Source organism: Pavona decussata, unplaced genomic scaffold (assembly GCF_977016875.1).
Source record: "Pavona decussata unplaced genomic scaffold, jaPavDecu1.1 SCAFFOLD_366, whole genome shotgun sequence".
NCBI classification, from domain to species: Eukaryota; Metazoa; Cnidaria; class Anthozoa; order Scleractinia; family Agariciidae; genus Pavona; species Pavona decussata.
The window spans coordinates 1280792-1351641 of NW_028145742.1; the positions used below are offsets into that span (position 1 = coordinate 1280792).

At 39.6% G+C, this 70850-nt stretch overlaps 4 protein-coding genes across 8 annotated transcripts in view; 1 reads left to right on the forward strand and 3 right to left on the reverse strand.

The window, feature by feature from the left end:
• The first annotated feature begins 2169 nt into the window (after positions 1-2169).
• LOC146452632 (uncharacterized) lies at positions 2170-31103 on the forward strand. 4 transcript variants are annotated; one of them, XM_085097686.1, is made up of 9 exons: positions 2170-2435; positions 2872-3114; positions 16818-16965; positions 18507-23212; positions 23688-23925; positions 24137-24213; positions 24887-25103; positions 25900-27323; positions 27983-31103. In XM_085097686.1, exons 1-8 carry the CDS (start codon positions 2403-2405, stop codon positions 27312-27314), a joined length of 7077 nt encoding a protein of 2358 aa, XP_084953812.1. In that variant the 5' UTR covers positions 2170-2402; the 3' UTR covers positions 27315-27323; positions 27983-31103. The 4 variants fall into 4 exon arrangements, with proteins under 4 accessions (XP_084953812.1, XP_084953814.1, XP_084953815.1 ...); XM_085097688.1 differs by lacking the exon at positions 2170-2435 and adding an exon at positions 2688-2779; XM_085097689.1 differs by lacking the exons at positions 2170-2435; positions 2872-3114 and adding an exon at positions 12644-13288.
• Positions 31104-32475: 1372 nt separating this feature from the next.
• On the reverse strand, positions 32476-45388 carry LOC146452633 (protein moonraker-like). Of its 2 annotated transcripts, none has more exons than XM_085097692.1 (19): positions 45253-45388; positions 42912-43818; positions 42643-42702; positions 42073-42297; positions 41547-41670; positions 41084-41187; positions 39223-39318; positions 37919-38155; positions 37153-37232; positions 36648-36681; positions 36497-36552; positions 36311-36398; positions 35860-35943; positions 35345-35421; positions 35166-35259; positions 34755-34836; positions 34335-34526; positions 33965-34196; positions 32476-33201 (listed from the first exon to the last, which is right to left on the reverse strand). In XM_085097692.1, exons 2-19 carry the CDS (start codon positions 43815-43817, stop codon positions 33078-33080), a joined length of 2895 nt encoding a protein of 964 aa, XP_084953818.1. In that variant the 5' UTR covers position 43818; positions 45253-45388; the 3' UTR covers positions 32476-33077. The 2 variants fall into 2 exon arrangements, with proteins under 2 accessions (XP_084953818.1, XP_084953817.1); XM_085097691.1 differs by having other exon boundaries at positions 34332-34526.
• Positions 45389-46748: 1360 nt separating this feature from the next.
• On the reverse strand, positions 46749-60526 carry LOC146452634 (uncharacterized). Its single transcript, XM_085097456.1, has 8 exons — positions 59918-60526; positions 59563-59613; positions 53976-54029; positions 52689-52827; positions 49597-49957; positions 48535-48647; positions 47604-47669; positions 46749-47271 (listed from the first exon to the last, which is right to left on the reverse strand). The coding sequence occupies exons 1-8, from the start codon at positions 60282-60284 to the stop codon at positions 47130-47132; spliced, it is 1293 nt and encodes a 430-aa protein (XP_084953582.1). The 5' UTR covers positions 60285-60526; the 3' UTR covers positions 46749-47129.
• Positions 60527-62572: 2046 nt separating this feature from the next.
• LOC146452635 (transcriptional adapter 2-alpha-like) overlaps positions 62573-70850 on the reverse strand; it is a 23904-nt gene continuing 15626 nt past the window's right edge. The window contains exons 11-19 of the mRNA XM_085097321.1: positions 66971-67014; positions 66821-66851; positions 66089-66168; positions 65017-65088; positions 64582-64670; positions 63991-64034; positions 63843-63886; positions 63539-63612; positions 62573-62792 (exon numbers count right to left, since the gene is read on the reverse strand). Coding sequence (XP_084953447.1) covers positions 62601-62792; positions 63539-63612; positions 63843-63886; positions 63991-64034; positions 64582-64670; positions 65017-65088; positions 66089-66168; positions 66821-66851; positions 66971-67014 — 670 coding nt within the window. The 3' untranslated portion in view covers positions 62573-62600. The remainder of the gene's footprint in view (positions 62793-63538; positions 63613-63842; positions 63887-63990; positions 64035-64581; positions 64671-65016; positions 65089-66088; positions 66169-66820; positions 66852-66970; positions 67015-70850) is intronic.

Here is a 70850-nt window from a genome sequence, read left to right on the forward strand (position 1 = left end):
ATATATATTGTAATTTCATTTATATAATTTAGTAACATCTAAACCTGAAGAAGGCTGGTTTGGCCAGCCGAAATATTGTTTTAAAATATATTACGTTGTGTCAGCTTTGCAGTAGTCTTTGGACTTCTCATCGTCTATTTTTCAAGTTTGGCTGATTAGATCTCCTGTGAGATCCAACGTACAAGCAAGCAGGATCTTCGTTCACGGCTTTTGCAGTTTTTAAAATTTATATTCTGTAGCCTCTTTGATACTTAAGTGAGCGGGATGGGAGTGGTCCTGAATGTTTGGGTAAAACCGAGTAAATGCTTAGTAGATTGGTCAAACAAAGAAACTAGAGAAATCAACTTTAGATTGACACAAGGTCAAACACGAGGAAAACCTAAGGCAACGTGGCTGAAAAGATGAATAAGGAAGGAGATGGAACTAGTTGGATGAAAGTCTTGAAATGAGCTGACTAGTTGCACACCGCAGTCTTCAAGACATGGTTGATGGTTGAGCTGAAAGAGGACCTTATATGCCACTAACTCAAAATTGTTCACAGTTTCAATTTACTGCGGAATTTGGATAATTTATTGTTTTAGGAATTTTGATATATATGCTTGTAAACTGAAATCACGATCACCGTAGAAATAGTTTTTCTACAAGAACTCTAGCTGGTTCCACAAGAATTGGCTGTTTAATAAATTGGATTGATATGTTGTATTACCGCAGAGACGAGAAAGAATTTGACCTCATTCAAACATAGCCCAGAAATCTAAGTACACGAGAAAAAGGCATTTCCGCGTCGATTGCGACATTGATAAGGCCGTGAACTGGTCACAACAAGTTTGTTCGAAGAGGACCCACTTTGTCTGGGGTAAGGGGGTTATCAAAAGACACCACCTGTCTCATGAACATTACCGACAAAATTTATTAGCTTAAAAAATTTAGTTGACGCAGAAATATTCAGCTAGCAAAAGCAAGCATTGTTAGAAAAGTGAAAGTGTTTGAATCTCATTGTCACTTTTTACTGCTGGATAGAGGGGTGACTATGCAATAAAGACACCATCTTTTGAGTCGAGGAAGGGGGAGAAGGTAGAGACCACCATGTATTTTGTGGTTCGGTGGTTCCTGTTCGAGTATATTAGTTTTGACCACTTCCTTAATGCCCATGCTAAGTTAAATAAGAAAATATTTGTTTTTTCACCGTAATCCCATTTTCGATTGTTTGGATTGGACAATCGATAAATTTTTGAAACCATGAAGACTGATGTCTTTGGTAATTATGAGCAATGTTTTGTGAGTTGTCATTTAATAAAAACAAGTTAAATAGAATTACAAAGCGTGAAAACCAGTGATAATTGTGATGTAAAAGAATGCTTCAAAAACAATTAAGGTTTACAAAGTCGTGCTGACTAAAATGCCAAGGATTCAACGTGATTGATTATCAGCTGCAAATAGGTTTCTATCAACAGCTTTGAATGAATACTTTTAAACAAAATAACGTTTCGAATATGTCTCTGTTTTATATTTCATCTTATATTGGGCCCAGGAGGCATTCAAGCGAACTGAAGCGTGCTTCCTATGATTTACACCCTCTTATATTTTGAACTAACAATATTATCCTGAGAATACATACTTTTAAATCAGTAAAAATTCTGCATAGCGGGATACGTTATTATTTTAATATCGAATCAGCTTCTAAGAAAGCGCAAATTTCTACAGCCTTAAATGCTAAAAATTGTTTTCTAGAAATTATAGTTTTGTTTTGGTGAAATCAATTAAAAAGTTATTTCAGTGCGGTCGATCGGTCTTATCTTACATGTAAAGAGAGTTTCAAATGATCTCTTTTTGTTTTAGACATACTTGTATCTAAATCTTAGTGTGAGGAAAAAAAAGGGATGAACTTGCATCAAAATCCTTTCCTTTTCAATTCTTGCTAAATCAATTATGCTATTAACGGTGTTAAGTCAAATGCCTTACATTCACTCCGCAATTAAATGCAAATGTTGAAGTGCCCTTGGCTTTTATTTCGCACTAGACAGGTTTCCTGACATCATTCGTTTGGCGCGTGAAGCAACTTAGCGTAATGATTGATAGCAAACTCTGGATGTTTACAAATCTCTTCTCTGAAAAGAAGGATTTTGAATTTTCTGTTTGTCTGGTATTTGTTATGAAACTTTGCTAAGTAACTTGTACCATTTGAAACGATTCAAGTGTGACGCTGTCAGTTAAACACGTGACGTCAGCGGAGGCTGGGTCGAGTTCTTCAGCCACAAATCGTCTACAAAATGGATGCCTTGAGGCTGTCCCAAGATGTAACATAATGGAGCGACATTTGTGGATTGTTTCTTCGGCTAGATCGAATGTTAAACACAACAGGACACACCTTAAAGCTCCTGTCTTGCTCCCCAGTGAGCTAGATGGCTGAAGCCTCAAGCGGCGACAAATTGCAGGTTTGACAAAGTCGTATTCTGTGCATATTTTTTGGTCTCCCGAGTAGCGGAGTTCATCGTTTCGTTACGACTAAATCGTACCGAGTTTGTTGTAAGTCTTTGCATATGGATTCTCAGCATCTCCTTCGATTTGATGACAGTTGAAACTACGGAAGTAGACTTGAGCGATTTCTTTCTCTAAGGTCAGGTTGTCGTGCTAATGAATCGCTCTGAAATTTCATACGCAACTACGAATTCTGAATAACGGGAATTAATTCATAAGCTTTGCGTTTACAATTACACGATATTGATAGATCGTATGGAGATCGCTAAGTTGCGGGGCATTTTCTTCATCAATGTACCAAGTGAGTTCTATAGTAAATGTTTGATGGTCAACTCGAGTGTTTCTTAATTGAAGGCGGTATAAATCTTCTCTATTTACGTTTGATCATTCCAGACGGTACGCACAACACACGAAGCCCGCTCGGCGTTTCTGGAGAAAGCAAGGTTAGCTGGAGAAGCCTGCTCAAGAGGGGAGTTTGAACAAGCTGTTGAGCTCTATACAGAAGCAATAAACCTAGATCCACAGAATCATGTTCTTTATGGCAACCGATCGGCTGCGTTCATTCGAACACGACAGTACGAGCGAGCGCTCGAGGATGGCAGATACGCTGTGCAGTTGCAACCAGGATGGTCAAAGGTATGGCGAAAACACTAATGAAATACGAATCATCGATATACATCGACAGTGTTTTAAAGAAACTACGATAAGATCGAGAATCGAGCTGCAAAGACGCACAGTACGTGTCGTGGTTCGGTCAGTTTTTGTGTCAAATGCGATTGGCATAGTTCAAATGTTTGTTAGTTTTTACGAGTGATCTGCCTTATTTTCGTGCTTTGTATAGTCCTGAACAAACAATGCGAAATGTTAATGAATTTGCGCCTTTTAGCCAACAGCTAAACTAAATACACTCTGAAATGAAATCGCTTTAGCAGATGCTTTCAAGATGGCTTGTTTTCTCCTTAGAGATGAGTCTGTGTTTATAGTTTTCTCAAGTTTTTCCGCTCGACAGAGATCGTACTTTATTTAAGACTGTGAAGTGTTGATAGTCTTGCATTTTGTAATATTTTGCGGTATTTTGTTAATAGCATGCCCGTTCGTGTTTTGTTACGGTATTTGAGCTGTATATCAACCTATTTTTCAAGTGTTAAAGCATCATTCTTTCAGCGGTCTTTTTGTAATAATCTTTGGGAAGATGTAAACAGAAAAAAACTAGCACGCGACAATAACAGTTTTTGAACGTTGGTTCTTCTAGTCAAGCAATTAATCGGTGCTTCAGAATTCAATCGTGCCAAATTAACCAACAAAACTTGTACAAAATTTCCAAACCTCCCCCAATCCTAGCAAGATTTACGCTCCTGGTTTGCGTAATATTTGATCTCGTTCAGTAATATAATTCGGCAAACATCCATTTCCGTTGTTTCCTGTGCAACATTAGCAAATGTTTATACTCGCCATTAATCGGCCCCCATGTGGTATTTAATCGTTGCAAAAGATGGAATGTTTCTGCTACTTTACACAGAAATGACCTTCTGTTCTCTAAGACTTATGCAATTTCTATGATTACAAGACTTGTGTCAAATTCGTTACGTTGTAATTTAACCTTGCTATTTTACACTCTAATGGTATGCGTAAACACAAGGCCTTGTTGAGAATATTTAATTTTTGTTGTAGTTAGTAGCCGTCTTCTATTCCATGAAGACTATGATATTAGACTCTTTTAGCCAGAGGCGCTTAAAAAAATACTGTAACCATGAGTAATTTTTAAAATAATTTGTTAATTTCTTAATTGCTGAAATGGACAACTGTGTTAATTTCAGCCATTGCTTATTTGCGCGTGTTCCTCAAGAATAACAAAATAAATAGAATTAAATAACACAGGTTTTTTTTCCCATAACTCAAGTGAGTGGATCTTTTAACTGCCTTGGCTAACAAAATATTTTTTGCATACAAAAATAATATTGTCGACATCTTTTCTGGAGCTGCAATTAGCTGATATTGCCCTGGTTCCAAATTCTTGCATATTCATATTATTCAGTTAAGTGATGTGAGTGCTGGGCTCGGATCTCTTAGATGTTATTCATATATTTTCTGTCTGAGAGGATCCAAAAGGACATTTCAAACCAGAACAGCTTGTTGAGAGAACCACTTGTCAGATGATTTATAAACATACCACTGAGACACTTGTAATACAGGTCTTCCATATCTTTCATCAGAGAATTTTTGTCTTGAAACATAATTTATTTGACAGATATGCGACTAATGTGGACAACAGAACGGTTTGCATTATTTTGTGTAATTCATATTCGTCAGTGCTACAATTGTAGGTCTTGTTGTTTTGACCATTGAGCTATAGGCCACGATATTGACTGGTTTTTCAATATAGTCTTATCGCATCTTACACAGTCAACACTTCATCTATTTTCGGCCTGTGCTTTGATTGTATCAATTCAACTTGGGCTGCCCACCGGAAAGGTTACGTATCCCTAGAACACTTCAAAATTGGTCAAGAGAAAAACATGTTTTCTTCTCTGAACAATAACGAAAATGCTATCTTGCTATCTTTCAAGTAATTATATCGCACTGTACACCAATTTATAGCATAGGGTAAAATTATCTTTTCTGATACCTCATATGATCTTGATTAACATCCCATTTATAGATAAATATGAAACTGTGTTCTTTCCTTTCATGTAATGGGTTCTTGAATGTTCCAGACCCAGCCACTTTCTGCATATTTCAGTATGCAGTTATTCAAAGGTTATCAGCAATGACTTGTGAATTATAAACATAAATTATCCCTAAATTAAAGTTATAAGAAAAGTAGCAGTGAACCTGACTAAAATTGGTAACTGTGCAAGCCACGAGAGGGCATGTGCTAATGTTGTATATTGGTTTACCTGTCTCTTTTTAATTGGATTTAAGTATGCCACCCGTTTACACAGTTTTCACAGAAGGAACTGCAAATTCGCTAAAAATGACATTTTGCATATCTCTGTTATACACTATCACATATGAGTGCGTGATAACATTATTTTGAAACATGTAACAAAACTACAGCTTTCCTTACATCTTTACTTACACGTGTAACTGATCACCGTCCAAATATGTAAGCAATTTGGTCAACAATCTGGTTTGAAAACCTAGCCAGCCTAGGTGACTACTTTAGTTAAGATAGTTGTCAGAGTTCTGGCACCAGGTATCTTTCATTAAAACCACAGACTCTATATAAATCTCTTCGACTAATTCTTTTAATTATTAACACAGGAAAACCTCTTGTAAACAACTAGCCAAAGTGCCGAGGAAAACAATTGCCATGACAGATGCTCATTGTTACTGTTCTCAAATATAGTGCTTGTGGTTTGACTGAAAAAGAAAAATATGAAATAAAGTGTTGTAGAGAAGACAGTGGTCTCTTGAGACAAACGGTCACTTATAAAAAGTGGTTGCTTAGGGACGTTCGTCTGTGCACAGTTCACTGTGACATTCTTCTTGAAACCTATGTGTGCAGCCTAGTGCACACAGCATAAATGCCTTCCACAATCTACCCTCATCCCCAAACCAAACAATATACTGATACAAACCCACCCCCATACAGGTTTGACCTCGCCTCTTGACATCAAATACAAATGCAAATACAACTCCAATGAGCAAGTCCCCAAGATGGCTTTTCGGTGTCAATTACAAAAATGATTTGGCGTCATACATCCCAGCCATTGACTCATTGTTGATGATTGGAAACAGTCAATGGATTAGTATCAGCCAATTAATGGCAAATTTGTGGTCAAATAAAATGTCTGTAATAATTCTTACTTCCTGTAATAGTAATTATTACAAGTGCAAGGGATAATTATTGCATTATCCCTTGTCACTTGCCACTGGTATCTGTGCGCATGACAGCATGTGCTGACATTAATACCTTTTAGTGCAGTCAATAGCTCTTTGCAAGAAAATAGTCAAAGATAGCATTTCTCTTCCTGGTGTTTTAGAGCCTAATAATAATAATAATAATAATAATAATAATAACAACAACAACAACAACAACAACAACAACAACAACAACAACAATAATAATAATAATAATAATAATAATAATAATAATTTATTACTTCTAGAGCTCTATTTACAAACACAGATCAATAGAGCCTCTCAGTGGATATCTGTTTGGAAGGCCTTAATTGCCTCAAAAATTTGGATTTAGTCATAAAGAACATCTGCGGTTTTCTTTGGTGAAATGTCAGGTCAAAATTTTGTATCATTGGAAAACTAATACCTTTCCTTTTCTGAGTGATAAAAATGTTGTTAAAATGTGAAAAAAAAAAAAAAAAAACGGGCAGCTACAATTAGCATGTTCTTAAGCCAACAACAGTTAGTAAATGCGGGGAACCTTAAACTTACTGCAACTTCAATTTTCCACTTATGCATTCGAACAGATCAATCTGTATTAGCTTATACAAATATACCTTTAAAAGGGCAGAAAACTGCTTAAATGTTCCTGCTGGGTACTCCTGAGCCTTTTCATGACCTCAGCAAACTTTCTGCTCTTTTTCTATTGTATTTGCTACATGTCACTGTTTCTCTTGTCAGTATAAACTTTGGTCCTTTTTGTAAAAAAAGGTTTTGAATAAGATGGTAGATACAAAGTCATTTTTACACAAAACATTGAACTGAATAAATCTAGTGTTGATTGCATTTTACTAATCTTGCTAGTCGCTCTAAAAAATGTTAAGGAAGTTCTGATATTTCAGTATGCTGATGATCTAGAATCATCTGATTTCCTGGCTTGTAACTCAAACAGCCTTTCAAGGGGTTGGTTGGAAGACTTTTGTCAGATACAGGTGGTACAAACAAATTTCAGTTACTGTAATAGTTTGATGAGATCATGATTAAATAATGAACAAATATGACATAATGTCTCCATAATTAACAGCTTTTGCACAGTTGCTTATTGTGAGCCAGAATCAAAACAAAAAGCTATTTGACTTTATGATTGAGCGGTTTTAAATTATTGGGACAAGAACGTTGACTTTCTTTTATGTTCAAGCAATGTAGACTGAGTCTTGTCTTGCCATTTCATGTGGGAGTGTTTTTGTTGTCAGATTTTATCTAGACGAAATGTGTGACCCAAGTTTCGTTTCTGTTTCACATGTTAGCAAATTCTGTTTTCTTTAACAAAATTTACAGTATGTAAAGAGGGCATCCAAGATGTTTGCTCAAGTTTTGAAAGTGCGTCACTCGTGTACAATAAAAACTTTTCAAATTAGCCAGTTATCAATTTATTCCGAAGTTCAGGCAAAGTTACTTGCTGTCTGAGCAAACAGGTTTTTGCTGATAATAAAAACAATTCTTGTGCCCAATTTCTCATCGGAATGACAGGTTTGCTTTGAAATGCATTACTGATAACATTGGACAATAAGTGAAGAAAGTCTGAAAATTTCTGTCATTTTTGTAATTGCTTCATAATCTGGTGGGCTTTTCCCAAGGGGCAAACTAGGCTTTCAAATGATCCGAGACATTTGGTACCCCTCAAGCTGAGAAACTGTGCTTGAATAGTTTCCTGTGCTTTAGTATATGTGATGGCTTTGAATAATTTATGGATTGCCAAAAGTAAGAAGGTAAGCCAATTGATATACTCCAGTGAAGTCATTCACATCTGATTTTAATTATATGTTTCAGCGTTTTCTCAGCACTTTCTTAATGCCTTGGCAACTTGTTTTGCCTAGATCTTGGCACAGCAAAAATCAACTTAGTTGTGACTACATGAAAAATCTCATCCTATTTCGTTGGGATCCTTGCTAACCAAGCAAAGATTTTTTTTTTTTCATGTAATTGGGCATGCCAGCCTAGCTGGTTTGCTAGTAGCAGCACCTCGCTGTGACTAGGTTTTCTTTGAGAGCAATGTGTCCCATCAGCAAGCTGATTTTTCTCTACTATTGCTCTTCTGTTAGTTAAATTACCAGGCTGTCAGCTCCTTTAAAGTCTATTCTATACCTCAGGATAGAGCATTTGGTTGATATCCTAAAGTGACTGACTTCTACGTTTGTTTTTACTTTTGAGTTTTATCCGAAGACGTTAATTTTATGTACAAAGCAGGGTTTGTTCTATCTCATTAATTTGGATGTCTGATAAAAGAATTATCAACCACAGAGACTCCACATTTTGCCTGTTATGCCCTCAACTACATGCAAAATTTAATGTAAGTCTAATTCACTCCTAAGTTAATGTCACCTAATTTGCCTAGTCTGTGTGTGATCTGCCCTTGCTTTCAAAGTAAATTGTAAACTTTGACTTTCTTTTATCCCAGCGCCTTCCTCCATTTGTTGAAAAAGGGAAGTGCCGATAGTACGTGTTACAGTAAAATAAATAAGGTTAGAAGCCATGCATACCCCACTAGGCGCACATGTGTGCCTCTTTCACTTTCGACTGTTCAATAATCCGTCCCAGTGGAGAAAAAAAATGGTTATATTGTCAGTTCAGTGTCATTTACATGTCTACAAGTTTCGGCCTTGCAATCCGATTGTGTCATTGTGAAGGCAGTTTACATTATCAGTCATTAGAGCTGAACATTCTTGCATAACTGACAAATTTTGCCCACTAAAAGGTTGTCGGTGTTGGTCAATTACTAAAACGTTTTTTTTCAAAGTTCGAAAGGTCGTGTTTTGAATCCAAACTTTTACCAAGCTTTATTTCCTGTTGGTGTCCGTGAATGGATGTCGGTCAAGATATTACTCAGTGAGCACGTACGCAGTGAAAAACACCTTTTTCGCCTTACACGTAGTTTCTTTGACCCGTAGTTCTTTTCACCAAATCACTATCCTATCCCATCCTTGTCAGTCTTTGCTGTTGATTCATATCTTTTGCAGAGGGTCTTCCAAGCTCAAGCTAACAACCCACCTGTTTTGCACATTTACACCAGGTCTATTTTTTCCCGCTTTGCCATTTTTAGTTTTGCTTTTCTTAGTTCTGGCCTGTGGTTTCTGAAAATATTTCCACTGCCATCGATAGTATAACCGTCCGGTATATAAAAAATCCAGTTGACATTTTCACCTCCAGATATTTGTGTCGTTTGCGGTTGTAGATTGTCTTTTAACTCTAAAATACGATTGATGAACACCAAACGAGTATACACAAATGATAGCTATTGTTACACGAGAGCTGTGCAATGTAAACATTGTTATCAGACTTTTAGGCCGCACGCCAGCGGGTTAATTTTGAATATTGAGTTGTAATTACTTTAAAAGTGGGTTATCCACTTTCGGTCGATTCTTCATTTACGTAATTAGTATAAGCTTCTTTCAAAGTTTGATTCTGCAACAAAACAACAGTTTTAAAAGAGCACTTCAAAATGTCTCGTTTGTATGAAGACAATGTTGCCATGATTATAGTCCAGGACTGAGTTGCTCGAAGCATGGTTAGCGCTAACCATGCTTCGAGCAACTGGGCCCAGTTGAACAGGTACAAGGCCATTTGAATTAATTGAAGTGCTTTAGGCAGGGAGATAAGTAAGTCACGATTTTGATTACAGAGCACAAGATTTTCAACAATGAAAAAAACTCCAAGCCTTAGTGTAAAGCTGCGTTCATTGTTATGTGTCCTACCTTTTCCAAAACCGTTGTTGTATTCAAATTCACTCTGACTAATCAGTTGTATCTTGTAGAAATTATCAACCAAAAGTCTTAACTTGTCTCAACTTTCAGCGCAAAGCACTGCTAGTTTAAGCGGCATGATAGAAAGCGAATTACAGGTGGAATCTTTGGGGCTAAAACCTTTGCCCACAAGTCAATGCCCTCGGGTTGCTTGTTAAGCCTGAAATGAGTGTGATAAGTCGATGCAGTTGCGCAAAATACTATTGAATTGCAGCTTTAAATAGATGCTGTATAACCGTATTTGTTACCTCGTTAGTTGCATAGTTTCGCCATCTTGTAGCAATAGTGTTTGACCGTAAACATTGGTGGTTTAAAAGGCGAAAGAAGCTGATATCCTTGGCGTAATGGAGCGGTTTCAATTGTTTTAAAAACCAATGTAATTTCTCTCTAAAAAATGATAGCAAACGTAACAACAAAATGAACCATGCAATACGTGTGGATGGCGGGAAAACACGTGCGAACAAGCCACTGTTCACTTTGGTGCGATCTTCTGATTGGTGGAGAATTTTTTTTTTTTAACCTATCACAGACCGTGTACTGAAGCAAAGGTAAAATGAGCGCGAAATTTCTGTGGACGCTCGCCGGACATTTCAAAATTGTATTGCTCCAATGAAAAACAAGTATTCTCTTTCGATAACCATGATTTTTTTCTGCTATGCTATGTATTGCGGGAATTGAAATCTCGGGAACCTTTCTTCAGGATTATTTCACTATCGACTTTCCTTGTATAAACCATTTTTTTCCTTCATCAAATTATCTGAAATATGCCAGACAGAAAATTCTAGAAAAGTACTTCTGAAATCGCGTGATAATCCACTTCAATTCTGCCATGCGTGCTGAGGGAATTGTGTTTAGCAAGCTAGGAAAACAGTTATTTGAGAATTAGCTGATATTTGTGGCTTCTTAGTGAAATTCATTGTGTTTCTTTACACACGAGTAGCGTGGTTCATGTTAGAAAATTCTGTCGTACGTAATAAGCCCGAGCGACTTGTGATTGGCCAGAAACTATTATTACCAATTCGTCGAGTTTATCGATAATTTTCAGCGGGTAATGATAAGGGATAACTAGGAAAATGATGGATGTCTAAGTAATATTACATGTTATATTACCTTGTGAAGTTCTGAATCTCGATTCCTGATTCGCGAACTTTTTCGGACGTGTCATAAGGTCAAACTTCCCACGTGGTCTAGAGGCTGATTCTCAAACCCTAAGCGTGATTTGAGGTCGCTTGTGTATGTGGCTGTATTTCCGCCAGTTTTGTTTTGCCGGGGATTTGAGAGGTTAATGAGTTCATATATTTGATCTTTCCAATATTGTGCCCGTGCAAGTCGATAGCAAAAACGAACCGATTTAGTTTTATTGTTGTTTTAGCCGCTGGGGTAACGTCATAACACGGCTTGGATTTGAGTCGCTTTCTGTTCGTAAAATATAATAGAACTTTAATGGGGCGCGACCTTTCCTTACAAACGGAATGACAGCTGAAGCTTAAACAAGGCCGTTATAGAAACGTGTATTTCGAGGGAATATTATTAAAACATAAGAGCTCCTTCAGTTATCTGGAGGTTAATATACAGCGGGAATTCTTTGCAATGTTTTGTTGTATGAGTCGTGAGAATTTGTTCGGTGAAAGTGTTGCGTGAATTCGTACCAACAGGAAGAGTCAAGTTAGTTATTTTAGTACCTTGTCTTTCGCCACGTTTTGTTGCATTTGCGTAGAACAGAATCTCATCTCAAAGATGCCGGTTTCCTCTGTTGAGTTACGCTATCAGTAAATTTAAAATGAAAGAAGAATTTATTACAAGTCGTCCAAATTTATAATTGTGGTTCTGCTTGCGATTTTAACAGCTGCCCGTAAAATCTTCAAGAAAACAATAAAACAAGTCTTAAAGTGTCCGTCATCGTGTTAAAAATAATCAAACTTTCCCGCAGTGTGATAAAATCAATCAGTATGGAGGCGGGAGTTCACAAAAATAATCTTCGTTCCATTGTTATCGACTGTTTATCTTCTTTCTTTTTCTTGTAGCTGTGAATTTTCTTTTAACCATATATTTTTGCTTGAGTTCCGTTTTATTGTATTACCAGTGGCCGGAACAATGTTTACTTTAGTTTCTTTCAAGAATGGGCGTTCACAATGAAGTTTCTTTGTCCTTAAAAGACAATTTTCACTTAACACTTCATTGGTGGATTCGCGGGCTTTGTTGACAACTTTGTGGTTTGCCATGAAGCTCAAACGAAAATATAAAATCATTAAAATATACGCTTTCTCTTTCAGACTTATTTTGCGATGTTATAAAAAGATTACTACTCCGTCCCGTTTCAATAAGTTTATCCAGTGTTAACGATTTATCAAGAAATTAATATCAAATAGCAGTTATTTGTTCAAGTTGTTTGCCTACATAGCGACTGACCTATGGCACTGCATTTTGAAAGCGACTCCTGGCAGATTTCGTTGAATAAACTAAACAATATTCAAATGAACTATCGCTCCATCTCGTCGAAGTTACTTCGATAGTGAAGCTCTTTATAGCCACTTGAACGGTCTAAACAATCCGCTTGTGTGCGGTGCAAAGTACATTTGCTTTTTTACAGCGACAATTTCTGAGTACGGATACAGCGACGGTAGAGATTAGAAAATGCGCGCTTCAAGTTGACAGGTTATGGCGCTGTTGCGGAGTTATTCGATGCAGTGGTAAAAGGATGTATCAGCGGATACTATCAAAGTGCAATGTAATAGAGGACTTACAAGGACTGCAGCGCATTTCAAGAGGAGTTTCCTTGTGATTATCTAAACATCTTGGTGAATTAACAATTTACGTGTCCTCTCTCATCGTCCGCGAGACTTTGAGGATTAACTACTGTAAATTACATCGAATCATCGAAGTTATACTTACAATCTTGGGCATATCAAGGTTATTTTGTCGAAATATTAATCTCGAAAGGGGAAAACCGCAAGATAAAGTAACCTTGCTTGGCGACGAATGGCCCGTTAGCCATATTGATTCCCAAGCGAGCCATGAGGGAACACATGTAGTCACTGCATTCACGACCTGTCATTTCCTCGCATTTTCAACATGGATTTAGCATGAAACGCCATGCTTTTGTCAAGAAGAGCCATATTCCTTCGCCAAAGATCGATAAAGGATATGTTTTCGGCGTTAACAGTTGGGTAAGTTCGAACAAAAGAACTTAAAATGTAATGTTTGACATTTCTTCTTGGTAAACCACCGTAACAAACACAAGTACATGCAACTAGGTCGGGCTTAATGACAAATCCGTGTAAACAGCCATCACAAAACCAGCAACAATTTAAGTTTGTTGCCAACGATATTATTTTAATCGTTTACTCGTATTTGGTTGTGTTCTAACCGTTTCCTTAGGCCCTAAGTTCTCTAGGATTCATTGTTATTCAATTAAACACCGTTTTCAGATGCTAAATTATTTTAATTATTTTTAGGTTTACACACCACAAGCTTTATCAAAAGTGTTAAAAGGTCTCCCGATGGTTTAAATAGAGAAGACATGTGTGCACTGCAAGAGATAAAAATCTATATTTGGAAACCGTTAGATGTTGCAAACGAAATACAATATTAATTAAGATTTCAACGCTCGCGTAACTCTAACCCACGATAGCCATTTCTGAGGTGAAAGATCTCGCTGCATGTATTTATTTTGCCAGCATTTGATAGTTCGAGAAAGAAAACATTTCTAAAAGGCTTTAGATTTGTTACAAAGCGGGCGTCGTGCCTTTCGAAGGAAAGCAATTAAAAAGCCGTGCTATATTGTAGCAGAAAATTTTTTATAACTTTTTAATATCTACGTGTTATGGTAATTGTGATCTCGTTAGAGATGTCGTTATTGTCTGCGTAATGTCGGTATATAAAGAGCTTACTATAAGTTAGGTTTATTAACACTGTTTGTTTCAAGTAGTCCGTACATGCGGGCAACAAATTCAATGTCATGCCTTCATAATACGGGTTGTTAGATGTCTGGAACCCAAGTGAGGGAAATATGTGTAAATATTTCAGACATGATAAATTGGAAAGGTCACGTCAATTTAGTTTGGGCGGACTGGTTCAAATCCAATGAAAACGAAACCTCAGACGCAGAACGAGAGCAGGTCGCGTGATAATTGCAAAGCCGTACGAAGGGGATCCCAGAAAGGTGAAACGTTTGACTAAGGACCTGTTTATATGGAGGAGGGCCAGCTCGCGTCAACGTGATCTTGGGTCATGCCTAGTTTTGTTCGTGAAGTTTCGTTGCGTTTATGTGGATGGACCTGCCAGCAAGCGGGCTAAAAAGTCTCAAAAACGAACTAGCCCACTTGTAGGGCTGAAAATTTTCCTCGTGCGCATGCGAAGAATTGCGATGAACATTGCCATAGGTTCCAAAATTAGTTAGCATGCCCTAAATGTAACAAAACTAACGAAAAAGTAAATAAACCGCTAGAGGTTGACATATTGACTACTGTGTGTAAATTTGTGGTGTAAAATGCTAAAAAAAGCAGCTATATTTTGTATCTGCAATGAGAATCCATCGGTGAATTACTGCAAAACTGGAATTTGTAATTAAAGAAAATAGCCAAAAGTCATAAAAAATAATTGTGATGACCGTCTCCTTTAGTGAGATGGGTTCTGTCTGTGTCAAACGATAGCTTCCAGTTTGATAATTTCATGTCCTTTGTTTTTTTCCGGCTTTACGTTTGATGCAACATCGATTGACAACAATAGTGCGCGCATTTTACCATGCCAGTGAAATTAGCCTTCACCTGTATTAGGCTTCCTGATTTTTTATATTCTGGGAGACAGCTTACTTATGATAACAGTTGAACTACCAAAAGATCAGTAGTTGTGTTGTTCACGTGCGTTATTTTTAACCTTAAATATTGTTTATTAAATCTTGCGGTTCTTAGCAACCGGTAATATTACAAAGCGTGCCCTGAGACGTGAAGAAATTTGGCGCCACTTTTCATTTTCTGGTCAATATAGTAGTTTCATTTTAACAAACAGGAAAAAATGGGACGCTACTAGAATACATAATGAAGAAGTGATAGCTACTACGACAATATTGCTTGTTTTGGTTAAGCGCTCAGCTGACCCAGGTCCTTATTACATGATCTGTTGCATGTATGCAGCCTGCACGGCTTAGCTTGTATGTCAGTTGCTGTCTTTGTCGATGGTGTTTAAATGGTGATCATTGACAAGGGTTTTCATAACTGCTTCGTTTTACATCGCTGTTTTTGTTGACGGTATTCAAACAGAAGCACTATTACAGTTATGAAAAAGAATTCTTTGATCGAGTCACTGAAGGTAAGAAATCGAGCGCCAAATTGTTTAAGGCTGTACTTTTGTCGAAACCGTTTACACGTCATGTAGCAAGTTTTCTGTGCGATTCCAAACAAATCTTGTCTGGAAAATTAGGGTTTCTTCACAATCAAAGCTTTGTAATGACTTCTCTGAGAATGAGACAAGTACTTAACTTAGGTACAACTTAATTGTCTCATTGTACGCAGCGTATTTTGATGGCATTTTGTTTTGTCTGAAATGTACTGATATAAATAGTCGAGATAGTGACTCTTTGACCGGATTCTGATCTGTGCCTTGCAGTTTTGCTTGTAGCGTGCGTACGTTCTGTAATGTTTTGATATTTGATATATGATGTTTGTGTAAAAGCCATTCCGGAATCCTCTTATTATGCTTGCTTCCTCAGGAGTAAAAACAAAATGAGATTTGAGCACCTCTTCCTGTATTTTGCGCAACAAACTTTTGATACGATCCAGAAATATCAGTATCAATTGGTATTTCATTCTTTTACTACGCTCTGTTTACCTTCTTAAGAAATCTTGGAGTCTGTGCAGGATTTTAATATCCACGCCAGCAATTTATAGTTAGGAACACATCTCTTCTACTTAGCTTATTAGTATGGCGGTGAGTGCTAAGAGTGAATGAGGTTTCCAATTCCTCCAAATATATCCCCTAACAGGAAATACTAACCAAATACGATCTGAAAAAAGGTTTACCTACTCGACGAAATCAGCGAGAGCTTTCGTGATGCCAGAGTGTTAAGTCAAAACAATTTCAATTTAATTAATGTTTGCCGTTATCTTGTGTCAGTTTGGGTGGCCGGCACTCTAAAAAGGAATGCAATGTTATCTTTTTTATTGGTCGAAATACTACTGTGTTGTTTTATGCGGCTCGGTTTTCGTAATGTGATATTAATCTGCGCTTATTTCGCGGCCAGCTCATTTAGTTATCAATAACATACCACTCGTATCTTACGTACGTTCATTGATGATGAGTACGTTTCATTCACTAAACTTGGAGTGGAATTGGAATTGACAGTTACAAACACCATAGTTAACAGTCTTAATTTGGAATGCCTCTCAAGGTTTGTTTAGAAGTCTAATTCAGTTTGTCTCTAGTGAGAACCAATTATCATTTTTGTACGGTTATTATAATGTATAACTATGTTGTTTTGTTGTACAATTCTACAACGGAAATACTGAACGTTTTTCGTACATTGCTTCAGTTATTTCTCAATTTGCTCAAACATTTTATCGTAATTGTACCTCGGAGTGTTGTAAACAGTGAACCAACGAGAAAGTTCAGTAGAACATAACGGTATAAATGTGACTGTCTTTTACCAGAAAGCAAAACGTTTTCTTGCAAATTCGTCTAACGTTATGTTGTCGTTTCCAGGCCTACTATCGGCAAGGAGTGGCCCTACAGTGCCTGGGGCGACATGCTGATGCCCTCGGAGCTTTTGCTTCTGCGCTTGCGCAGGATGATAAGAGCCCTCAACTGCTGACCTCTCTGACTGAGGCCGCCTTGAAGTCCCCGCTGAGAGGTAAATATATCTTGAAACTTGTCTGGCGTTTGTACGATTTACTGTTCTTATCGCTGTGTATATAATCTTTATTTGGTTTCCTTTTCGACTTCCGTTGTTGGCGACGCAAAGCGTACCAGAGGCTAAAAGCCAAACAGTTCTAGAGAATTCAAAACATTTCGTCAAAGGAAATGTTTTTCATTTTGCATAATAAGATGAGTAAGGCCCTGCTTAGCGACATTTTACAAAATGTTCCAGCGGTAAATCAGGCGTAAATGTGAAAGTTTACTTGCAGTTTCGTGCGCGCGAAGGTGTAAGCAATTTACACCTAGTCATCAATTACGGGTGTTACGTTACACTACGACGGCAACGCCTACGGACACCTACGGATCTAATATGTGATTAATCCAACCCGTTCAACTTGTACAATGTGGCCGAAGTATCCAGAAACATAAGTAAAAGCAACGGCGTTCAAGGCCAGAAAGAGAAAGAAAAATTTATCGTCATGAATCCGCATTCTTCTTAAAACTTCGAATTTGGTCATTTCACGTTGTTGTGTTGCCGTGGACTGCAAAGAATTTTGTTAAAATTTTTCACGTAAGTACAGAGCCGCTGTTTTGGCGTTCTCATTGCCGTCTCCGTCGTGATTGTAAGATCTTTATTTTGTGTTACGAAAACCTTCCAAGCGGGAGAAAGAACAGCTCCGAGAGTGCCGATTGACACATTATGCCATAACTTGGTCAATATTTGATACATTGCCAGAAGCTGCCACCAAAATTGTCTCCCGCAGATCTCATTGAAGTCATGACGCATCCTGTCGATACAGTTGGCCATCCGTCCAACTTTTTGTGCTTTTTTTAACAAACTTATTTTTGGTTTACAACATGGTTACTTTTAAGCTGTGCACGTTAGCTGCAAAACAGGCCATGGCTTCGATATAGTTCGGGGTATAGCCAATATACAAGATGATTTCCGAAGTGCTAAAATGGTAATTGAAATACACTGATTCAGTAATATTTGAAAGATAAACTTGGACATAGAGTTTGTATTTATCAATGTGGAAAAAAAAGAATGTTTCCCCTAGGACTGAAAGTCTTAACTTAAATAAAAATACACACAAACTTGAATAGTAGACTATCTAAGTAGACGATATTTCCCAAGGATATTCGATCTTATTATCATAAAATTCACCCTTACTATACAACTGTAAGCGAACTGTGGCACGAGCCGAGACAAGAATGAGTAGTATTCAGGTGATTTGAATCACTTGACCTTGCCGCTGTGTTTACCAACAAATTTGACGTTTGATTTTGCCGCTGTGTCAAAATCATTCTATGTCTAGTCATAAACATTCATTTCCTAAACGCTCTGGATTTTCCATATTGGTTGGTAGAGCTTCCCAAGGTCGTGATGTCTAAAGAGAAGGGGCACTGGGGGTGTGGTGTTGTGGATATTATATCATTATCCACGCTGCAATTCTTATCACCTGTTTAACTGATTATGTATTGATCGTTGACGAGAATTCAGGCATTAATCACTGTCACTTTCACTAATTTCCACAGCTACATTAGAGCCAATCTACAACCAGCTGAACAAGATGAAACTGGACAAGAGCCCGTTTGTGATGATTTCAGTGATAGGACAGGAACTGTTATCGGTGGGTTACATAACAGCGGCTGTAGATTGCCTCGAAGCAGCTCTCAAGGTGGGAACTTGCGGATTACGTCTTAGGGGCTCTGTCATATCAGCGTTGAGTACAGCGTACTGGAAAATTGGAAATGTCAAGAAAGCCATGGAGTACATGAAACAGGATTTGGAAACTGCGCAGTCTTTGAACGATAAAGCGGGCGAGTGTCGAGCGCACGGCAACCTCGGTGGAGCGTATTACTCTGAGCGGATGTACAAGGAGGCCGTGGAACATCATAAAGCTCAGTTAGCTATCGCGATGAAAGTGAAGGATCGTAAAACTTCCGCGATTGCACTGAGCTCGCTAGGCCACACGTATGTCTCGGTAGCTGATTATTCCAACGCTTTGGCGAGCCATAAGCAGTCTTGTCAGATTTACAAAGAGTTGAGAGACAAGCAAGGTGAAGCAAGAGAGTTCGGCAATATTGGAGCCGTGCATGTGCTGTTATCGGATTATGACAACGCCATCAAATGCCACCAGGAACATTTGAAAATTGCCGTCGAGTTAGGAGAGCAAGCAGAAGAGGGCCGGGCGTATAGCAACTTAGGAAGTGCGTTTCATTACAAAAGAGACTTCGATAAAGCGATTCAATACCACAGGCAGGTGCTAGATGTAGCAAAGAAAACCAAGGATTCTTTCATGGAAGCGCGCGCATACGCAGGACTTGGGCATGCGCTGAGATGTAAAGGTGACGTAGAGCAGGCGAAGACCTTCCACGAATACCAACTGGCACTGTCAATCAAACTCAAAGATCGTGCAACCGAGGGGCGTGCACTATCAAATCTAGGAATTATTTTTCAGCAGAAAGGGCTTTACGGGCAAGCCTTGAAACTGCACAAACGGCACTTGGCCATTTGTAAAGAGTTAGAAGACCGAGCGGGCCAGGGACGAGCGTACGGGAACATGGGCTGTGCATACAGCGCATGCGCACGGTACGATCAAGCTATTAAATTTCACAAACAAGAACTGGTGATCTCCAAGGAGGTGAACGATCGACATTCAGAGGCGTGCACACAGGGAAATCTAGCAGTGGCCTATCAAGCTATTGGCAGCCTCGATAAGTCATTGAAACATTACCAACAACATTTACTTATCTCTCAAGAACTGGGCGATCAATCGAACGAAGCAATCGCGTTGAGTAATTTGGGAAATTTTTACAGCTCTTGCGGGAACTTCTCCAAGGCCATTCCATACTATGAGAATTTCCTATCACTGTGTAGACATCTGAGGGATAGGCCGGGCGAGTGTAAAGCATGTCACAATCTTGGCTTTGCTCATTACTCGCTTGGCAATCACTTGGACGCTGTACCTTATTACGAGAAGAACGTTACAATTGCGAGAGATCTCGAAGATAGAGCGAGCTTAGGACGCGCTTACTGTAATCTTGGACTGGTGTACAGCGCGCTTGGTAAGCAGGAGAAAGCGCTTGAATGTCAGAAAGAATTTTTAACTGTTTCTCAAGAAGCAATGAACGTTCAGGGCGAGTTCAGAGCTTGCGGCAACATCGGTGATATCTACGTCACGATGGGTAACCCCAATCAGGGAATCCGTTTTTTCCAGGAGCAACTGCAGGTCGCTAAAAAGGCTCAAGAAATTTCACTTGAGAGTCAAGCTCATGGTGCTCTAGGTAGCGCCCACAAGACTGCAGGAGATTTTGAGAAAGCATTGGCGTGTTTCCAAACTGAGATGGAGCTAAGAAGGAGCATGAATGATTCTCTTGGTATCTGCAAGGCCTTGAGTAATCTTGGTGCCGTTCACATCAGCATGCAGCGGTATAACGATGCTTTCAAGTGCTATTCTGAGCAGCTTGGCCTCGCGAATCAACTCGACGATTGTATCCTGCAAGCGGAGGCATGTGGTAACCTGGGAATCACCAAAATGAATGCTGACGATTATCAGGAGGGGTTAGGATTCTTCGAGCGACAGATCGCCACGTTAGAGCAAGTGGCGGGCGCTATGCTGGAAAGCGGGCGGGCATATGGGAATCTAGGCGAGTGTTATCACATGCTGGGAGATCACGAGGAGGCCGTGAAATGTTATGAAAAATACCTCGCGGCTGGACAGCAATTAGACAGCGCCATTGACCAGGACAAGGCATATCGCGGGCTCGGAAACGCGCACAGGACCATGGGTAATCTGCAACAAGCTCTGGTGTGTTTTGAGAAGAGACTGGTGATAGCGCACGAACTGACTGATTTCCGCTCCAAGGGAACAGCTTATTGTGAGCTGGGAAATATGCACAAGATTCTCGGTAATTACGAACAAGCGCTTGCATGTTTTGAGCAGCAGCTGTCCTTGGCAAGGGAGTGCAACGATCCCATAATTGAAGGTGACGCTCTGTGTGGTCTGGGTCTTGTGAATCAGAAGATGGGTGAGTACGAAAAGGCGTTGAAACTCCACGAGGAAGAAATGGCTGTCGCCGATAAACAGAGGGATGTCGGGCGGCGAGGAAGGGCGTCCTTCCATCTCGGAATGACGCATGAAATCCTCGGAAATTACGAAAGAGCGGTGGTGTACCAGGAGCAGCATCTCAACATCGCCTCTCAAATGAACGATCAAGCCGCGAAAGCACAGGCTTACAGCTCCCTGGGAAGAACGCACCACGCCCTGGGTAACTATTCCCAGGCTATCGCGTACCTCAAGCAGGGCCTCGCTATCGTGCAGACTCTGGGGAGGAGTGAGGATGAGGCTCGAATTCATCATCGGCTTGGTTTATCACACTTCGCTGATAATCAGCTGGAGGCATCCCACGATCATCTTTTTCGTGCAGCGGAATTACTGGAGAAGCTGCGTGAGGAAGGGATTCACAGTGGCGAGTACAAGCTCTCTTTGTACGAGCTACAGGCAGCGACCTATCAGGTTCTACAGCGTGTTTTGGTAACTATGGGAAACCACAAGGACGCCTTGGCAGTCGCCGAGCGCAGCCGAACCCGAGACTTTATCGATTTGCTTCAGGAGAGGCAAGGAACTAATCGATCAGCCAACGGTATTTCTTTGTATTTGGAGAATCCTTTGACGACACCTGAGCAAATAACCGAGTTGGTGGGAAGCCAAAAGGCCACTGTGTTGTACTATTCGATTGCTGCTGGACACTTGTACAGCTGGCTCATCACTCCGAGAAAAGGTATTGTCAAATTCCACGATTCGCTTCTCTCCGATGGCGACCACGACAATGAGATCACAATTGACTTGGATCAGAGTAGCAGCGCTGCGTATTCACACACCTCCACTCTGTTGGACTCGTATATCACTCAAGTGAGAGACGCGTTGGGTGTTGAACCTCATTTGAATTTAAACCGCACAACAAGCATGTCTGAGAGTGAAACGGAGGACGCCTGGGAACGAGAAAGTATACTCAGCACGGGTACGGGCCCACTGTCGTACATGTCAGCGGATGACGATGATACTATTAGCGTGTCGTCACTGTCGTTTGGCGGCCCTAGTTTCCGCTCGACTCCGAGAATGAACTACTTGTCAAAGAAGAATGTGCGAAAATTAAACGGAGTGCGAAACAGCAACAAGAAACTAGGATGGTCTGGAAAGCCACCGCTTCGAGCTTTGTACGAGTTACTAATCGCTCCTATGGAGGACGCTTTACCGGCTTCATCGTCTTTTGATGGTGAAGATTCTGAACTTGCGTTAGTTCTGCAGGGAGATCTATACCTCGTGCCATTTCCTGTGTTGAAGGGAAGCCTTTCCAAAGAATATTTGTTCCGACGGTTTCGTCTTATCGTTGTCCCTTCACTACAGTCTTTGGCAATAAACCACAAAGCAATGGCGTCAAGGAAATCGGGCCTGGATACATCTTCGGTTATGGTGATCGGAAACCCGAAAGTGCCCACCACCTTCGGCCAGTGGGAGTCGAATCCGAGCGCTGAGCACGAAGCTAAGATCGTGGCTGAGCTCTTCAACACCAAGCCCTTACTCGGCAATCTTGCGACCAAAACCGAAGTCGTCCGAAAACTACCGAAGGCAGAGTGCGTGCATTTTGCGACTCATATCTCGTGGAAACTTTCTTCCCTTATTCTCGCGCCTCAGAAGTCCGACGATAAACTCGCGACACCCGCGGGATCGCCCGAAAGAGCAAGTCTGGACTTTCTTGGTGACATGAGTCCAGATGAGGCACCGGGACTGTCCGAGTTCCTTCTCACGGCATCCGACATCTTGGACCAGAAGTTATCTGCTAAACTCGTAGTCATCGGCGCTGCACACAACCACTCGTCACGCAATCGGATCACTTCGGATGGTGTCATCGGAATGACAAGGTCCTTTTTGTCGGCGGGTGCATTGTGTGTATTGGTTTCCCTGTGGCCAGTGCCTGATTTAGCGTGCAAGTTATTATTGAAAGCGTTTTATGGTGGACTGCTGCAAGGGATGCTCGCCAGCCAAGCGCTCTGTCAAGCCATGCACGTTGTTCAAGGCACAAAGCAGTTTTCTCACCCATCCAACTGGGCGGGGTTTATTTTGGTGGGTGGGGACAGCGCGCTGACCAACAAGGAAGCTCTGATGAGTAGCGCCATCTCCAAACTGTTGGATAATCCTGGAAACTGCAGAGACGCGCTCAAGGTCCTGGTGCATTTGGTAAGCAGACAAAGTGTGCTAGCAGTCTTCAGAGGTTCTTTTACTCTTTCTTTTTCATGAATTCACTGAATTCACGTAGTTAAACCTTTTTGTTCAAACGACCAACTTTAAACTTGGAAAAAGGTTTGAAAAATATTAAAAAACAGGTAGCACCACAAGACTGCACCACCATCTCGTACAGCATAATAAACAACACCTGAGCAGTCACTCGCACTTCGGGATTTCATCATCCACAGACTTAAAAATAAAGACCACCTGGTCATGTGCAGCATGATAGCGATCCACGAGAAAATACTTCTCAGTAGCTTTCACTTGAATTTTACACCTAAGCATTTTGTCCTCAGACAAAAAAGTTAAAACCACGTCTCTTGATCTTAGCAAAGGTTTGACTTTTAGTTGGACTCGAAAGAACAAAGCTCTTCCCTTGTTTCCTAGTGATATGTTTCATCAATTTATTCTTGCAATTTGTATTCAGGTGGACAAAGCTCAGCAACGAATTCGTCAAGGTCAACGGTCATCCATGTATACAGCAGACGCGAGCATTAACGCCAAAGTGAAAGGAGCCAGCGGTTGGCGCGAGCTGCTCAAGCTTCTTGGTTTCCGGTTTCAGAAGGCGTCCAATGGGATTCCAGACTCGGTTTTCTTTCCGTCAGTCACAGGTGGAGTGGCAGATAAACTTGCCGCGGCGAGCAATCATCTGCACGCTTTACTCGGTAAGGCTGTTTTTAGTGCAGGAAGATTGAATTGTTGGTACAGTAGGATAAGGAAAGAAAGAAAAAAACCCAATGCTCGTTTTCGGACCGTCCAAAAGACATTAAGTTATTTTGTTTAGCCTTTTCTTCTTCAAACAATTTCGTGGTTCATTCGACGTTTATTGATTTCAATTTCTATTCTTTTATTTTTTTATTCAATCTTTGTTCACAGGTCTCAGTCCCACCACCCTTCAGGCGCTGTCCAAACTCGTCAACGCGCGCACCGTCAATACGGCGCTAGTCGCATTGGTAAGTCTGTGCACGCAGTGATTTTTTTCCTCGGTTGGCCAAAGGTTTATTCGATGGCTAATGATAAAAAAGTGCGGGAAAAGTACAAATTATATCAGAAACTGATAAAGTGGGAGTTGATAAATTTGGAGCTTAGGACACTGGTCAGATGCCCTGACAACTAAGCTACGGGGAGACAAAGGACAGGGTTCTTTCGGATCATGGAAAAGTTGGAAAGTCATAATTTCGTTTTCCACAGGCCTAGAAAGTCATGGATTTTAATTCTGGGTCACGGAAAGTCATTGTAAATTATGCTTACGGAGAAAAATCGCTAACAAAACATTCTTTTAGGGAATAAAAAAGGAAGAAGATGAACAATTTAAAGAAAACGCCGAAAAAGGAACAAAGAAACAGATTTTCACTCAGTAGAAATAAACACTGCGCATTTTGACACTGTAAAATGTAAACGCTTTATCATGGAAAACTTGAAAAGGTCATGGATTTTGAAAAGCCCAATAGAGTACGAACCCTGCAGGACCAGAAAGCGTTAAATGTAAACGAAGACTTTTCCACAGATGAACAAAATCTTTTCATATCATATACACTTGGCCAAAACAGCACTCAAGAAGCGGTATGATACCTCATATAATTTCATTGACATGCATCATGTTACTGTCACTGTTTTGTCTTTCAGTTCAGTCAGGTGCTGTCGTGTTTCGCTCAAGGAATGAACAATGTACAGGTGCCTCTAAACCTCAAGTTATGGCGCACTGGGGGATGCCACGAGCTGCTGGCGTCCCTCGGGTTTGATTTGATCGGTGTTGGTAAAGACGAGGTCATGCTGAGATCTGGGAAAGGAAACAGCAGGCGCGCTGTCCAGTGCACAGTGCAGGCTCTCTGTGCTCTCACGGGTGAGTAGGATAATGAAAATCATTCATTTGCACGAGAGGCAAATCAAATTCAACAAATCTTCCAAATTTTAGACAGCAACATAGACATGCATTTCATTTTACACGCAGAATAGAGCGGTTTCCAATTGAGTGTCGTAAAACCAAAACCAAAGTAATTACTCTGGCCAATCGCAACAGATGTAAACAACACAACGAGCCAATCAGAATTCGAAGCAAATACATGTAACCGGCGCCAAGCGCGGGAAAACGCGTGCGGCCAAAACACGATTGGTTTTGGTTTGGATTCTCATTGGTTGAGAAAGTGGCGCGAGTTTTGTTAACCGATCACAGAGCTGATAATGTAAAACCAAAGCAAACGGGAAATTACTTTCGACACTCAATTGAAAACCACTCTGCGAAGTTAGTACCATAATCCACAAAAGGCAATGTTCAGTCTCGTTTACAGGATCTTGCCTCTCCCCACCCCCCTGGGGTGAGTTTGGTTGTGGGGGATGGGTGGGGGGGGGAGAACGCTGGGAACGAGATTGGACAGGGTTTGGTAGCGGGAGTTCATCCATAAACAGAAAAGACTAGTACAGTATAGTACAGCGTAGTAAAATGTAACCGCCGTGAAGTTACTGCGCAATAACTTTCGTTTGAATAACCTCAGACTCGAAAGTTTGAACCACCTTGTGCGGCTTAACAAACAGCACCACAGAAAATTCTGCTCAGTAAATTTGAATTTGAATTATCACACTAGAGTTTGATTGACACTCCAGCATGTGACAAGTTCTGATGTAATTTGTTCTTGTTTCAGATTCAGAGAACCCAGCCGAGAAGGAAGATCCTACGTTTAAACTGACCAAGGTTCATTCAGCTTCAACAGTCATCTCTAACCTGTCACTCATTTCAGCTTCAATGGACTCTGATCTGGATGCCAATGCTAGAGATACTGATGGCTCCACTCATGACCTCACAAGTTCAAAGACCTCCAGTATGAGGGCCAAAAACAGTATCACCACAAGGCCCGTGAAATCTGAGGCCCAGCTGTCAAGTGAGCCCAGTCATTCACTGTCAGTTGAGAGAGGCAGCTTACGAGCGCTGTCCAAGTCACAAGTGTTGCCTTTGAATACCAGTAAGCACTCAAACCCAGCCAACTCGTATGCGAGTTTCAACGGCCATGTTCGGACTATGAAGAAGAATCCTTCAACGTCATCTATGACGGATCACTCTCGGACCTCTTCGGTACCCGATCCCTCTGATTCTGATATCGATAGCTACTCGGACATTGTCGGTAACCGTTCGTGGAAGGACCCAGTGAACAATCAAAGCGTCGATCTGTCGGGAGGTAACTCTCGACAGAATTCTACACATGGAGTAGAGAATGATAATGCTCGCTCGTGGGCGTCCAGTCCAAATCCTTCTGGAAGTGTTATCTCCTTCGGCAGTCAACAACGTCGAGTTGTTGAAGACGGTGCGAGAATTGCAAAGCAGAACGCGAAAAGTTACGAGTCAGGGCTGAACGGTTCGAGGCAGTTTGTACCCAGTGTGAATGGCGATGGTTTAGTGCTTGATGATGGGCCGTATCGCGGGCGGGCTCCGAGAAGAAGCCGAAGTGAGAGCCAGGATCCAGTTGTACAAAACAGAAGCCGGTCAGCGGCGTATAGCCGATCAAAATCCACGCCGAGACAGAGAGAGAATGTGTCGAGTGACGAGGACGAAAAAGAGCATGCTTACGATAGACGTCGGAAAAGCGTGGACTCACGAGGGAGCAACCGCGTGATAATTGGAGCGGATAGGACAAATGGAACACAAGTTTTGAGAGTTTCCAGTGTAGACTTACCGATGAGAAGTGATTCTCTTGGATCGTCAGGGAATAGACCAACGCTTTCGAGAAATGGTGATGTAAAAGCTAACCATGCCGAGCAACTCGCAGCAGAGATGCAACAAGTGAGAAGAAATTCCCTGACTGGTAGAAAGCAATCATTTCAAAGGTTTCGTGACGATTCGCAGTCTTCCCAAGATAGCACCGATTACGAGTCACGCCAAACTGCGGCAGAGAAGGCAGCGGTTGCGCTCATGAGTAATCATGTCACGCATGCTCCGTCACAACCGCTGACCAACAAGCGAAATCCGCAGCCTCTTGAGATGAGAAACATGGGCACAGAGAATAGGAAACTGAGGCGAGAGCATCTAGCAAACCTAGCTCATCTCCAGTCCTCCTCCTGCTAGCACGACCTGGTAAGCATTTGTTAGGTCTGTAGCAATAACTTTCGTTGGTCCACGAGGTCGTGAAGTGTTTATGTTTAAAATACAAGCCTAATTACTCTGACCAATCAGGATTAACGCAGACAGCACGATGAACCAATCAGAATCAATTCCAAGCGCGGGAAAAGACGTGCGTGGAAGTCACGGTTGAGAAAGTGATTTCATAGGTCACAGCTATCAGAAAATATCATCACTGGCTTCAGTGTCCTTGTATGGGAGGAGTGGGTGAGAAAGGGGCGAGGTGCGAGGTGGCGACAATGGTTGACCACTAACCAAAATAGCCTGTGAACAGGCTACGGTAGGGGATAGGACGAAAGAAAACACCGCGAGCGAAGCGAGCCGGTGGGAAACTTTGCCGAGGGGGGACTGGGGGGGAGGAAGGGAGTGCTCCCCTCGGCCAGCTTCGCTCGCGGCCTTTTCCTTCGCCATTTCCTTCGGCCTATCCGGCTACGGGAGCCTGTTCACAGGCTATAACCAAAAGAGATGGTTTATTTAACTTAAATCTTTCAGAGCCTACGATCCAAGGAAAATTACCCACCAATGGAGGATTTTGCAAAGAAAATCGCCCTGCACTACAATTTAGTGTTGAATTTAGAATGCGCATTTATCTTTTGTATAATCTTATTTTGCAGATGGCTAGGAACACTTGTTATCATTATGCTGATAGCACTCGGAGTATATTTGGTGACTTGTTCAAGGATTTCAGATTGCAGAGACTAGTACCAAATACCTGCTACATGTTTCATTCACTCCTGACACAGGTGAATGCCGCGAACAGGCTAAATATTTTGTAGCTTTGTGTGTTTTTTGGAGAAAATCTATTTTTTACGTTTGACCATATTGGTTCTTGCAGTAGCGATTTCTACAGAAAATACCAAATTTTCTGGAAGAAGAGTTTCAATATATCTATTTGACGTAAAAGTCTGTAGTGATCTGAACAGAATGAAACAAATTTTGCTATAAACATATCAGTTTGGCTTTGTACGTTGCTGGCAATATTCTGCATTGGATCACAATGTAAAGTTTATTTCATGAAGAGTTTCCTCAGAGTATAACTCAGTAGATTATTGACACTTAGGCCAAACACATTCCGTTTCTCTGTGACGCAATTCTTTGTAAACATTACTTATCATCACCCAGTTCATAGCATGTCCGTTAAATTTAATGCATTTTACTGTGACTCGTAAGGGGGAAGACTCTTGGCTCTATTGTTGCTAAGGCATTTCTATGGATGGTACTTACTCATGAGCTTTTTTTGAAAATCGTCATTGCGCGTGCGTAGCTAGTGCCATTCCCAACAGGGCGTTAGGATGAAAAATCCCTGAAACTCGAAAGTCCCGATTTTTTCCCCATAAATTTGAGATAATTCAGCTTTCTGTATAATCTGACGTAAGCTACCTCCGTTGTCACAAAGAATAAAAATGCCACAATGTACATGTCGTAACTATTACAATGCTGCAAATTCCAAGAATGTTAACGTCACGTTCTGCGTCTTGACGATCGTCAACAATAGGACACTTTCACTATGGCGTCATTTGACTACAACTACCAGGATCCTTCAGTTTTTTGTTTTCTCATGCTAATTAGAGCTATTGTTCTTTGCTCTCCACTGGGATTTCAAAATTTAAATTTAAAAAGGGAAACGATATGAATTCTGGTAGTTGTAGTCAAATGACGCCATCATGAAAATGGCCTATTGGCGCTGTTTTCAATAAACCAAAAGTTTACGCCGTTTGAGTTCTAGGTTCTTGAACGTAACCTACCGAACATGGATGAGACGTCTTGGAAAACCTTTTAATGAAAAAAAAAAAAACAAAAAAAAAACTAATAAATAAAAAACGTTTTAACGGGGCCAAACGAATTAATCATGGAACTAAGGGTTTCCAAGGTATGATGGTAGGAAGTTTCCATAGCAACAGTAGGTAGTTAAGAGTCTTCCCCCTCAATGGTCAGTTACGCTACGATTATGTATTTTCGCGTTGATCGTGATAAGGTTAGGTAAGTCATGTAGGGTGTTAATCGTTTGTCCCATGATTAAGTCACTCAGATGTGGATCACGATAGATCAAAATTTGCCTAGTTCTTAGGCCTCTCTCTGTCTTTCATCTCGGTCAATCTGTTTCGGATCACGTGGTCCAGTTACGTCACCGAAACGAATTGATCGTCAGGGCCTGGGAGAAAGCCGTACAAGGACTGGGCAAGATCAAAATGACTTAATCGCGAGACAAACGGTTAACTAAGCATGTATGTTAGAGAACAGTGACAATGTATTTCATTTTTCAGTGAAATACGCAATCGAACGGGTGTATCCAAAATTGCTTGCTTGCGGTAGCTGTAGCTCTGAAGTGAGTTTGATTTGTTAATATTCGAGCTGAAGCTAAAAGACAGTGAGTATCCCGTTGTCGGAAAGCAGCTGAAGCCGTGACGCGTGACGACCGCTGAACATTTGGCGGGAAAACATCGCTCGTGGCTTATCGTTGATTGCAACTCACCACTAAGTTTCTCGAGTCTGATTGGTTTAAATTGATGACGTACGTAGTGATTGTGAAAATAGTCAAAATATCCGGATGAATTGAACTCGTCCGCCCAAAAAACGCATTTTCTTTTCCAGAAGGTTTCTTTCATTGTATTTATATTTTTCACATAAATGGTCGAATTGGTGAACTGTACATACTAAATGCCAGTTTGAGTGATTTTTGTCCGGAAGAAAATTCAGTGGTGAACAATTAAACAGTGTTTCTCTTTCGTGACTATCGGTCGGAAAGTTTCCCTTGAAAATGCAAGTCCGAAACTTCATTTTTGGGGCCAAAATTTATATTAAGCAAATCAAATTTCCGTGGGGCGAGACTATCGGCTGATAGTTGTCCCGCAGAAATTTGATTTTCAAGGTGTAACTATCAGATGGATTATCCCGAGACAGACAGTCTATTGTTTTTATTGCTCACCATTAAATTTTCTTCCGCGCAAAAGTCATCGAGGCTGGAATTTCGATAATTTGCAGCTCACCAATTTCACCTTCAAGGCCAAAGGGTAAAATAAGAAATACGAATTCACAGCGTACATGATAAAAAATATAATGAAAGGAACCCCTTTTGTTATTGAATTGGAAGAATAAACGAGAGAAGTTTTCGTGGACGAGTACTATCCATCCGGGCATTTTAGCCGGATGGACACTATCACGTGACGTGATTAATTTAAACCAATCAGGCTCGGAGAAAATTTGTGGTGAGCTATAACGGCGAATAGTCCCTCACAGAAACACGCTATTATTTAAAATCCACGGACTTTCCGGGCTTCGCAACACGAGAGAAAAGTAAATATCACTGTCTTTTAGTTTACATGAGCTCCGTGTATTTAATAACAGAATTCTGACTGGCCTGTGGTGAATATTATCATGTGGTGTCCGTTGGATTGTTTGGTAAGACGCAAAGAAATAAGCACAATTTTTGATAATTTAAACATTTTGCTTGAATTTGGCAAAATAGCTAACCCTTTATTCAGCATCTTAGTTAGCGTTGAAACATTGTAGTGATACTTCAGTGAAATCCGTCCAATTTGTGCGGCGTATTTTAGAAGTGCTATGTGAATTTTTGTAGTCTAATCGTGTACATAGAACTTTGTAATTCCAGATTTATAATATAGGAGGTTTATAATATACCTATTTAATGGACAGACACGGTAAAGCGTTGTACATACTACACCTCCTTGAAAATATTTTTATGGTAATGAATTAAAACTCAAGGTTTTCAAAGAACTGTCTCTTGAACTTGATGCCGTCACTTTGAAGCCTCTCATTGCTTTGGACTGCCAGGAGATTACGTCATTTTCGAGTTGCTGTGAACCTTATTATGAGAGCGAGACTAAGTGCAAAGCTTCTCATATGAAAATTAGTTGTGTTTGTATAGGTAATCACATGATTCCGAGTGCAATTTGGAATAAATAAGCACGAGTAAAATTTTAAAAGGCTAACAAAATTGCACGAGCCCGCAGGGCGAGTGCAATTTGTGGTCTTTTAAAATTTTACAAGTGCTTATTTATTCCAATTTGCACGAGAGAAATCATGTGATTACTTGTTAATAATATACATACAAAAATTTCAAATGAGCTTTTGTTTATTTCTTGTCCGTCAGCTAATGCTCCGCCTACATGTCTCTGATTGGTTTCAAAAATGACAAGCTTGATTGACATACATCTTCATACGTACGGAAAACATGCTAAAAATACCATCACTCTAAAAAGAGCAAGTTTTCAAATCACAAAGCATAATTTTAAGTCAATGTTATAAGAAGTCTGAAGTCAATCACCGTCCTCGGCATGTTTTCGAACTGACTGGATTTCAGGAGCCCGGGCTTTGCAGACAGTCCAGAATGGCGTGTTTTAGTCTGGTTCTCAATGAATTCAACGTTTGCTTTCGTCCAATCCGACATGAAAATCTTCAACATGATGCGCAACGCCAAAATATTGAGTCAGGAGCTACCAAACCGTTTGTACCAGGACTTGTGCTTCAAGCCTTTTGCTTTTCAACAGCTCATTTAATTCAGTATTTGTCAGACTTCCGAGACTTGTTCGGTCGCTTGACTTTAAGCTAACCTTGTTGTCGCAGTAGTCGAGCTTTACCTTCAAGAACTTGCTTCGAACCTTTTTACTCTCGGTTTCTAATTGTGGAGTATTTGTAACCTTACCTTCTTAGGTAACGTTCAATTGCAATGCGAAGACTGCCATGCTCGTATAGTCTTTCCCCGGTCTTCTTTACGCACTGTTGCGTGGAAATCCTCGAGAATTTTGTTGGCTGCCTCCGGTTCATAGTTTACAATATTTCGGTCGTAGCCCTTTTCTGCTGTCCAAGACCTCCAAACTTTTAGCCTGTTGTTTGTGCTTTGTTGAGTTTCCTTGCATTTTCGTTAAAATTCGAATTAAAATGCTGTTACTCTGTTCAAACCTGTTCGCCATTTTGTTTCGAGACAGCCGATTTGCAAATTTGCGTACCTGTCAATCATTTTAATTTCACCTTTTTTGCACTAATTTCAACTTTCTGCACTCAATTTCACATTTCTGCACTACATTTAGGATAAATTGAGCCGCTCTCCACCAATCAGATTGCAGAAATTTTTGTATGTATATTATTAGCATATGAACTTTGGACTTAGCCTCGCTTTCATAATGAGGTTCAAAGCAACTCGGAAATTGTCAATGGTTAATGGACAGCTCAGAGAGATCAGAGGAGGCAGTATGAGCTGGCAACCTTGTTATAATTGCCTTCTCAGAAGGTTGAAAGTAAGAGCGAATGGGGAAACAGCGAGCGAGGTTGCCAGGGCAACATTACTTACACCCCAGGCGAACTTTGCGTGTGTTCGCGCACTTGTTTGATTGGACAATTGTGTCACAAATTACAATTTTCCACTGTAAACACAAAGGTGGTCGTCGTCGTTATTGTCAGCTGAAACGAAGTTATTGGATGACGATTATGATCGGGAATACAATGGCCATTTGGTCAAATGTTTAGGACGGCTATGCATTCTGCCTGATCTAACGTACAGTCACAGTCAAAAAGCAGACACTTTAGGTACCAACACCAACTTTAAGCGATGTTTGTGTTGATTGAAGAGACAGGAACTTCACTTATCCATAAGCACCTTTTGTCGACCCCTCGGTCCGGATAGGAAACTCCTCGGGGGCTCTCCGACTGCAATGTTACTTACCCAGGGAAGGAAGAACGACAGAGAGATCCTTAAGTGTCCGCGTTGACAGAAACAAACTCCTCGTTGTACAGAGCTTCGGCGTAATCGTCACACACATGATCGAGTTCATTACCCACTTCATGTAAAGTGTCTTCTAACAAGTCTTCACTTATCCTACAACAAATCCAATTTTGAAGATAAGAACCTCTTCTTGGAATGCTAATTGCTTTGTGTCCTATTCTCTTACTGCTAAAAAGAAGTTTGAGTTTGGTGAAAGGATAAATTTGTACCCTGTCACTAACAATTAATTTTGAGATTGGATTTTTATAAGTGAGGCGTGTATGCTGTATGGGATGTTATGGGAAAGGGCAGAACACCCTGCTAAGCTTCATTTGCATCCGATCAAATCAATCGCCCGTTCCGAAGTTCAAATTATGGAGACTGTGAATTACTTTTAAAATTTTCATTAAATCAGAAAATGGAGTCCATCACAAGAAACATTACATTAAAATTAGTCAGTTTACCAAATTTGAGGATTTGTCGTTAGATTGCAACCGTGTAGAAGGCTTTCAATAAAATTGGAAACGTTAGAAACTTTGTATGCATTTGGGGGACGCCGGACACCATCTCAGAATTAGAGACATTTGTATGGAATTTGGGCGACTTTTAACAGGTCACAGCCTGGTTACTACGCAATGAAACATAACCAAATTTGGTAAACTTACTAATTTTTATGTGATCTTTCTGGCGATGGGGTTCATTTCTTCAAATGACGTAATTTGAACAGTGTGTAAACTAGGGCCCAGTCCCTTTATGAACGGGCAATAAGTAATGTCATTGTAAGAAAAATTCCATTTCATTCTACCACATCACCTGATGTGAAGATGATGCATTTTCAATTCTCATTAATGCACATGTTGTCTACAGGATGACCTACCTATCCACCAGTCCCCAGGGGTCAAACTGTCCCTGCTCGTGAGTAGACGTATCTCGTAGATACCTGTTGAACCGGTTTCTGTAGGACACTATACTGGCTCTCATTTCCTTTGGCACACTAAGGAACACTGTGGGGCGGGCACCAGTAGCGAGGAGCTGGCTCTGTGTGGAGCCCCTGATTTGAGGACCTTTATTAACGGGGCCTTGTGTTGACGAGCGCTCTTCAGTTGATGCTGGTAGAGAAATGAATGAATGACCAGTGCATTAGAATAAGTGTCAAACCCGCTTGCTAAAATTCAAAAGTTTTGTTCCTCTCGAGTTTTGTTTTAAAACCTATCCACAAAAATTTCAACGGAAGTTGAACTTACCACCTTCCATAAGGGAGGAAAAACTGCTTGTTTCGCTGACTTCATCCCTTACTTTTAATGACCTTTTGTCGACTCCTCGGTCCTGATCGGAAACTCCTCGGTTGCTCGCCGACGTCAAACGATGGCTTTCGGTTCCGTCGGGTCTAGTAAACACAATAGGTCTGGGATCTTTGGCTGGTCGATTAGAAAGTCTACCTGTTTCGAACAAAAAATGAGTTTAAACATGAGAACAAACGAATACAAATTTGTGTTAAGATAAGAAAATCATTTTCATTTAAAATCACAACGTATGCTTGTGCAAAACATTTCTGACGGAAATAACAGCCCTTTGCGTCCTTTGATGGGAAGATGACATTGAATACTGTCTCACCACTTTTCTGTGTAAGTGAATTTTGAAGAGACAATAAATAAATTCACACATACCAGGAGACGGTTTATCTGTCGCTTTATCGACATCAGCGTACTTGACGTGAACCCAGTGCGTCCTTATCTCCTCTTCGACTTTCTGCAAACAACAAACACTGCCTCAATTTCCAGACGACTTGTCCGCTTAGAGAGCCATTTTGTAGATCGGCGCGTCCAAACGATTTAGGAGGAAAATGCTTTGCCACTGGTCAATTTTACGAGGTTCAGCATGCTCTAAACGTTATTCAAAATCTCCAAACTTCAAGAGCGTTTATCGTTCAACTGGGCCGAGAGCCCACAATCAAATTCACTGACTTCTTTAACACTACAAGCATGCAACCTCGCACGAAGTTGTTTTAAGGGGATTTGAGGAGAGTAGGGTAATACAATTACCCTAAAACGCTTGCATGGCAGGTTATGTTCATGTACCTCAAAATTCTGCAGTCGCTGAAGAATATTTTCTAATGTGGAGCTGTTCTGTAAATTTTCAGCCAGATTTTCAGCGTCATCTTCTACTTCTAGCCTGCAAACCAAGAAAAAAAAACCACACACACCAGTTTGAATTCAGTGTCTGCCATTATGAGCTAGTCCCAGGAGTAATTACTCACCGTTGCATTTCAAGAACTGTTTCCTCCAAGATGTCATCAAGGACTCTCTCAGCTAAAATGTCCGCTTGGTTCATCGTCTGTCGAAACGCGTAAAGAGCGTTAGATTTTTGTTCATTTAGTTCTTAGGTGATCAAGAAAAATATAAACTCAAAATAGCGAATCACTCGTGCTGTTTTGCCTGTTTATCTTTCTATTGTTTTAAAACATAAACTGTAACCATTTTCAACTGTCCTCAAGGGGAAATTTTGATAAATTTCCCTAACCTGTGACCAGTAGCTACTAAGGCTGAAGGTTTTCGCGAAAGCCTCTTGCAGCAGAGCATCAAAGTCAATGAATTGCATTCTGCTACTTTAAAATTTGTATTTAAGTAAACTGATCCAGTTTATCGCAAGCATGGCTCTATCCGAGTCCACGATGGGAATCAAACCGACGGAAGACTGGTAGGGAGCTAAGTAGGTCATGTGACACAGTTCCCTAGAGTCAGGTAGCCAATCAATTGTCTCATGTTAACGTACCGTCTGTGACGCAAGTTTTCCCAGCTGATGTTGCAGTGACTTCTTTTGTTCTGTTTCTCTCTTCTCGTCTGTGTCCGCTATCGCCTGCATGTGAAACAACAATAGAGAAAAATTAAAGAGCTCCATCACGCTCTGTACTAGCAATATTAATTAAATCTCGTAAATTTCTGATCTCCATAGGATATACATGCTTGTATGATTGCTTCAATTTTGTTCAATTTTCATGACCAAGTTCTTTATTCTCCAGTAAAGCGTTCATTTAATTATAGTTACGTTTGAAAATACATGTATAAGGTGACTCTTTTTACCATGGATTAGCCATTATTTTTCTGGCAAGGCCTTGCAAGACATTTTCTCAGGTCAAAAGACAAACATTCAAGGACAAGGAACTAAAGGTGTTCAAGAACCAAGAGCAGTTTGTGGAGTAATTTTCACTGAAGCTTTTACGCACCTCTGCGCGATCCAGAAGAGGTTTTAGTCTTGATCTAATGGCTTCTTCTGTCTCAGAAATTACTCGTCTGGATAGTAAAGCTTCTTGGCTGAAATAAAACAGGCAATCACGTTGAAAACACAAGAGAAAAACACTTCTGGATTTCAGTATAAGAAATGAAACTTCAAAACAAAACATCACACTAACCTTCTGTGACCTTGTCGAAAACTTTCCATTCTGCGTTCTCTTTCCAACTCGCGAATCTGATTTTTCATAGAAAACATAAAACATGTTATTCACATTATTTGCTTTAGAGTAAAAGTTAAAAGATGTCACCCGTAAAAATAACAAATTTTACCCTTCTCTCGGCCTCTTCATCGAGCCATCTTTGCCTGAAAGAAAACGTTCACAGTTATTGGTGAAATATTGAGAAAGGGTGATCAATATCTAATTCCTCCTTACATCGTTAATACAAAGTCCAACAGACAGGGAATGAGAATAAGGAATTAATCATCAAAGATTCTGTTCACACACCACTAGATTCCTAGAACAAACCTTAAAAAGTAACAAAACACCAATTGTTTTTCTTGGATTCTATTTTGATTATAATCACTCAAAATAACTTTGTAAATGTCTAACCTTCTATTTATTTCTTATGGATGCTATCAATCCAGAATACAGAAGATTCCCCATCAAGTACTGTTTTGTATTACCGTAAATAGCTTTGAATATCTTAGACTCAGTGAAATCAAGTTGCGGAACAGCTGACCAAGAGACACAAGACTTTGAAAGGTGGGGAATGGGGGGTGGGGAATGCGGGGAGGAGTGAAGGGCAAACAAAGATTTGACGTATGTAAACACACCTGGCCACTTCTCTTTCCACGAGCTCATATTCTGTAGGCAGCATCCTGCGAGCGACCTTTGGACTTCTTGGACTTGCAAGCTGCACAACAGGAAAGAGATCAAACAATTAGCCTGCGCACCACGCGCATGAAAAATATAGGACGCGAGGGCGCGCCAGGGAGGGAGACACGCGAGCAGTTCTTTCTCGCGCCCTATTATTTCATGCTCAGCATCAAACAAGGAAATAGTCCAACGACTGAAATCCTGTATTTCCCAATGGGCCAAGGTCGTCTGCTATCTCTTCAGGGGTGATATAATTTTGACGATGGAACCTTTCAGTGGTTGAAACAAGTAGCATCCCTCCCTGGACCTTCTGTTAGACGACTAACTGATTTGCAGCAAGAATAATCACTCAGAGATTTCCAAAACATATTATCAAGTTCCAGCCCAAAGAGATTACACAGTTAAATATCTCGTTCATTTAACTTTACCATATACGTTTCTCTTTGCCATATACGCATTTTTTGTGTGGATATTTGACATTTTTAGATATAGACATTTTGCTTTTTGTTTAAAAAACAATTAATGAAGTTGTAAATTTGGCATGCTAGTGTGAGAACAATCAGACATGACGGCTGTAGACAGGCTGTCATAACAACGATGAGTTCTATCTAAAATTTCAACTGATTGCCCAGTTAACTGGGATAAAAATATCTCCTCAGGTATTTTGACAAGTGGCATGTGTCCGGTGGAAGTGAACTATCGGTTCTTTTGAAAAATATTCACCTGCCGTTCACATTCTCTTCTCTGCGTTCGTGGGGACACATAAACCAAATCTCTTTCTGGGGTCCGAGGACCTTCTTTTGTGGGTGTTCTGGGAGGGGTCTTGATTTTGTCCGGCCCCTCACCAGGAGGAGCCTTTTTCAGTATGGAGGACACTGTTTCCTTAGCAAAGTGTGCCTGGTCCACGGCTTGAAGCAGTTTAACTCTTTTGGCGACTTGTTGTGCTCTCTGACGTTTAAGCTTTGATAAAGAAAAACAGCAACCATTTGTAGAGGTACTTACAGAATTTTGAGTGCAGTTTAACAAACATACTCTCACCATCACTGAACCTTGTATAGGATGTTACATACATTGTTACCAGCTTTAAACGACGACGGCGACGGCAACGAGAACATCAAAAAAGCAATAGGCTTAATAACCAAAACAACAACTCTACACGTGCATTACACTTTTTGGTACATTTCTTTGCCGTCACTGCACGACTAGGACGTGAAATTTCCTGATGGGACGTTTTATGGAAACGACATTTGAAAAAACGCGAATTCAGTTTGACACTGACGTTTTCGCTGCCGTCGCCTTCGTCGTTGCTAAAGCCCTCTAATATTTTTAGGCCATGTCCTGAGAACATTTCTCATCATAGTAAAGTCAGCACTTGCTATATACAGGTTATGGATACACTGATTCATTGTGCATGGTGAAACCCGTCCTTACTTCCACACATTGCCGGGAGGACTTTTATACTGATGGTCAAATAGTTAAATAGAGAGACTGAATTCATGCAGCCAACGATTTATGTCAAAACCCTGTTAGTGTGTCTGGCTACCCTGTAATTACAACCACCTTTTTATGGTGGGTGGTTGTGTTAATGTTTTCCACTGAAACTGAAGTCTCCTCTTTGAACACAAATGTCAGCACTTTGATTGTGAAAACATGTTTGCTTCACAAACGTTAAGAACTGAGACAAAATTAGAAGGATTTGTATGGAGTCGTCAGAGCTTAACAGAGCTGGTATCTCTCCCCCAAATTGCAATAAGAAGATGATTTTTCATCATACTCTTTCCGAATATACTAACAAATCCCATAATTTCAAAAATTCAATTTTTTGTGACGTCACACTTTAGAACTCTATAGGCACAGAACAAAGTTAAAAAATTCAACTAACACACCAGTCGGATACTTCAACCACTGAGCTACAGATCATTTGCTATGCTAATATCTGACACATATCCTACATAAATTAGTAATGTCCAAAGCATCAAGAGCGGTATGGCTTATTTTCCTTCTTCTTTTACGAACTGCTCACAAACCTTGAGTTTAGCTGGAAGCAGTAGAGCTTGTTTAACTGGTTTAACTGGTTTTAGAGGCTGCAATGGTGCAGGTCTTTGCTGGATGTTTGGTTTCACCTTAAATGGGGGAAAAAGGTTAAGTCACGGTCCTAACATATTAGTATATGTAATAGGACTAAATGCTGTCCAATTTGGAAATAATTGGATGAGAAAAATTCCGAGGACTGCCAAATTGGATGAGGCTGTGGGCCGAGTCCAATTTGGCAGTCCGAGGAATTTTTTGAATCCAATTATTTCCAAATTGGACAAGCATGTAGTCCTATTACCTATTAATTATATTGTGTATTATTTAAGGGTAAAAAATAATGCTGATTTTGTCAGGAATATATTATTTCAAAATATCTTCGGTATCCAAATTAATAGTTAATTTGGATCGGTATCCAAATTAAGAAATACAGTCAAACCTGTATATAACGGCCCTGTATTAAGCGGCCACCCTCTATTAAGAGGCCAGTTTTCAAAGTCCCGATTGTTTGCTCATACAAACGCTGTATTTGTTACCTGTATTAGGCGGCCACCTCTATTAAGCGGCCGCGGCCACCCTGTAGCAGTCCTATGTTTGTCTTTCTTTGTTATTTTTACCTGTATTAAGCGGCCACCCTTGAATGGAAACTAAGCCATGTGTTATTTTATGCGGTATTTTATTGTGTTTAAAATGCGATCCAGCATCACTATAAAGAATAACATGTACAAAGCTACTGTAAGCTGATACTCGGCCGTTCAATATAGTTAACGCTTTCCAGATGTCCGCAATGTGCTGAAGTACAATACCATATTACGAACTCTAAAAAAAAGTTTGTTTTGAATATGCTTCACTCTTTAGCAAGAAATTCCTCTTTAATTAACTTGTTCTTCAGCCATGTGACATTGAACATTGAGCGTAACAACTATGAAATGACGGAATGAGATATTTTGTTGTGAACTGTAAGTCATAGAAATAGAGCACTGCATACCGTAGGAGAGTAGAGGACAATTTAATGTTACGTATATTATACCGTTAAGTTACAAGTTGGCACTGAACTTTAAAGTATTGATCACTTGAAAGAGTGTTGATTGTCCTATTGTTTTCTTGCATGAAGTGTTTTTGTATGATACGCCATTAAAATTGACATTAGACCACGCCCAGTGAGTATTTTTTAGTGATCCTGTATTAAGCGGCCACCTGTATTAAGCAGCCAGTTACTCAAGTCCCGAGGGTGGCCGTTATATACAGGTTCGACTGTAATACAATGGTTGCTTGAATGGGATTTCTGACTAGCAATATAATTAAACACCAAAATAACTGACTTGTGGTTCCTTTTTCAAGTCATTACAGCAAAAGTACAGGGATTTGCCTCAAAAGCCATTAGGACAACATCCTTCCCTATCATCTTAAAGCAACATTACAGTGGTATTGGAAAACAAGGTAATAAAACAAGAAATAAGGCTGACATATGTCTGGGGTCAGAATTGGCATGCCCCTAGCTCATACATGTGAAAAAAAAAACTGAGCAAATCAGGCCAACAAGCCTCGCCGGCTTAAACTGGAGTCTCTTTCAGCTATTAGATGGAATAAAAAGAGGATAGAGAGATTGAGCATCACATTTTTATGGGAAATGAGAAAAATAACATGTGACCATGACTGGTCTTTGCTTGAGTCGAGTAGTTTCACAATAGTAACAAAAACAGGGATTGTTTTGCACTATTCTCGTACGTTTAATTTGAAGAAATGTAAAAGACAATTTGATGTTTGTCGTTTTCCACAAACACAATGCTAAATCTCTCTGATCTCGAGTGTCTTTGAGTACTTAGATGGAATAAAGAAATAATAAAGTTAGCATACCCCAGGGGTGTGGACTGGAGTATCTTTTGCTCTTAACAATGCTGACAAGCCAGCCTGTAACACAGCATCCCTCTCAGGGGTGGGGTCTGGAGAACTCATCACCACTGTCAAAATAACATTAATTTATTGTGAGCAAAACAAAATGATATAATTTAATGTATAAGAAGCAAATTTGTTATCACCAAGAACCATTATTTTAAAAGTCAACCTGACATTGGTGTCATGAAATGTCGAGAAAGTAGCATTAAGTATGCAGCTTTTTCACTGATGTACTTCACAAAATCTTTGCTCTTCACAAGTGTCCAATTTGGTGATTTCAATTCAAATTTTTAAACTATGATATGATGACTGTCAGGTGTGGTTCATCTGTATAGCTTTACTTAAAACTTAAGATTAGGTTAATATTAGTTTAGATTTATTAATCATTGTTATAATTTAATTTGATTATTTTTTATGGTCAAACCTTGTTTTATAGGTGTTGGTAATTTCTTGATGTCTTGAGGCATTCTGTCTGCTACTTCTTGAACAAAAGCACTTGGCGTCTCTCCTGTGTCATCTGCTTCCAACTGATGCTCTACACTTTCATTCTGATCACGTCAACAATACATGAATGTTTGTGAGGAAAATAAAAGTTAAATGTATTTGTAGTCCGCTGTCAGATTTACTTAGAAGCTCAGGAACATGAACATCTGCAAACCCCATTCTTTTTGTAGTTGGAAACACCAATTCATATGTGAAATATATACTGTAAATCCAACAATAGTATCCAAAGGGGATGGGTGAGGAGTATTGGAAGATAAGGATGGGGTTATCCTCGGAGACCCAGGGGCAGTCAGTAGGGGGGGGGGGGGGGGGAAGGAGAGAGAATGGCGCAACGAACCCCATTTCCACTGCCCCCCTGAATGACTCCCCTGGGTCTTTGAGGAAAGGATGGTCTTGCAACCTCTCAAGGTGTGTAGGAGTGGTGAATGCAGACAAATCAAACCCACCTTTTTCTCTTGCCCTTCCATCTTTCTAAGCTCATCAAGATCTTCGCCACCAATGCGCAACTGTGCAGCCAAAAGTGACAGCTGTCTAATGAGGGCAGATAGTTCTTGGTACATTGGCGGCAGGCCATGACCAACCTTGGGCTGCAGAGGGGCATGACTGATGAACGTCTGTAGCGCTCTTACGGCTCCTCTGTGGGCCGCGGCCAAGCGGCTCAGTGTCTGGCTCTAAATGGTTAAATTTATTGTTTGAAATAAGGTCTCAAGATTTCTTATAATCATACACTTGTCAGCAAAATGAGATTAATGCAGAGCTTAGAGATGTGATGAGCTAAAATGTATAGGGGTATTTATTTTGTCGCAAGCACCATAGGACTCTGAGATCCCAAAGGGAGTCAAACTCATCACTTTGAGTACACCAATCAGATGCTCTACAGGATGACTTGCGGTAAGCCATGTTATATGCTATATTAAAAAAAAGGTTATGTTGCATCTACAAATTTTATTTACTCAACTTGAAATAGCCATTCAGGGAAAGCAGACAGTAATGATTAAAAATTACTCAATTCGTACCTTCTTAGTGTGTCTTATCCCTCTGCCCTTCTTATTCAGCTCATCTTCAATTTCCTGAACCTATAATACAAAACCCAATACTTTGCAGATTGTAACAAAAATAAAATAAATTGGAAATTGGAACAGCATATGAAAAAAGTGGTTCTAATCTTCCACTGTTTCCAGATTGAAATGGCATTTAGTTATTTAGATGGTAGGTGTGTCCAACAAGAAAACAATCTTTTCCTTAGAACTTTGATATCAATGTATAAATATTATTCAGTAATCACCTGTCTCTGCAGCACATAAAGCATCCTGGCTGACCTTGCAGCTTGCTCTTCAGCTCTCACCATTTGCCGCTGGTCTAGGTCTTCATCTGACAATCTCACCTCTCCATCTCTTCTCCTCTTTAGTCTTTTATCTTTGTTCCTGAGGACTTCAGGTCTTTCACTCTTCAATCCCTCCATCTGTTTCATGTACTGATGCAGTTCTTTGCGAAGTTTCCTTATTTCATTAGCTTGTGTTCTTTCTCTGTCGGAATCAAATCCATCGTCTTCCCTTGCTGGGTAAAAGTACATCTCATGTTGTCTTTTAGCTGCCGTTTCTTGTTTCTTCACAGTCGAATGAACCCTTTGACGCAGAGTAACATTATCTTGTGACAGAACATCCTGAGATTTAGATTTACCACTCTTTGCTTTCATTTTCTTCCCTGGATGCCCCTTACCCTTGGATGAAGCTGTCAAATGTCTGCTTTGAGCCTCATCATCTTGTGAAACCAACACATTCTCAGTTCCAAACTCTTTTACCTTCTTGACATCTTTTTTTGCAAGATGGACAGCAAGTGCAAGCCGGTCACTCGACAAAGAAGATGAAACTGATGACATGACAGGATATGCACTTGGAGTAGTTACATGGTTAAAAGGTACTACATGAGGCATTTCCGTCTGTTCACTAAGTTTTTCAATGACAATGGGTTGTGGTTTTCGAAACCTTGTTGTCAGTTGTTCTGTTGTATTTCTAGGAATACCCAGGTTAAATTGAAGTTGGTTTATCTGATGAGGTGCTGCTCCAGAGTGTGCAGTTAGCACTGAACGTTGTGGAACAGTGACTGCAGGATTAAAACCTTGTTGAATAAGGCCTGCCATTGGAAGGTTAATGCCCACTTGGGATGGTCTCTGAAGGACACTACTGGTCATTCTAAAAGACACAAATAGTGTTATAATTCAGGGCCCAGTTGTTCAAGCTCAATTAAACTAATCCTGGATTAACATGAACTTTGATTCTAATATTAATGACTAATCATTAAAGGTTCTGCCAAAGATATTTGTCCCTCAGTTTTGACTTAGGCTTTTCTTTAGCATGAGCTTAAAATTAGCTTTCAAAAACCACTTTTAATGAGCAACATGAAAACCTTAGTTCACTTTAAGGACGGTGCCTACTAATACCGAAATATTTTTGCGCGGTTTATGGCTATGTGGGAAAAGCAGATCTTAGCAAGGCCTATTGGAATTCAAAAAGAAAATAGGGGGTAACCACGCATTTTTCAGAGATAATTAAGCAGTAATATCTCTAAAAAAAGCTAAAATACAAAGCAATGTATGGGATTTTTTTTATAAATTGAAGCTTAATTATCTCTGAAAAATGCATGGTTACCCCCAATTTTCTTTTGAGATACCAAAAGCATTTGGTAAGTTCTTCTTTCTCCGTATAGTTTTAAACCGCGCAAAATTATCCCTGTATTAGTAGGCATCACCCATAGGAAACCCGAGTATCTCTAGATGCGCAGAACGTATGCGCAGTAACAATAGTAGGCACCATCCTTAAATATCGTGAATTTGCATAAATCGTCTTTCAAAACAACCCGGCCCAGAAGCTTTGGTTATTGGTTTCTGTTCTGATACGTTCTACGAATTCTGCAACTTAGGAAACTTCAAATGTTGTAGTGTTTAGTAGTCTGTGAATACAGCTCCCTCTTACTGCTCCTGTAGCAGCGGGAGTGATGAAAGGGGGCTGTACTCACAGTCTTAGTGTTTAGCAGCTTAAAATAAAATACACTTAAGGAGGGTGCCTCCTTTTGCAACTGCACATATGTTCTGTGCATCTTGGGATGGTCTGAGAAACTGTTTTTCTTAATTATAGTACCTACATACCCATTCAAGGGTAGTTTTGTATAGTTTATGACTATGCGGGAAAACAACATCTTAGCAAGGGCTTTTTGAATCCAAACAGAAAATTGGGGGGTAACCACGTATTTTTCAGAGAGGAAAAAATTTCATGCATTGTTATTGGGCAATGTTGTTCTTTAATTATCCCTGAAAATTGCGTGGTTACCAGCAATTTTCTTTCTTGATAACAATAGCCCTTGCTAGCTAAGATCTGCCTTTCCTGTATAGCACATAAACACTGCAAAAAAAAAATACCTGAATATAAGGAGGCAATTGCTACTCTGAGCTAAACTTTTGTAAATATACCAACGATAAATGGAAACCTCCTTTTTGATGCAGTTCTAATAATTAAAACCACAGCTGACAAATCTTACGATTTCCAAACACTGGTTAGCTACTGCAAGATAATTTGTGAATTATGCCTGCCAAATCAAGTTGCCCACTTCGTCCTCAGGAAAGTACTGACCTGTTTGTTCTTGGAATGTGTTTTGAAAATGCTTAGGTCTGTAATGGCAAAGTAATTAAATACTATATAAAATAAAAAAGAAATAAACTAAGCTAAACACCGAGCAAGCAAACCGCCATTTGAACCGCCATTTTGTTTAAAATCGCTTTACTAGGTTTCAGTCTCTCTCGATCAAAGTACTTTGTGGTTCGCAAAGCGTACGAATATATCTGTGAAAAATCATTTAGAATAATAATTTATTGTAAATCTAAAACTATTCTTAGAGTTATTTAACTCTTTCAAGATAACGTAAATAGTAATCTGATATTTACCGTAAACGTGAAGCTTTTAAAATCTCTTAAGTGAACGACCTCGAGCCATGAAAATTTATACCATTGAGCACGTGTGTCGCTTCTTACTTCAGGAACTCTGCCCAGCAACAAACAGCTGTTTCGCTCAGCTTCGGTTGATTAGTTCAACCTCTTCGTTCATTTTTGGCGGGGTCTTCTCCACTCTGGAGATCCGTTTTGGTTGGTCGAAAACGACGTTTTTGTCTGGACGGAAGGCCAGACCGGCAGAGAAAAAAAAAGTGCGTTTTCAAATTTAATCGGGTTAGCGTGGACGAGGCCTTGAATCTTGCGTTGGTTCGACGCCTGCAAGAGCGCATTCTTTAAACAAAAAGGCTCGAGCGAGGGTGAGGAAATACAACGTGGAACTGTACGATACTCCGCTGTTTCGACGATTCGAGTGTCCTTCCAGTGAAAACGACTGTTTTGCGGTCTACACCCTCTGGACTATCAAGAAAGGGGGGGGGGGGGGGATCTTTAATACTGCACCCTGGACCCACTTCGGACAAAAGAAAGATCACACATCACCACCTCGAAGCGCTGTACCCAACAGTTTTCATTGGAATGGTCACACTATATAATTTTATCCACGGACTCGAAGGATAGAACCACCTCAAAACATACACACCACAGGGGCATGACAATACAGTGTAATAGTTTTCATTTAAAAGTTGCGTTCAGTTAATGCACTCGCAAGTTGGAGCTGTAGTTCTGTTTAACTTGTTAAGACGCAAAGTTTGACACTAACGCGTGGTTCCCAATAATGAGATAAGCACACGAACAAAGAATAAGAAAATCATGGAAAAATTGTACTGTTCATCACATCACAAGAAGAAGAAGAATTCGTTTCGCCGCATACATCACTTATGCCATTATGACACTAGTGTGTACCACGCTATATGTGATTTTTTTTTTTTTTGTATGTTCCTGTTTTGATGCTATTTCGTGTTTCTTTTACCCTGTGAGCAGAGTCTCCTTCATCTTCCTAGATAACCCGGCTTATCGAGGAAGATCGAAGGAGACTCTGCTCACAGGGTATGTCTCTTCACACCGGTGACATAAAAAGCATTTAACGTCCTAAATTGCATTTCCGTTTCTTTGAATCACCTTGCCGTTATGTCACTAGGGTGAAACAGGCTAAATGGTTAAAATTTAAATTCCCCAGACACGTTCATTATTAATAACTTTATTATCTCATTTCAGACTTACAAAATACAGCTGTACAAGTGAACAGTTTTGGAAACCAACGGATTAACATGCAAATACATAACCCTTGCAAGCCAAAAACAGGCATGCAACAAAACCCACTTTCTTCACATTAAATAATATTCTTAAATAATTTGAGAACCCCATTTGAGCTGATTGCATTTCATTTTCGTGATTTGAGGGAGAAGGAAGACTTAAAAACCTAAAAAACTAAAGAAGAATTCAAAAGATATATACAATTCACAGAAATAAAAATGGCTATAGACTACATTTGGGCAAAATCATTCTAGCTCAGAAACTAAAATGCATTTTCTGTCAATATCAGATTTATCAAGTTTCACATTGTTAATAGAAGTCTTTTTTCCCTCTTCCTCTTACTAATGCTTGCTGTCGACGCTTCCTTTCAGCGACATTAGCTGCACCATTTGGACGCAAAACTGGAAGAGATACACTGTCGTGTACAACATGCATCCTCCCTGCTGCCATCCTGTAAGATGAGAAAACAAAAAATAACTACATTTATTTTAAGGCTGGTTTTCATATCCAGAAAATCTCAGATGACTGGTGATTCTGTTGTTTCCCAACCATCCCAGATGATTGGGGGAGTGTGCGATTTGCTGTCTTTTCATTAGTCAATATCTTCATGAGTCAATTTTTAATATCTGGGACGGCCCGAAAATGGCAATATCCTTGATCATCTGGAATTTTCCAGACATGTGGCATTTGTTCCTTCTTTAACTTTTTTTTCCATTCTTAAAGCTGTTCCCATGGCAACATTGTGATCAAAATCATATCTTTTTTCACAGATAAAGAACTCACCTTCCCGAGTGTGTCTGTTCTCTGGAATGTAACCGTGGCAATGATCTCGTAGCTGGAGTGTTGTGCCTGGAAATAAGAATTAGCAGTGATAAAGCTTTACAGCAAAAGAGCGTTCACAAGACATGCAACAACACAAGAAATTTGAGACCTGAACAACCAATACATATGACAGGCCAGGTTGAGCTATCATTTACCCTACGATCTTATTCCAAATCCATAAAATTAAAGGTTTTTTTCTCTCAAATTAGGTAATGTTTTAGAACTTAGTTAATTACATTATATCCCTGTCTGGGCAAATTTGCTCATCCCTTCCCTCTTAAAATAAATTATATTTTTTAATTATTGCTAACCACTAAAATCGCTTAATATAAGACTTCATCTAAGTTAATTGTACGTAAGTTCTTATAAATTTCGATTCTAACCATATGCATTGATTAGAAGGAGAAAATGGTGCACATTCCTAACCATCTTGTGTCAAATTTTGCTCAAATTTATGATTATTCCTAAAACGCAGGCCCAAAAATTGAAAAAAAAAATAATAATAATTACTTTTGTTTTTTGCAACTGTCAGAATTTTTCAGCAAAAATTCCACAGCAAAGGGCAAGTTTTGTCAATGGTTTGGTAATTTTAAATTATAGACAACGAGTAACAAATATCTAAGCAAAAATGAACTACAAGCCAACATGAGATGGTTACACTTTAATAGCCCTTTAATTGCTTCAAACTTGACAGGATTCAAAACATGTCACAAGTTAGAGTTTACATAATAATTATCAATCAACGAATGAATGGTTCTTGGGATGTGTATCTGGCATCCCCCGCAGATTTTGCAGGGGCTGATGACATCATCACCAACTTGGCAAAGGAGAGAGAGCCGGGTATCGAGATCATTGCATGTACTCCTTAATCTTTGATTATCACTAGTTTTACCTCATATGGGACGGCATCTCATCTGCCATGTAGGATTTTGCTACAAGGTATGCATCCGGTGTCCATTTGTCAGAATACAAAGCATCATTTAAGTCTGACTTCAGTTTAGAAAGCTAAAAAAATAATTACAGAAATAACTACAACTTCATAGAAAACCACCTTTTGAAAAGAACCAACAGAATGGTAACACAAACAGCAAAGTTTTCAGAGTAACTCTTCTCTTGCTTTCAAAATGGAAGTACATAATTTTATTTAATCTTATAATTTCCTGAATAAAATGCACATTTTAACCATCACCCACTACTAACGTCTGTCAGACCACTTTGAAGCAATAACCCTCCTTAAAGGGGAAGTATCGTGGGTTTTTTACCTCTTTTATTAAAAAATTATGGTGAAATAAGACCTTCACTTTGCTACAAAATAACAACTAGAACAACTAGAGGAGAGAAATCAACTCAATTCTTGACAGGAACAAGTCTCGTACTCTGTTCTAGCGCATTTTGGAAACAAAAATACGAAAACTTGAAAAACATTAGCCTAACATTTTTCAAGTTTCAATCCATTCCGACCTACTCTGTGTCTGGCCAGAGGCACCAATCGATATAGTTTACAGTTTTATTGCACTTGGGTGATAATTTATAACAAACCTAGACAATTATTATTATTATTTTTTTTTTTTGTTGTTTCTGTTGTCAGACAAACATTTTTGGGTTTTGAAATGGCATCAAATTTTCGTGATACTTCCCCTTTAAAGGAGCTGTAGCATTGTCTTTCTTCACAGTCCAAAAAAAAAAAAAAAAAAAAAAGCTAAAAAATCAGCCAATAGACCTTATTCCAAAATGGCTACCATTTCAGTATTCTTTTGTTGGTATTCAAATTAGCCCTTCTTACATGGTGCTTAAGCTTAAAAATAAAAGAAAAAAATTTACCTTGAATGAAGCAAGAAGGGCTAATTTGAAAGCAAACAAAAGAATAGTAAAATGGGAACCATTTTGGAATAAGGTTCATAAACTCTTTCTTAGCTCTGACCCTTGATTATAGCAACATCCAATGAGAAATTACCTCTTGTTCCTGTCTTTTGTTCGTCTCCTGTTGATGTTTGATAATAGCTTTACACTCCACTAGGGTTGGTGATCTAGGTGTGCTGTCTGACGGCATGTGAACTTTAACAGTCTTTTCTTTGATTGTAACAACTAGTAGTGACTGTGAGTGTCCCAGGGGAACACCCTGTTTTCCAGGTGAAGATGGTGTTGGGTTTAACGAGAAAGCATACGGTGAACTCAAATTTGAGTGCTTTTCCTGTGAATGTTGTGATTTTGTCTTCGCTTTGCCAGAACTCTTGGGTTTTGAATTTGTACTTTTAGCAGACACGGGAGGGGTGGGTGCAGCTTTGACTGCAACTGCCTTTTTTCCAGACCCATGCCTAGAAAACAAAACACAGCAAAAAATGATACAATCTACCCAATTTATGGATACCTGCTTAACTGGAACAATTCCTTTAAAGACATTTCAAAAACTAATTAATAATGCATAAGTCCATTGACCTATCAAATGATCGATAAAAAATCATGTGCAGTGGTTTTAAAACCTGATAAACCTCCTCCTTGTTAGTATGTGGTGTTTAATGTTTTTCTCGTATGCTTATTTCCAACGTTCACAAGAGCATCATTGTATCAACTCTCTTGACACACGCTTTTCCAGGAATGTTTTTGAAGCCGCTCAAAAAACTCGCAGCACATATTTTATCGGGTCTAAAACCACTCAGCTGCGCCTCGTGGTTTTAAATCCCTATAAAACACTGCTGCTTGTGTTTTAAGCATTACTTCATAGCCCTGGAGGAGAGCATACAATGCACATTTACTCAAAATAAGCTATTAATACAGACACCCATTTACACAGGCAGAAAACAGACAATTTTCCTGTCCAGACCTAGACAACCCCACGCAATGTTAAGCTTGTTAATAATGTTAAGTTCGTTATGCACTGAAGAGGTCAGTGCATAACCAACCTAAGTACATTCCAGATTGCTTTCGTTTTTCAGCTCAGATTCACTGGAGTTTTTGCATGGAGCCTTGAATTCCTTCAGCAATTAACATTGCTCCAATGATATACTCACTGTTTTCCGCTTCATTTGCAGTAAAAACCTATGATTGTGAACAAGATTTCTGTTTTTATCACAACACAAAGCACAACGCAGGGGATAAAACAGTGGAGCAACGTTTCAAGCCACATGCAAAACCTTTGGTCAATCTGAGCTAAAACAACAAAAAGCAATCTGAAATGCGACATAGGTCCGTTAAAGGTCAGTTATGCATTGAGCACTTCGTTTGAGTTTTTCGGTCAATACTGTTTCATATTGTGCTTTCCTGCCAAGAAATTCATCTTTAATTCCAGATTAAGCCTCATACATTCTAATTATAACATTTTTCTAAATTCTGCTTTATCTATGTAACTTCTGTTACCACCAGACATGGCAATAACTGATTAATAAACTCAATTTTGATTGCAAATATTGCAAGCGATTATGGGGTAAATTGAGTGGATCATAGCTCCTTCCTGGAAACAGTGACCTATCTTTTGCACTACATTTCTCAAAATAATACATAGTAGTGAAAAATCATGGGAATCCCCTTAAAAATGACAGTTTCAACTGTGGTGGTAATAACCATGACTTCCACTGTATGACTAAATTTTTGAAAGGACTGCTAACAATTATTATGCTGTCTTATATTTCTATCAAAAGCAAGTACTGTAATTTCAGTGATGCAGCTAAGAAAAGCATCAGTAGCCTCATTACTTAACCCAGCCGTCTCTTTTGGACTGTTCCGCTTTAAAATTAGCCTCAAGTATTTGTGTTCTGTATAAATTTCAGCTGGTGATAAGATCTTTTTCACACAGTGAAATTCACCAGTAGCCAGCTCTTAGTGGCATCCCTACTCTTTTGCTTTCAAAAGCAAATTAATAATAATAATAATAATAATGTTTATTTCTTATATTGTGCAGTCTAACATGCAATAAAGATATGATCGAATGTGTATTACAACAATAAAATCTGAAGTAATGAATGGCTAATCTAAATAATAACAACAATAATAATTTACAATCTCTGGACAAACAATAAAATTAAAATATGAGTTAATAAGAGAACTAATTAGAAGCTAATTTAAAAAGATGTGTCTTTAGTAAAACTTTAAAAGTATTCAATGATTGGCATTCTCTGATTTCTAAAGGGAGTCGTTTCCATACTTTGGGCGTGACAGTTTCAAACGCCCTTTCCCCTAATGTCTTTTTTGTTCTATAGGTATTATCCATTGATTGGATAATTACTCTCAGTATCATTACACTATGCCTATGAAGCTATTTCAAACGTTGAACATATTTGTCAATGATGTAAAACAAATTGGTCACATTTCAAAGAAAATAGACAACTAAAAGTCCAGTAAGGAGCGTAAAGTGAGGCATCTAACCAGCCTAGACTTGACAAATAACATGTGAAAGCCTACACTGGCCTGGTGTCTCACCTCACAGTATTTTAACACCAAATATAATTTTATCTTTACTCAGGAGCTTCCCCCTATACAATACTTAACTTTAAAAGAGTAGTAACTACAAAACTATGACTACAAAAGGTCTGGATAGCAGTAGGCAGATTAAAACTATGACAACAAATTCACTTCTAGAGAATATAAACTGATACATTCTGTTCACTTTATGGTGATTTTGTTTCTACTTAACATATAGATTCCATGTTGCCGTGCGTCTGTTCAGTAATAGATCACAATGGCGTCAAAATGTGGTAAGAACAAAAAGGTGGCACACAAGGTGCAGTCGAGTGTGTCACTGATGTTCTTACCACATTATTACTTAACAGCCACATGGCAACATGGAATCTATTTGTTTTATATAATAAAGAAGCAAAAGTTGTTAATGGTGACGTCATCTATACGTCTGTCCTCCAATAGATCATAAGTAAGAACCAATCAAAATGTGTACTGAATTCAGCTTATTATATAAAAACTAATACATCCTGTTCACTTTACAGTGATTTTGTTTATTTACGGACGAAACCAAGGAAGCTAGAGATTATTGTGGGAAACTTAATCAAAATGGATTCAAGTGAAACAATATTTTGCTCACTACATGTATCTCTATACCTTTTATTTCTCTTTGCACTTGAAACTGAAGCTTGCTGAGATGAGTTTTTGATGAAAGATTCCTTGACTGTTTGAGGTGGCTTCTCCTCCTCCTTGGTCTCTGCGACATTCCGAATTCCCATTGATGAATCACCTTGTTCTGTTTCATTTACAAATTAAAATAAAAAGCATGATGAAACAACACTCTTGAACAGACCTATTCTAATGAGCCTGATTAACCAGACTAGCCCAGTTACCAAGATCCCGCCTCAGTCATATTTCCTTTATACAATTAACTTCAATACACTCATATGAGAAGGAGGACTTTTCTCCCATATGGACACAAGTGATCTCCAACCCCAAACCAGGGGGGGAGGGGGCGTCTACAGAATGACTTTGCGTATTTATCGCAATAATTAACACCTTCAGAAGCCTATTTAAGGCTTCTGACACTTTTCATGTTTTTCAAGCTTTGATAAAGATGGCTGACAGTCATCGAAACTGTCAGCATCAATAAGATGTTAAGACTGGCTATGATTTAAGAACATTTAAACAGACTGTTTATCTTCACTAGTCTGATGAATTTCTTCAAGAAAGGAAAGAAGGAGGACTATTCTGTTTCCCAGTTTGTATGGCTAACATTCTCATGACAGGGCTGGACATTTTCTCATATGAATACTTCATCCTAGTGTAATGCAAATGGATGAAAATATTTTTAGATGAATATGTTGTGGTTTATTTTTGGTTATTATCATTATTTTTTGGGGTTAGGATACCTACTCCCTGACTAGGGGGGGTGGGAGGGTGGGAGGTGCTCCATACTCCCCTGTATAAGCTGTATAGGTGTGTGCAGCACCAAAGGGTATGGATTTTGAGCTGTTTTGTCTGAAATATACTGCAAGGTGTAGATTTTCAAATTTTTGTCTGAAGGTCTGAAAATGGGTATGAATTCTAGAAACCAGGTCTGAAAACAGATAGGAAAAGTACATACTTTGGTCTGAAATAGGGTCAAGGTTTGGAGAACCGTGCTGAACACCCCCTACCAGAAATTCCAAGGAGTACTCGCCCCCCAACCCCCCCCCCCCCCCCCTCATACCCAGACCCACTACACTCCCAACCCTTTGGAAATTCCAGGTTAGCTGAGAGACAGACAGCCTTTATTTTCAAATGATAAAAAGTTAAAGATGTGCTGCTTCACACTTTCCTTTTGAGAACCACCACCCATTTTTGAATTTCCAATAACCTCCCGTGGGGAAACATGGATATTTTTCTCAAACTACACTATCAGCTAAAGGAATGGAAGCTTACCAGAGCCGACAGATTGCAATCCACTACTTTCCTCTGGAGTTGGAGAGACAATATCTGGGAAGGAATAGGGAGCAGCACAGTCAACATCTACACGTTGTTCACAGGGGAGGAATTTCACCAGTAGACTAATTCCTCCCTCCCCCCTCCCCCACCCCTGGCAACAGGGTGGCAAGGAACAAACTACCTTAAACTAAATTACAACAATTATTTTCCCCACACATCTTATAAGTGCTCATTGAAACAAATTTGTATATTTGCTTTTAGACAAGACCTATACCTTCAGGTTGTACAGTAATTCAACATACTCATCGTATTTTGTAAAGGTTTAAATAGAAAAATCTGCACAAGTGTTACACCTTGTCCGAAGAGGGATGACTTTCCCTCTGCACAAATGATTCTGTATTAATTTAGGACAGCTGTTTTTTTAATTCATTTATTTTGTGAATAACCATAGGAATTCCATCAATTAGGCCTGATCTCTGTCCTAAAAATAGTGTGTTGGCAGGTGGGCTGTCCTGTTTGAATTACCCCAAAGGACAGGTTGATAACAAGTTATCCAATGACCTTGATGACCTATTCTTCACAAATGCTACCCTTCCTGTTTGTTGACTTTAACCACCGGAACATTGGAATATAAACTGCGGTATAGGCAATATAATCTGGCGTGGTTGATCCAGGGACAATCTCGTACCCAGAGTCCTCAGGCTTTTTGGTCAGCGGGGCGGCGCCAGGAGAGACTCTGGGATAATGGAAAAATTTAATTTTTTCGATTGGTTGTCTGCATAACAATGGAAGACCGACAGGAAGTCCGTTGGTCATTTGCGGAAGTTAACCAAACCGGAAACCCCCCAACCAACTTCCTTGTTTTGGAGGGAGATTTGAAATGTCAAACTCGCTGTTTTGTAATTTTTATGTGTGTGTCACGGTTATTTTATGTTATTTTTTTCAGACCTAAAATAAGAAGGACTCCAATTCAAAGACGGGTTTTGAATTATGTCAGTGAAACAATTTCGAGCCGACTAAACATTAGCCGTTTTATCGTAGGAAGTTTGCCACTACTGTCATACGACGGTAAAATGACACGGCCAAATGCGAGCAGTTTAAACTGATTACCGTCGCTGCTGCAAAAAATTATTTTCGGAAAATATCATTATATCAGTCAGTTTGGGAGAAAAGCGGTAGGAGAACGAATTGGTGAAGCCGTTCGCAAGTATGGAAACATTAAACGTATTAGAGAGGACATTGGTGTCGTCAACGTACTAAATATTTCGAACATGTTACTTACAGTACTTACTAGTGAAGGTTATCATGGAAAAATAGAGAAGTTCTTCAACATCTATAAACCTTGTCGTGGATAAAAATTTGGAGATGACTGATCTGGTGTGGAGTGGAGTCCATCTCAGGTTGCCGTTTCGATTAATTCCCTTTCGGTTTTGCCACAAGGGAAACGCCGAAGACATCTCTACGATGATCAAACACCGCACACGAGAGCAAAGGTTTCACTTTTGTCAGTCACGGCCCATGGCCAGCTTGCCAAAGAAAAATAATTCAGAAAAAATTGCCCCTTTGAGGCGGAGGTAATGGTGTGTTGAACATTTTTCTTAAATTTTGAGAGATTTTGTTTTGAGAATTTTGGCAGATTTTGTTCTAACTGTTCCATGTTCCATGCAAAATAAGAACAATTACGTCCTAAAAAGTGTAAAGGGCCGTGGTGTTAGGTTACCTTCAGATGAAAGTTTAATCTCAAATGTAATAGTACATACAGATTTAAAGATTACTTTTACAGTATAGGGGCAGTTGAGAATAAAGACTTGTTGTTCGTTACTTACTACCATCTTCTCTGCAAGAAAGTCAACACACTGTGACAGTGAAGAGCCACCCAACTTGACAAGTCAAAAAACAGGTGTAGATAATACTGAAGCCTGAAGCTGGACTTCGAAATGCAGAAGTACCTTAAAATCTTTGCATTTATTTATTTCCCACATGTACACAGACAAACAATGAAAAGAAAAAAACTCAAGTAGTGGAGTGGAGGCTCAATAAAAGAAATCAATATGAGGCTTATGAATATTAAGCTTTCTCAATCTTAAAATATACAAAAGTTACAACATAATATATTGCTTGGAGTTTTTATATAACTCAACAAATAATGTACACTAGCTGAGTTTAAAATAAAGATGAAGGTAATGATAGTTTAACTGTACTCTGTTAATGTGCTGTACATTAATATATATGTAAGTAAAAATAATCCAACCTTTTTAAAATATTATTTTTCCCTTCATCTGAAAAAACATGCAAATACTCCATTGACAAAGTATGAGACAAGAAAACTGTGGGTTCCCTTGCAGACAAATATTCCTGTTGAGAGGCCAAAGCAATTGTGCTGTTGCAAAGTGTGAAATCATGTCTAAAGTACCATTTGTTGTTAAAAAAAATAGATGAGCGGTGGTGTGACTTTCTGTGCTATATGTTATAAGGAAGAACACCAAGTTTTCCCTTGAAGGGTTCAATTAATTGGACGCTATTATTGAGGAGATACAGGAGAAGGCCCCTGTTCGATTTCATTCTACTGCAAGTGTACCTGTTGTACATAAACATGGAAGCCAAGTACCCCAAGTTTGTGTGGCATATGACCTGTAGATAATGCTTGCTTGCGATTTCATTCTACTGCAAGTGTACCTGTTGTACATAAACATGGAAGCCAAGTACCCCAAGTTTGTGTGGCATATGACCTGTAGATAATGCTTGCACAGCCTTGTGCAGAAAGTGACCACTTTCATCATAATTATATCCTTATCAAACACTCCACTTGTAATTGGCAAATTTACTAACATAATTATTTTGGCAGTAGATGGATTTTACTGAATAATTTGGTGAAAACAACCCCTTCTATCATTTCTTCATGTAATATTCATTCATGTAATTATTATTGCTAGTAAATATTAGCAAGAAATTTGTGGTAGCCAGCAGGTTTTAGCATAGAAATTATACTTCTTAGTGAATCATATCGTTTATTGTTATTTTGCACTGATAACCAAACAAAAGAAAAAACTTTCAGACACTGCAATACTAGCTTGCAAAAAAAACTACATTCAATATTTACTAAAGTATGACAAGTCTATAAAATATATATGTTGAACATTCCAAGGATTCCAATGGGTCCTTTACTCCCTTCCCCTTCCCTGTTGGGGGTAACTAATAAAATTATGTGTAACCATTATCTCATCAAGTATATAGAATTTTTAAGTATAATTTGTTAACAAAACTGTTAATTATAGAGTGATTATAGATGAAACATAAAGTTTTACAGTCAATGCTTGTTAGACCCCCCCCCCCCCCCAAAAAAAAAAAAATTAATAAATTACTATTCATTATATTTTATGGGTTAAAGAAACATCACTAGCATTATTGTTTATTCTGTTAACAAGCTTAAAAGAAATTTGAAACATCTTTAGATACAGTTTTGTAACTGATGGTATGACAAATTTATATGATTTTGAATTATTATTTTGAATGTGTATTTCTATTGTTCTAGACCTTTGATCAATGCAGCTCACTAGGCTTGGTCCAGTCCCACAAACATTATGCAATATGCTGGATGACTTAGATTGTGGCCTAATAGACAATCAGAGGCCAGGAAAGGCTTGAACTAAGAGTCACGTTTGACAATTTTCAGTTTTAGTTCTTAGCTAACATAATTTATTGTCAAGGGACCACAAATTCCCACAAGCGCTGTATAATTTACACAGACTTCAGCAAAGGTCTCACAACACTGTGCCAATCATTCAGGATATTGGGAAGTTTGACAATAGTAATTATCTGTCGTCAAAGCAAGAGCTGCAAGATCAGAGAAGAGATTATATTATACTATTCAGCTGCAGAGTGTTGGTTGAGTATAATACTTCCCTTGCCTGAAGTCAAGTAAATGTGTGATACCTAATGATCACATCACCCTCGAGCCGACTCAAAAGAAATGGCAAATCATTCAGAAATTATCAATTTACCAGTAATGTGCCCTAATCAATCAGAATACATTAGGTAATGTGTGTCAGTATCTGAGCTATCTGACTCAGCTCTTAGTTAAAGTGTACACTCCACAACCAGATGAAGTCAGGCCCCACCAAAATTTATGTCAATTTAATGTAAACCCAATTTCCCCAATCTATTGACCCCTTCTCTGTGCTTCCTACACTGCACCCAAATTTATTAGAGAACTCACATAAGATAGTTTTAAATTATTTTACCTTGATTGCATGTATACAAGAACAGACTAAGGAGATTATATACATGGTATAGAAATTGGCTGACTAAATGAAGTACCATAGTGAGGATATCAACAGTCTCTCAACAATCACATTATAATGCAATTTACCGAATCATGAGAGGTGGCATGATTACCACGCTCCATACAGTTCTCATATATAATTATTACTCTGTGGTTAGGCAGAATAGCTAACAAATTAAACCTCAACACAACTCACTATCCTTAGCTTATTTTCAAAGCCTGTTGGCACAATTATCCAATCCCTGTTATACTACTTCATTTTATTTCTAGATACATTATTAGTATACCTGGGAGCAACTCTACAGCACTAGAAGCATGCAAGATGTGAGCACTCTCTATCAGTTTTGCCAAAAGCTAGGCAAAGGGAATGTTTATTCAGAAAAAAAAATTCACAGCTGCTCTTGAATTCATGGCATGTACGTATTAAATATGCTGATGTTGAAATTGTACTTAAGCTTGCATTCGAACACATATGACATTCTTAAATTCGGCACTTTAAGAAAAGCGTGCACGCAATTCAGTCCAATAAAATTAAAAAATTTTGAGACGAAAAAAAACTTAACTTACAACAGTAAATATAACTTATATTAAGGGGTGATTTAAATTATTTTCAAATGGTAACATGTATGTGTTCATTGAATCCCATTTGGAAATAAACTGTTAAGGGAAAGGGAGAAGGTAATTTGAACATAAATTTAATACACAGTCAGCTGCTCAGTTCTGTGAGAGGAGACGTGATGGTTCCTTTTTATTTGTAAGTATAAACAATAATAAAGAAATATGTTACTTGTCTGTTGTGGCAACGTCGAATTAAGTCCACCTTTCGCTCACTCTTACATGAAAAAAAATCCAGTTGCTTTGATCCGCTCTTACGTTAAAAAATCCAGTTCCTTTTGATCGCGTGTAGAATCAATTTTGGCTTTCTCGAACACTTTCAAGGCCCGATAAAACCTTCAGGCCCAATAACAGTAACGCAGCTGCCATTTTGGGGCATTTGACTTCCGCTTTAATCTTAAGCATGCGCACAAAGACCGGAATCCCACGTTTTCTGGGATAAGAAATTCCATTATCCCAGAGTCTCTCCTGGCGCCGCCCCGCTGACCAAAAAGCCTGAGGACTCTGGGTACGAGATTGATCCAGGGATTGATACGAATTAGAAGGTAAACACTAGATAAAGCTTACAACTCTGAGCCACGGTAAGATTAGAGGACATCAAATTTTTCTGAAGATCATCAACTGCGGAAGGGATCAACGATAAAATATTTAAATCGGAAATCACAACCGATGAAAAACACAACAAACCTTTAGCGAGATTAACTCCTGTTCGAGCCATGACCAGCTTGAAATTCAGCTCTGCAAAACGAAAAATCATTTCTTTTTTTACAAATTCACACACGCTCAAAGGAAAGAGCGCCTAATAGCTGAAGTCAACCTTTCTCGGTGAGGAAAGAGGTAGCTGGTTATAAGCTATTATTTTTGCGTCCCGCAAAAATTGTATAATCCTATTACGGATTTTTTCCTCTGAAAAGCCTTGGTGCCAAAGATTTTTGTAAGACTAGCTGCAAGTTTCTATTGATCAAAACTATTAAATTCACATATGCAACTGAACTCTGAGAACAAATGATCAGAGCGTTGAATTGTTTTCGAAGGAGCTCACCTTTGTTTTCGGCTTTTAATCGTTCTATTTCTCTGTGTAAATTAGACAATGTTTCGGCATGCTGACTGCGTAGATAGTCTACTCTTTTCTCTATGTTTTCCATTCTTGGTTCTTGATCAAGCCCATGTCCTCGTGAAGGCGCAGAAACGATCCTTCCTGAGTAACTTGATTTCTCGTTCGATTTATCAACAGCACTTTCGTCCATTTCCTCGCTGATTGATTTTATAGGTTGTAAGCGGTCACGAATTATCTGCCGTGGTTGCTTTCTCCTTCCCAGAGAGTTCCTTGACCACGAAGGAAGGTTTTGAAGAGGTGGAAGATTAGCAGACTGCGTCGGAACTTTTGACATGGCTTGTAGCGACTGCATCGCCGCTAAAATCGGCCGGTCTTTAGGTCAGTTCTTTGTAACCAATGGCTAGAGCCTGAAGTCCAAAAGTGCGAACATTTTATGACGCAGAACCTTCAAATCGACGAGCATTTTCCGTCTGTACACTTTTTTGGATAATTTAAGACTATTGCATCCACTACCAGTACTCAGTTGAAAGCGCAAATATCTCAGATCGTGACAAAAAAGATAGTGTTATCCTTTCGTGATGGCGGATGAAGAGTAAAATTACCGAGATTTCGCTTGGAACCAAACACGCATGACTACTAAACACTGTTGCCATGGTGAATAGTTATGAGAATACGTATGTCAATCAGAAAAGAATTGTACAAATAAATAGAGCGTTTTCATTCACGTGACTACCGGCCATACTCGTGTACTGAAACAAAAGAAAGTATTTGCATAAAAATAGAGTTCAATTCCCAGAGGTTTAGTTTGGGACACCAACATGGCCGCAATAACTTTGTTTTGGGACACCAACAAGGCCGCCGTGACGTCATGTGAAAACACTTTATAGGAACAAACGGGAACTTTTTTCTGGTAACAAAGTCATTTGAGCTAAACACAAAATCATCGGCCGCTTGATCACAGCCACATCTATTGAAGTATAATGAATTTCTTGAAGGATGTCATACAGAAAAGCGGAGTTTCCTCGTAGCACGAGTCTAGCTTGAGCCCGAGTCAAGTTAGAGTCACGAGCCAAGTTCGAGTCTAGTCAGGGTCCAACTTTTATTTTTCTCTCTTTTTTTCTTCTTACTACGACCTCTGGTTGTTTACCCTGGTCCCAGAGGTTCGCGTTCGCCGCTTCGCGGCTCTCTCACGTGGGGAAAAAATCAAGAAAAACCTCTGGGACCAGGGTACTGGTTGTTATTCTCTTTAATATATTTATGTGCTAGTGGTAAACAGAATTCCGAAAAAAATAACTTTCAGGTTTTGCAACATTTTTTGTTTATATGAATGTGAAATTTGAAAAGGTTTTAAGAAGGGATAGAAAAAAGAAAATGATTTTTGGAACACCGACAGACAGTTGATACCCACGCAAGAGCACCCCAGGTTGCTAGTGGACTAACTTGGTGTCTGTCAATTAATTATTAACTACAAATTCTAATTTTAAAACTTCACTAAATCTTCAATATTTCTTATTTCTCTTAATTTTATCAATCCTTCTAGAAAAACTATCTCCTCCCAAATATACCCAAAAATCACCCAAAAATTCACAAAACACCCCACAACATAGGTTCACGGGATGAGCGTAGTCTGAAATGTCAGCCGTCTCCTCTCCCTAACGCCCCCTGTGGGTTAGGGAGAGGAGACGGCTGACATTTCAGACTGGGGATGAGCGTAGAGTTTTTGGATTGGTTGAAAGGGGAACGAGATACAGTCGAACCTCCCTTTGCGACCACCTCTCGTAAGCGACCACCTCTCATTAGCGACCACTTTTCCAAAATACCAAAAGTTTTAGAGTCAAATCACTATAGATGGAACCTCTCGTAGGCGACCATCTCTCGTAAGCGACCACCTCTCGTAAGCGACCAGTTTTAGAGATGATTGTTTATAATTTTCAATTGTTTTTAACCTCCCGTAAGCGACCACTTGACACACAATCTGCTGTATCTCTCACGGGCGGAAATCGAAAAATGTATCGCTGTAACATATCGGCTACATCGTTACAGCAGACGCCGTAAATCTCACAGTCGGAGCTACCGAAAGTGTTTCCCGATATAGCTTAGCACTGAAACAATTGACAGAATACACATGCACTATACTTCACACTGAAATAAACTTTAATCGGATCGAATCTCTCTTAGGAAAAAAACTTTTATCTTTTATCGTTCTCATCTTTTTGCTTATGTTCCGTTCCCTGAAAAATTTAGATGGCGCCACCTGGAGTAATAAAAGAGTAAAATTTCTTTCACAATAATTGTCTCAATCGCTGTATTAAGTAATTTGCGAGATACAAACAATAATCACCATAGACCCTCAGATTTTTTGCCTAGAATAATTTTGGACCAGTCTTAATATACTTGTAGCTAAGAAAAGTTATTACTATGGGTTTCGATAAGCTCTGGCAAAAGGCTTAGGACCTCTGGTAAGCGACCACCTCCCGTAAGCGACCACATATCCTTGACATTATGGGTGGTCGCTTACGGTATACGGGAGGTTCGACTGTATTTCCATTAAAGCCATGTCAGGTGGCGGAAAAATGGCGTTCAGGTTGAATCCCCCCTTAATCTGCCCTTAATTGTACCCGGCCAGCATACTACAAGACATTTTCAATCTCTATTTTATTTCACTCAGTTATCCATCGGGTTGTTTGACCCATCCTTGCTCTAAAAAGAAGTTGTACATCTTTCTAGTCTTGTTCACGTCAATCCGAATAAGAGTGCGAGCCTGGGCGAGTCTCAGGGATCCATGTTTCTCGTATTCCTTGATTAAAATCGTTTTGTAGTTCTGGTAATCTTGAGGCATCAGTCGCAAACTACTGCACAACTGGAATAGGAAAAAAGAATTAAATATTAGCCTGTGTGACTAGCTCTCGCAGTTCGCGCGCGTGTCACGCGCTCCACGCTCGCGGTCTCCTCATCTGCCTTCCCTTTAGGCCCCGGTTGTTCAAAAGCCGACTAACGTTAATCTACGATTAAAAGTTAACCAAGGTTTTCTGCTCGCTCGTTAAAATTGTTTTTAAACTCTAATGTTAAGCTAGTAGTAAGGAAAAGTCAACGACAAAAGTGAGGGACAAAAGGCTTTTTGAAACTTTTATTGATTAGTAATTAAACTCGAACCAAAGTTCTTGTTAATCCAGGATTAGCTTAATCGGGCTTTGAACAACTAGGCCCAGATGAATAAGCAGGCACAGAACTACATCTAATATAACTTCCAATGATACTGAGTTACACAGCTGTCGAAAAAGAGCATCTATTATCTATCAGCAGCTAAAATCATCACTGTGCGTGCTTGGACTTTATTTTATACTCAACAATAATATTATTCTACTAGCGCGCGTTGAGTATGAGATGATCGATAGCGAACGAAGCGCATGGCGCCGAGTGGGCTATAATATATCGTCACTTGTTTCCCTGCTTGTAGTAAGTCTTGGCTACGTGTATACCTACTTGTCGCTGCGCAGATTATCGTACAAAAAAGATAAATTTTTCGGCAAAAGCGAAAAATGTCTCGCAATACTTTCTTCCGTTGACCGCGTCCTTCGCGTCACGTAACAAAACGAGTTAACTCACCTCCCGCTCCATTGGTCGGAGCTGTTCCACACCTGGCGTACCGCTAATATCCAACCGAGCTGCAGGTTTACGACCTTCAACAACAACACAAAAGAAGTGCGGTTGCTTGCCTTCCTTCTCTTTCTTAAGATTTAAACATTGGAAGTACATCGAAGTTATGAACGCTTTTAGAAATCAGGCTTGAAAAGGATTTAAACCCATGACCGCTACGACACCATAGCAGAGCTCTACCAACTGATCTATGAAGCCAAAACGGAGCTTGTCATTTTGTGTTCAAGGCAAGAAATTTAATCTGAAGACTTACCCAAACTAGGAAGAGGAAGAGGAGCTAAGCTTTGCCCTGAATCTCTGCCAAAAAAAATGTTTGAAAAGTTAATGAAAGAAAACAGAACATTCATTGTTCGTCTTCAAACTGAAATAAAGTCTGATTGGGTAGCCTTTTGCCTACTTACATTAGTGCTTGTCTGTGGAGCCACACTTGGCAAGCCTTTTCATCCTACGCGAGTAAATGAGATAAGGAAAAATCGTTTGGTATTCATTCACATATTCTGTAGCCTACAGTACGAGTATTATTTTTCGCGTTTTTCAGGCGAGCAGAGGCAAGCGCGAGGCGAGCGAGGCGAGCGAGGAGCGCTAGTCACGCGCGACGGGAGGGGGCAAAAAAGATAACTATCCTCCCTCGCGCGTGACTCGCGCTCCTCGCTCGCCTGAAAAACGCAATAAATGAATGAATGAATAAATAAATAAATAAATAAATAAATAAATAAATAACGCCTGTTCTAGTACATTTTATCCGCTGGATAAAGGTATCCGCTCTTTGTTGAACAACCGCGGCCTGGATTGCAAGATGGACAAACATGCACTGAACTTTTCGCCGTAAGTTGAGAAAAGAAACCAAAAACAGGGACTGGTTTTGAGCAACTACATTAACCCACTACAATGATGGCGAAGATGGAAATAGATTGCAATATGGACAAATTGAGTACATGCTGCTCTCATAACTGGAATGATCAGTTCACATCAAATTAGAGCCGGGTCATTACCTGTATGTGAAGAAGAATATCATCCAGCATTTTTCTGCGAGCTTTCTCTTCTTCACGATGTCTATTCAGACGTTCATAAACCTCGGCACCTAAAACACAAAAAGGAAGAAGAGAAATGCCCAAATCATAATTAGCAAGAGATATTTGAGCATCATAAGAAGAGAAAACTTTAAATGATTATTTTGGCTGCATAGTAATCACAAAGGGGATTGAAAGAAAACAGTATAAAGAAATTTTGATATAGTTTGAGTCGATTTTATGAGGTGCTTAATCTGGTAGGTTTCCGTAACAAGAATCAACTTGATCCCTTGTCCAGCACAAAAGGGATTCAGCGAAAATCCCAACCTGTTTATTGAATAATGGCGTTCTTGGCAAGAAAAAAGTACTCATAAGCTGCGATTTTTTACCAAAAAAATTTTGAAATGAAGTACAAACCTCTTCTATTGCAAATTCCTGCAGATCTGTACTCTTGTAACTTTACAATTTGTTTCTTGAGGAAGTTTTCCACTGAAAAAAATGTCGATATCATAATACCTTACATCCTCTCTTGTACCTTACCAGTGTTTTCAGCTATAACCTGAACACACCCTAGCTTTTTAATCTGACTCTTGTGAACGTTATGACTATTTCCATTTACAGTAACTGTTTTGCATCTAGCTTCATCAAGTAATCTTTTACAGAGCAGGGGCGCTTTCCAATTAGCCAAAATTTTCGGTTGGAAATTCCGGAAATTTTTCGTGTCAAATGGGAAGACTTTTTTTTCCATTCGTTCCAAACTTGCAATCTCATTGGTAGATAAAAAAAAATGCACGTGATGGCACAATGAGGGTACAAGAAGACAACAAAATTTTGTGCAAACGGAACGGTAATTTCCGTTGTGACCGGTTGGAACGGAAAAACTGGAGTACATCCAAAGATCATCCGTTTTTGCATCCATTTTGGCCAAATGGAAAGCATATTTTTTTGTAAGCCAGACTACTGGAGATAACAAAAAAATGAAAAAATTAACAACTAACCAAAGGAACCTCGTTTTTCCCAATAGAGGTCTTTAGATTCTAGTACGAGTACGAGTATGAGTAAGAGTTTTTCCAATAGACAAAGAGTGCGCACGCGTGAACTAGTGTCATTTTGGCGGGAAAACAACGAGTTTTTGAAAGAACGGCGTAGTGGCGAAAACAAGTCCCCGAAACGTAGGTGATCTCGTCTTTTTAGAATCACGAAAGGGCTTAGCTATCATCATTCAAAACAACAGCTTCAAGTCCGTCGTTCACAAAGAACAAAATAAAGCTTCCTGGGTTATATCTGTTCTTAGTACTTCGCTACAAACTTGAAGCCAAATCTCGAATTGGTAGTCGTACTCCAGCGTACTCGTACTAGAATCTAAAGGTCTTTAATATCAAACAAGAAGGTTTTGTTATTCTTGTCTCCTTTCATTTTTCTTGACATAACTAACGACATTTTATCTGTATTTTTCTGTAAATAGAGTTTGTACAACTGTGAATCTTACTAAGTAATCCTTGCACAAATACTTCATGTTCATCAGGGGAGTGCAGACGTGTAAAAGGCCTCAGATTTTCACGCAGGTCCCTGTGGTACACAATTTAAACAGTTTTGTCAAAACGTTCACAAATTATAATTGAAGTAATTTTCCGTTTGCTTCGGTTGTTTCATTACACTTTGTAATTGACTAAAAAATGGCAACACTTTCTGAACCAACAGTAAGTCAAACAACAATATTAACCATGACTTGCTGGTATACTTTTCTCCCACTTGACACCAGTTGCTTCTATTTCCTTCACATTTCTGATTAGTTCATTAGGTTGTTTAAGTTTGTTGCAATAGACCTATTCGGCTAATGCAATGTTGTACCCAATTCAAATCCTTTGGGGATAAAACGTTTTGTTCTAAGTATTTCCATATCATTTAAATGTGAATGCTACATTATAATGCAAATGCAATAAAGAAAGAATCTTAACCCTGGGGGATCTGAATTGGGTGCAACATTGGGTTAGCCGAATAGGTCTATTGGGTAGAGAGCCGGGTTTGGTGGGGGGGAGGGGGGGCGGGGTACTCCCCTACATAAGCTTAATAGGTATGTGTGAGAGATGTTGTTACTCAAGGGGATGGGGAGGGCAGATAAGGAGCATGTAATCCCAAGCACATTCTTCATTTACAGATAAAATCTTCTGCATTTATTCTCTGTTTAAAATAGCACACTATGCAAGAAAAAACTTTGTACCTCTCTGCTTTACATTGTCTCCGTTCTAAAACTGAATGGAAAAAAACAAAAGTTTGTTAACCTGTCAAAGTGATTAATTACCTGCATATAACATTTCTATAAAAACTCAAAAAAACTAAAAAACGACACCTACTCCCAGTCAATACCTACGTTGCCATTTTTGTATATTTATGAGTCCATACTTCCTTACAATTCTGAAATGCAAAAGAAGCATGTTTCTGAATCTGATTTTATTCTGTCAATGGTCAAAGAAGACTGGCACTGTGACTATAGACATTGCTCAAAACATTAGACTGTTAACATGTCCCCTATTTTTCCGTGCGATTATAGAGACTTGTACGCTTTGGTTGAACTCCCGCCATCTTGGTTTAACTGCAAACGCAGCCTGGGGAAAGTGTCTTAACTACCAAGGGGGGCCAGTAGTATATAGTGTTCCAGTTTAGCCCGCCCGTGCCCAACTGCGGTCTTTCCAAGATGGCTGCCAATAAAAGTTTGAGAAAACGTGATGTCACGGGTCATCATTGTGGCCCACACCACCATGCGCCACCTCAGCCGGCGCCCATGGTCTCTCCTAGCGTGGTGCCGAACCCTAAGGTGCCCATAAAGCCCTTACCCTAAGGTGCCCACCCTAAGGCGCCCATATAGCCCTAGCGCGGCGCCGAACGCCGCGTTGAAGAACCCTAAGCCTAAGCCTAACCGTGGCGCCGAACCCCAAGTGGCAGCTTAAGCCTAACTAAGCCTATGGTCTGGTCTCCCGTGGTGCCAAAGAACCCTAACGGTGTCGAACCCTAACTGCAGTGGAACGAACCCCAACGAGACTAACACGAAGGCGCCTTAGTTGAAGCCTAAGCCTAGAGCCTGAAACGCGGCCAAACGCGGAGCACCTTACTCGTGCGGCTGCCAAAGCTCCCCTCTTAAAAAAAGTTTACAGCAGAAAGGTTATGAGATCTAAGCGTTCGATTTGTTGCGAGTCCGTGTCAAAAGCACATGTGAACAATGGACATGTGAACCATGGACATGATTCGTCTTCAGAACCTCGAGGTCGACTTGCCTTTTTTATTTTTTAGGCGGCTTTTTTGTTTTTTCAGATAGGTTGATTTTTTGTCTTCGTTCTTTGCTCTGTAGATTCGTTGGTACTCTCGGATTTTTTTCTTGTGACGTTAATTTCGTTGTTTATAACGTTTCTGATATATTCGGCTTCTGGTTCTGTTTAACTCGCGATTTTTCTCTCGATAACGACGTTCCCGTACACGAATCTTCTCCCGGTTTCGATGGCGATAGGCCTGGGCGACTTGTCTTACATGTTTGGCATTTTTCTTTAGATACAATTTTCTGCGACTTAAAGCTTCGTTCATCTTTTCAACTTGTAGCGCTTATCGTGGAAAACAAGATGACACGCCCCTTGTCTTGAATGTTGTTATGGGAGGAACTTATATTTGACAAATTTTGGGGTGGCACTGACGTCAGACCACCCCTCGAGTTTCACACATCAGCGAAAAAAAGCGCCATTGTTTTTTTTGTTGACAAAATTTTGGGTGGCACTGACGTCAGACCACCCCCTCAATTTTCACACATCAGCGAGAAAAAAAAGCGCAATTGTTTTTTTTGTTGTTGTTTTATAAAGTAATAGAAAGTGGTATTTAGGGGTTGAGTCAAGATGGCTGCTGCACAATCAGTTCCTTCAGAAGTTGAGAAATCGGAGCAGGAAGATCCAGTCAAAGAGGTGATTCCTTGGGTGGTGAAGGCCCTTCTCCAGGAAGAAGAGCGGGCCCTCGTATCCGACATGCTCGAGTACTGCAACAATTTGTCTCGTCACCTGTTGAAACACCTCTCAGAGCTGGAAGGGCGAGCGGCCGACATGACGAGATTTGGGGATAGTTTTAAGGCCGGTTGGCGGGAGTGGAAGAAGCGAGGTGAGCAGCGAGAGGAATCTTCCTTTGCCATGTTCTTCAATGCCATGAACGTTGGGTCTTCCCGATCGTTAAAAAAAGGGCAAGAATGAGACAATGTAATCTGTAACTAATTAATACTTTATTAAAAAAAAAACACTTTGTAAGTAAGTTTGTTCGAAGCTCAGTAACCAGGCATTAAATCGGACGAGGAAAACTGGGCAGTGAAAGTCCCAAACTAGAAACCAGGCCCATCACTGACGCATGGAATGCCTGGAGGCATAAAATTGTTTAAAAACGAAAAGGCGTGTTGTTCGTCGCTGTTTTGGGTGAAAAACTTCTTTAAAATGATCGATCCCTTCACTATTTTTGCTTCTGAGCATGGTAATGCAGTTGGTTTCTCGCTTATATGTAGCAATTTTCTTGTTTTATGCGGAAAAATGCCCCAAGGATGCGGAAGATGCGGAAGTAGGCGAATTATGCGGATCCGCACAACCGCATACTGTCAGATGCTCTGTAATATCAGACTTGTTCATGCAACATTTTACACGGGAAACGTGCACCGGCAAAAAAGCTTCGAACAAGCAAGAATTTCTACCTACCACTTTTAAATGAGGCACATTCGTGCTGCAATAAATTTTCCACCGGGAAAACTACCTTTTCAGAAGTTCCACTTTTTCTGGAAATTTTCCAGTGGGACGAACCAAAAAGTCGTGTTCCATTAAAGATTTACATCCCAAACGGAATTTCCGGAATTTTTTGGTAAATGGAAAACACCCATGGTCATAGACGACAGTCCATCATGGACTGAACAACTGGGTAACGATTTGTTAAGTTTAACTATGGATTCGCACAGAATTGGCGCAAGAAACTCACCTAAGCAAGCCAAAAATGAAATTATACAACAAAAAATTTATTCTGTCAGCTTGCGCCACTATTTATCGGGAGACTTGTCTGTCTTGTCGTGAGACCGTGAGATTGCACTGAAAACCATGAGTCTCCCGACAAAATCGTGAGACTTGAGAGGTCTGCGACTCATATCCCTGGAATCTAGCCTGCCTTGCAGGTGGACGTGTCACAAAATACCTGGCATAGGCCGTCTGGTCGTTTTGTCTGTCTGTGACGCAGGCTACTGGAATCTGGCCTGCAAAAGAGACCTGCTGTCCAAACAGATACTTGGGAGTTCCAAAGAAAATATACTGGTAGTTTTAGACTTCCTAGAGACAAATGAGAATTTTCATATTGACATTCAGGCAGCGAGGATTACACGAAGGAAGCAGAATCAAAACATGTGTTGCAAGTCAATTTACTTTCAATACTACTTACAGAAGAAATGCATTCACGATGCCATGGCTCCCTGACAGTGGGCGCCATATTCGCCTCAATTCTCAATTTACTTGCACACTCTGTGTGTCAATAACATGGCCACACATTACATCACAATTTGCTTGTGCAGTAGGTTGCCCAGAAACAATTGGCACAAAGGTCCTGTGTAACCCCGGGGGTACTCGATATATCCTTTGATGGGGAGGTGCGCCCCTTCCCCTCATACCCTGACCCTGTTCAAAACAAATATCACTGATTTTCCTACCCTGTTTAAGACAGAATTGATAAACCGATACCCTGATTACAACATAAAATGATAAATACGATACCCTGTTTAAGACAAAAATCCCAAAAAACATACCCTGGCTGGCTCGACATCTCCATTAAGCCCTTATAAGGGAGTGCCCCCCCCCCCCCCCCCGCAACCCCGGGTGTGTAACACTCTACTTTTAAAAGGAATGTTCTATACAATCTACAAACATGAGTTAATCATACATTTGTTCTGCACAAGTTCAAACTGCCCTACCTTTTGTAACTTCAGACAGTACTAGAGTCCCAATATTATACTTGTTAAAACTGAATGAGAAGCAAATGTCAACAAAGTTATTTTTACTGTTTATTATTGAAGTATCTCATTCTGTATGAACTTTGTTACAATCAAGGGTAAGTTTTGATGGCTTTGCTTTTTTCAAACTATGACACAAAAATTTGTGTGCTTTAAGAGACAGTCTAACTATATTTACCAGAACAGATCCCGGGGGGGGGGGGGGGGGTACATCCCGGAATTCAACAACAATATTTGTTCAACTTCAACC

What these genes read in the sequence shown, in the direction of transcription:
- LOC146452633 (XM_085097691.1), bottom strand. Translation starts at nt 43,817, where the DNA reads ATGACCAGTAGTGTCCTTCAGAGACCATCCCAAGTGGGCATTAACCTT. An exon ending in TTCCTCCCTTATGGAAGGTG is followed by an intron (nt 34,197 to 34,331) that starts GTAAGTTCAACT and finishes TTTCTCTACCAG; the next exon opens with CATCAACTGAAGAGCGCTCG. An exon ending in CCCTGGGGACTGGTGGATAG is followed by an intron (nt 33,202 to 33,964) that starts GTAGGTCATCCT and finishes GATTTGTTGTAG; the next exon opens with GATAAGTGAAGACTTGTTAG.
- LOC146452634 (XM_085097456.1), bottom strand. Translation starts at nt 60,284, where the DNA reads ATGCAGTCGCTACAAGCCATGTCAAAAGTTCCGACGCAGTCTGCTAAT. An exon ending in AGGAGTTAATCTCGCTAAAG is followed by an intron (nt 54,030 to 59,562) that starts GTTTGTTGTGTT and finishes ATTCCTTCCCAG; the next exon opens with ATATTGTCTCTCCAACTCCA. An exon ending in ATTGCAATCTGTCGGCTCTG is followed by an intron (nt 52,828 to 53,975) that starts GTAAGCTTCCAT and finishes TAAATGAAACAG; the next exon opens with AACAAGGTGATTCATCAATG.
- LOC146452632 (XM_085097686.1), top strand. Translation starts at nt 2,403, where the DNA reads ATGGCTGAAGCCTCAAGCGGCGACAAATTGCAG. An exon ending in CTTGAAGTCCCCGCTGAGAG is followed by an intron (nt 16,966 to 18,506) that starts GTAAATATATCT and finishes TAATTTCCACAG; the next exon opens with CTACATTAGAGCCAATCTAC. An exon ending in ATACGGCGCTAGTCGCATTG is followed by an intron (nt 24,214 to 24,886) that starts GTAAGTCTGTGC and finishes TTTGTCTTTCAG; the next exon opens with TTCAGTCAGGTGCTGTCGTG.